General features: G+C 46.9%; 1 protein-coding gene and 1 pseudogene across 2 annotated transcripts; both read right to left on the reverse strand.

The window, feature by feature from the left end:
* Positions 1–3087: 3087 nt before the first annotated feature.
* On the reverse strand, positions 3088–5360 carry LOC140207476 (probable G-protein coupled receptor 139; annotated as a pseudogene).
* An 18199-nt stretch (positions 5361–23559) lies between these two features.
* LOC140208390 (NACHT, LRR and PYD domains-containing protein 3-like) lies at positions 23560–48203 on the reverse strand. 2 transcript variants are annotated; one of them, XM_072277051.1, is made up of 10 exons: positions 48101–48203; positions 38841–38931; positions 37017–37183; positions 31505–31676; positions 31341–31406; positions 27040–28795; positions 24724–24810; positions 24398–24568; positions 24075–24242; positions 23560–23920 (listed from the first exon to the last, which is right to left on the reverse strand). In XM_072277051.1, the coding sequence occupies exons 2-10, from the start codon at positions 38848–38850 to the stop codon at positions 23833–23835; spliced, it is 2685 nt and encodes an 894-aa protein (XP_072133152.1). In that variant the 5' UTR covers positions 38851–38931; positions 48101–48203; the 3' UTR covers positions 23560–23832. The 2 variants fall into 2 exon arrangements, with proteins under 2 accessions (XP_072133152.1, XP_072133153.1); XM_072277052.1 differs by lacking the exons at positions 23560–23920; positions 24075–24242; positions 24398–24568 and adding an exon at positions 26646–26751 and having other exon boundaries at positions 24722–24810.
* Between the last annotated feature and the right edge of the window lie 23886 nt (positions 48204–72089).

Raw genomic sequence — 72089 nt, forward strand, 5'->3', positions numbered from 1 at the left:
ACTTTGTGTACATGCCGGCTCGGGAACGGGTCGAATAATTGGCAGTTGATGTTTTCTAGTGGTTGGAGGCCTTTCCGACCAGAAAAGATGGTACCGGAATTGTGGTCAAGTCCCTGATGAAGGATATCGTTCTCCGCTTCAGGGTTCCTCACCAAAACAATAGGGACAGGGGAACCCACTTTACCCGGAGGCTAATTAATGACTTGAGTCGGGCTCTGGGCTTCGGATGGGAATCACACCTCCCGTATCAAGCACAGTCCCTGACCTGTTGGAACGATTGAACGGGCTATTAAAAGATACTCTGGCTAAAACAGGTCAAGTATCTGTGTTAAACCCCGAGGCGCTGCCAATCGTCCTGTACACCTTACGAAATCAGGACAACCGAATTGACCCCGTTTGTGCTCCAAGCGGGACGCCTCATGCCTACTGGATCCCATCCCCCACTGAAGGAGGTAATATCACTCGGATTTGGACAGATGAAAAGACCATTGAAGTAGCGAAGGCCTGTGGGGAGATTTTTTGAATGAACCAGAAACATGTAGAGTGGGGACTACCTCCGCCGGGGGACGGAAACACGCATCCATTTATGCCACGTGACGTGGTATACGTACAAACGTTCAAAAATAATTCTGTCTCTCTCCCCGGTGCGAAACACCGTACCAGGCACTTCTCGTCAGTCGAACTGCGGTCAAACTCGAAGGGAAGGCCGATTGGATCCATGATATTCGGTGCAACAGGAAAATACCCGTCGACTTCGAACAAAGCTGGCACCCCCTGCTGATATGGGCAGGAATGAAGAGAACATTGGTGGCGGGAGGTGGAAACAGGAGAGCATATCACACGTACTACCGAATACGTTAATGCGTATGACTGACGAATATGCTAACGTTGAAAAGAACCCAGCAACAAACGGAAGCCATCACAGCTGAAGTAGTTTGCAGAATAGGATGGCCGTAGATTGTATACTCGCCGAAAAAGGAGGGTGGTGGTCCTTTCATGGACTCCTGGGGGAGTGGTGGGCCACAATTCCCCGTTACGGCCTAATCCTGTTCTTAATCATGGTGGTGGTTAGTTTATTAAAATACGCGGCGCCCCTCCTGATATCTTGCTTCGCGCACACTTCCGCCAAAGGTATCTTTCCCCTGTGAACCAGGGGACCCGAGCTGCCCGACCAGCGACAGACCAGCGATCTGGAGTATGATGAGGAAGCCTGTCTGGCCAAGCGTCCCTTTCCCCTTCATATGAATCCCCCTGTCCTGAGGAAGAGAATCGGTCGGAATGATCAAAAAGGATGGGACTGGGGGGGATTTCGGCCAACTAGGTCTGGGAACTACCTTTGCGAGAATCTATAGTTGAGTGTCTGTATTGCTCAATATCTGTACCAGCAGAGAATGCTGGCGTTGTCCTTTAGCCTCCCGCTGTAGACATGACACTACATTGTTCTGTCTTCCAGCTTGCAGCTGTACGCCACCAGGCCACGTTACTGAGGTGTGTTTCCCTCGAGTTTCCTTGGAACAAGACCAAAGATGGGAATGTTGAATAACTAAATCCGTTAGAATCAACAATAAACACGGCGCGTGTACTGACTGTAACCGGAGTCGTTTCTCTCCGGAGGGACGACTCTCCAGGTCACGTAAGCAAACAGACTCCTAACGAATACCTGGATCTGAGTCTTGTGTGGAAAAGGGAATTCCCTAAGAGGAGATTATCACAAAAATATCAGAATTACACAATAAAAAAAACACATTAAAAGACGATTAAAACAACAAAAAAAAAACGCTAAGAGAAACTAAAAACGATCCAACACATTCCAGGATCCTGTTCCTGTTTACTTCAATCTGATGACCTACACGAGCGCCATCTAGTGGCAATCATTGTTCACCAAAATTTTGCTTTAAATACAAAGTCATGAAAGATACCAGACATTAATATAAATACAATTCTGATCAGTTCAAGGGTCGGAGTCCTACAATTGTACATGGAGGTAGGACAAAATACAGGGCTATGGGTAACCCTAGGTAACTTCTAAAGTAAGTACCTGTTCGGCACAGCTTGGTGGATCGAAGGGCCTGTGTTTGCTGTAGGTTTGCTACGTTCTATGTTATATGCTCTAATTATATTACGACCTATGCATTATACATCATACTCGTCTGGATATAGTATTCCAGGATAAACATGCAAAAACTACATACTTAATAGATATTGTCATCCTAAACGCATAGAACGTACAGACATCAATAGGTTGAAAACAACAGAAAGATACCGACGTGAAAAATGAAATTGAAAGAGTATGTCTCAAGAACGGGCCATACATTGTCCAAACAGTAATATCTACAACTGGTTTCATTCCATAGTCCCTTCACAATAACATTACACACTTAGGCCTACCCGGCATCATTAATGTACAGAAAGCCACACTACTAAATACCACTCGAATAGTCCGAAAGTTCATAGCAATTAAGAATGTTCATACTTCACGTTTTACCAGTTTCAGCAGAGAAAAAAAATGAAAGTAGTAATAAACAGGCGATTGTACAGGAGTGAACGCTGAGGCGATTCAACATTCAAATTGCTCGGATGGAAATTTATTAGAAATCAGGAAGCAGAGTAGCATTGGGGTTTTCCAGAGAAATTTGCACAACGAAGATCAGATTACATGAGTTCTGCACAGTTAAATATTTCTCCATAACAGGTTCATCTGCTGCGAAGTCCATCTGCAAGTAAGTTCGTGCAGATTCTTGACTTTTTTTTCATTTCATTCTTATGCAAAAGACTAAAGTAACGAATGAGTTGCATTTCTGCCGACTTGGTCTGGGATGTCCTCAGATCCTGCCCCGCTTTATCATTATCGATAGACGAATTGCGATGACGAGAGCGGAATTTGGTGAGAACAAAAACAAAAGCTGGGTTGAGTTTAATCATTGGTACGAGGTGGTGGTGGCGGGATGCCGGTACCGAAAAGTCTGCCCTTGTGCTGTGTTTCCATCGGGTTCAAACCAGTTTCATTCTCCCCGCTCCCAATTCTCCAAACACGGCCAGTGCTGTCGTGTAAACGTGGTAGGTACTGCGACCGCCTCCAAGAAGAACTTAGATAGCTTGTTTATTAATTAATAGAATAATTGACGTGAGCGGATATTCCACTGCGCTGATTAACTGCTCTCTGAACTGGGACTGGGTTACCCCATAAATAAACGTGTTTGTGCAGCAACTCAATATCATCAGCATGTATCCGGTGTGTTGAAATATGTATTCCGAATCGTTGTAATTATTCTGATCCAATCCGGCAATGGTGTTATAAAGGAATTCGACAACACTCACCAACCACAGGAAGATGAAGCTGCCGGAGATGGTGAGAAGTAAGATCACAGACCTCCTCCTGCTCTCCATCTCCGGGTCACTGCGGTTCTCCACCTTGCTCTGACCCCTCAGCCCCTTACGGACCCGACTAGTCACTAAAATGTGTCTGACTGTCAGAGCGTTCAGCAGTAGTATTAACACGAACGGGAGTAATGGCGTTAGAACTTTAGAGAACTATCTATATCCCACCCACCTGGGATCGGTAAAGGAGCCGGGCTTTATAATACAGTCCCAGGGTATATTGTCAATCACTTTCACAAGACGATATTTAAAAAGGTAGGGCACACTTTTAAAACAGAGCGAAACGCCGGTTGTTGTCAAAACCACAACCGCGGTTTTCCCGGTGCAATACTTTGCTTTCCGCTTCTGGCAACAGATGGCGACAAACCGATCAAACGTAAACATGACAGTGAACCAGACGGAAGAGTCTGTGACTGCCTCTCCCAGGGCAGAGACCACACTGCACACGGGGTGAGGTCCAGGAAAGTCCCGGGGAAGTAATAATAACTGACACGCCAAAATATGACGGCAAAGATGATGGTTAGCAGATCCGCCGTTGCCATGGCCACCAGGTAGCGAGTGGTGCAGGAGGAGAGGCCGCACTTTCCCAGGGACAGGATCGTAATCGCCACTAAATTCACTGGAAAATAAATAAATAAAGGAAGAAAGAAAGACTGAATTACTGTCTCGCTGTGATGTTCGTCTCAGGACTGAGATAAGCTGGGAATTGAGAACAATCAAACTTTGCAGACAACTCATCTCTGGAGGTTTGAAAGTTATAGAGCGTGAGTTGCTGATGCCGAAAACGCGTGTACGCTGGGTGAAGTGGTACGGTACTGGTTACCGGAACAGGACCAGTGTTCGGGAAGGAGGAATTGTCATCTAATCGCCGGGGGCCCTTTGACGAAATCAATATAGTTCTCCCAACATCAGGTGTTCACTGATGTGTAAAGGCAGGATACCTCCGCAACCTTCTCAGCGATGGTGATTGCCGTGATCCCGTCACCTCTGCTCTGGCACTCTCCCCGTACAGCGACAGCCCGTTCCCTCCGCTTCTGTCACTTACAAACTACAAATTTCAAATCAAATCTCTTTCTCCCGTTCGCAACTCGGGTTTCCTTCAGAATATGCCCATTCAGAAAGTTCTCAATTTCGTTTCTGAAGATTCTGCCGGGCCTGCTGAACGTTTCATGTATTGCGCACATTAGTGTTTAAACCATCCAATTTCCAAAGGAAGGACAAGGTGGGTGCTTCAAAACATCCGCTTCTTTAGGAGTTACTCCAAATTACTGCAGCTTTATTCTAACTGCTTCGGTGCTGATTGTAACAGAGCGGAGTATCGCATGAACCTTACCCCGTCTGAACTCTACAGGGCTCCGCTGTGATGGCTCTGAACTGCCTCTTCACTTCATGGATAATGGGGTGCGGAAGCAAAACCTGGTCCACTAAACCACACATGGACCCGATGGTTCCGCGTTTAACACACAAGAGATGTCCACTTTTCTCCGCTCCATCTCACCGGGGTTTCGCTTTCCTTGTTCCCTTCGATCTGGCGTCAAATTCTTTAAAATTTAAAGTATGTTCCGCTATTGATACGGAATAACACTATGTAGTCCGCAAAAGGTGACAACGCCCTGGATGCTGAGAATGTACGTTCACAACGGGTTTCCATTGATAAATCAAAACTGCCTGCAGTGAATCCGCTAAATGTATCCACGCCCCTGAGCTTCCACTCTACATATGTTTCAAATGCCGGTCTACTTTCAGTCGCGGCCACGGATTAAACTGCAAGGCAACTTCTGAAGGAACACAGGATTTTGCCGCAACGTCTGCAGCGCACTCACTGATACACCGGCAACGCGGCGCTGTCGGTAACCGAACGGGTCCAAAGACCGCGCACACAGATCAGTAAATATTACTTCTCCTGTGTTCTTACCAGGAACGCCAATGACGGCAATGACCATGAACCATATCTTCCTCACACGGTAAAATGTTTCACGCATGCTGTGTGAGATTCAGCCTGTCTTCCAGCTGCCCGCGATCTCGCTGAAGAAACTCTGAGCTGTTGAATGTCCACGGTCATTCATTTATACTCGCTCCAACATTTGGGGTAAAAATAAACCTGATATTATTCAAGTAAAATCCCAGTTGTGATGAGGTATGGATAGCTTGACACGAAATTGCAAAATCTCAGACAAATGTCGATTCGGGAAGTCAGTGAATGTTGCTGCGAAACACTCTCAGGCTCACCTCTCACTTTCATGATTGTTATTGTTGATGTTGTCCGTTCCTAGACTCCATAGTGTTTGTCATCATAGACCAATAATATTTTAGACCATAAGATGTAGGAGCAGAATCAGGCGATCTGGACCATTGAGTCTTCTCCGCCATTCAATCATGTCTGATCTCTTTTTCTCCTCCTCAACCCCAGTTCCCGACTTACTCCCCGTAACCTTTGATGCCATGTCCAATCAAGAACCGATCAATCTCTGCCTTAAATACACCCAGCGACCTGGTCTCCACAGCTGCACGTGGCAACAAATTCCACACATTCACCACCCATTGGCTAAAGAAATTTTTCGGCATCTCTGTTTTGAAGGGGCGCCCCTCTATCCCGAAGTTGTGCCCTCTTGTCCTGGACTCTCCCACCATGGGAAATATCCTTTCCACATCTACTCTGACTTGGCCTTTCAAAATTTGAAAGGTTTCAATGATATATCACCTCATCCTTCTGAATTCCAGCGAGTACAGACCTAGAGCTATTAAACGTTGCTCATATGATAACCCTTTCATTCCTAGCATTATCCTTGTGAATCTCCTCTGGACCCTCTCCAATGCCAGCACATCCTTTCTAAGATGAGGCGCCCAAAACTATTCAGAATACTCAAGGTGAGGCCTCGACGGTGTGTTATCCTCAGCACCACATCCTTGCCTTGTATTCTAGACCTCTTGAAATGAATGCTAACTTGGCGTTTGCCTTCCTCACCACTGACTCAACCTGCAAGTTAACCTTCAGGGCGTTCTGAACAAGGACTCCCAAGACCCTCAGCATCTCAGATTCCTGGATTTTCTCCCCGTTTAGAAAATAGTTCGCATATTTATTTCTACTACCAAAGTGCATGACCAGGCCTTTTACAACATTGTATTTCATTTGCCACTTGCCTATTATCCTAATCTGTCTAAGTCCTTCTACATCCTACCAGTTCCCTCAGCACTACCTGCCCCTCCACCAATCATCGTGTGATCTGGAAACTTGGCAACAAAGCCATCTATTCCATCATCTAAATCATTGATATACAGCATAGAAAGAAGCGGTCGCAAGACCGACCCCTGCGGAACACCACTAGCCTCTGGCAGCCAAGCAGAGAAGTATTATTTTATTCCCACTAGCTGCCTCCTACCAATCAGCCAATACTCTAACTTTCCTGTAATACCATGGTCTCTAAACCTGGTAAGCAGCCTCGTGTGTAGCATCCTGTCATTGGGCTGCTCTGTTTCACTCTGGGAATTGTCTCAGTTATCGGTCTTGCAATAGAAATGTGAAATGAAGAACATGTTGTTTGTTCGTTCCTGAAATAAGGTGAAGAGCCTTAGACTAATATCGCATCCGTGCTTAAGAAGAAACTGAACGCATGCAAACCGTTAACCAAATTAAATGCAACAGGTACAAAATGCTTCAGGAACTAAGTAAGTCATAGAGCATAATTGGAAATGATAATCCGTCGATATTTCTGACGGACTCCAATTATTTAACGCTTCTTCGAGCTGCTCAGCTCCATTAACAAAAGCGGAATTTCCCAGTGGCCATTCGTTTTATTTCCTATCCCCAATCTCTTTCCGACATGACGCCCATAACCGCCCTTTCTGCCACGATGGGGTCACTCTCAGGCTGGGGGATTAACACCTTCTATTCCGCCTAGGTAACCTCCAATCTATGACATGAAATGGATGTGTCTAACTTCCCGCCACACACATCAAAGTTGCTGGTGAACGCAGCAGGCCAGGCAGCATCTACAGGAAGAGGTACAGTCGACGTTCCAGGCCGAGACCCTTCGTCAGGACTAACTGAAAGAAGAGCTAGTAAGAGATTTGAAAGTGTGAGGGGGAGAAGGAGATCCGAAATGATAGGAGAAGACAGGAGGAGGAGGGTTGAAGCCAAGAGCTGGACAGTTGATTGGCAAAAGGGATATGAGAGGATCATGGGACAGGTGGTCCGGGGAGAAAGAAAAGGGGGAGGGGGGGAGGAGCCAGAGGATGGGCAAGCGGGAAAGTGAGAGGGACAGAGGGAGAAAAAGGAGAGAGAGAAAAAGAATGTGTGTATATAAATAAATAATGGATGGGGTTCGAGGGGGAGGTGGGGCATTAGCGGAAGTTAGAGAAGTCGATGTTCATGCCATCAGGTTGGAGGCTACCCAGACGGAATATAAGGTGTTGTTCCTCCAACCTGAGTGTGGCTTCATCTTTACAGTAGAGGAGGCCGTGGATAGACATATCAGAATGGGAATGGGACGTGGAATTAAAATGTGTGGCAACTTCCGGTATTTTTCACTCTGCTTTCCCTCTTCTTCAGTTCCCCACTCTGGTCTCCCACTCTTCTCCTCGCTTGTCTATCATCTCTCCCTGGTGCCCCTCCACTTGCCCGCTCTCCCCCGATCCACTCCCCTCTCCTATCAGATTCCTTCTTAGCCAGCCCTCAATAGCAGCCACCAACACGCATCCGAATGCAGAGCAGTTCTTTCTATTGTTTCGGACCCAGAGAGTCTCCCCGAGAAAACAAAACGTTGACGTAGGACGTTCCTACGGAATGGTTACAGTGAAAAGGAAATTAATCGGGTCCTAAAGGGATTGATAGAAAAACCAGGAAATCTAACAAAGAGGAGGAACCCATCGCTACCGGCTGTCTCCCTACATTTCCATGGTGTCTGGAATGACCGCCAGGATCCTGAAGAAATACCCGATTAATATCATTCACAAACCTGCAAGGAAACTCAAGGCACAGCTTATGCGGGTCAAAGCCGAGTTGGGGATAGGTGGGTCGGCTTTTACAGAATTCAACGTGAATGCGGAGCAGAGTATTTCAGCCACGGTGGAAACCCACACCAAGCAGCACGGAAGGTGCATCGGTTTGGGTTACCCAGAGAAACCGGCGGTAGCAGACCATTGCATTTCCAATTGCCATAGGATTGACTTCGACAGCACAAAACTACTGTGCCGCGCCAATCGCTGCTGGGACGGCCCGGTAAAGAAAGCCTCTGAAATAAAACTAGAGGAAAAGAATTTCACCAAAGCCGAAACCGGAAAACAAGGTGGGTGAGCGGAAACCTAATTGGACGAGGACTAACCAATCGCGGGATGGGGGTGGGGGCGTTGCGGAATACAGGGCTATAAATATCAGCCGACTGGACATGCCCAGGCATTATTCTTGAAGAAGATGGTAGCGGTTGTCATTGTAACATCGGTTATAATCGATACCTGCACCAACTTGAAGCGCAAGAAGAGCTTATTCGTCATATACGCCGGGAAAGCACTAGATCCTTTTTAAAACTACGGAAGTCATTTTCTTCCTCACTGAGACAAGGTGACCTGTGAATTCCCTGATATCTGCATGTGGTTGCCAATGATAAGTATTATGCATAATTGTTTGATGGATGGGTACGACTGGCACCTCGGGCTTCCAGACTGTCAATGCGCTGATGAAGATGAAATTGGCAGAGGAAGAGGTTTGCACAATTGAGTGTGCAGAACATCACTGTAGTTCACAGGAGGATCTCGCCACCGAAAGAACGACCAGCTGGACTTTTCGGATCAATTAAAATGGGATGATCACATTCAAAGTTCACAGTAAATTTATTGTGAAACGATATCGTATTTGTTAAGTAGGGCCGTGCATAATTCTGATTTGATCGAGACAGACGTGAGAAGCAGAGGAACATCTGGAGAAAAACTTCCGAAATCCCGGTTCGCTGCCGCTGCTACTGTGCGATCGAGAATCTCCGGAGGGAAGGCCGCAAAATCCTCGGCTTTGCCTGCTGCTGGCGACCTTGGCAGAGGTCGAAGCGTTCGGCAGAGATGGTGCTCGGTACTCGGTGTTGGAGGGTTGGTCGAAGGCTCGAAGTTTTCGGACGACTCAGAGTCGGACTGTGGCCGGGTATGGCAAGGAGAGTACTCTTCCTTCTCCCGTCTGTGTGAGATGTCGGACTTTCGAGAGACTGAACTTTTTTACTGTGATCATGGCCTGTTCTTCATCAAGTTATGGTATTGTTGCACTGTTGTAACTATATGTTATAGTTATGTGGTTTGTGTTAGTTTTTCAGTCTTGGTCTGTCCTGTGTTTCTGTGATATCACACCGGAGGAATATTGTATCATTTCTTAATGCATGCATTGCTAAATGACAATGAAAGAGGACTGCGTGTCCTCATAATCTAATCTAACCTAATCTGAAAAATTTATTAACAAATTAACTATATATATGCAGACTGAGATTAATTTTCTTGCTGACATAATCAGTAATTCCAATAACCATAATCAGACCTCCCAGTTAGGGAAGATCACCAGTGTGCACAAGACAACAAACTATGCAAATTCAAACAGAAAGAAAATAAGCAAAAATAATAATAATATCATGTATAAAATGGTAACATCATGTATCTCACAATTAATGACCACTCACTTAGACAACCACAATATAATTACAGAAGATCAGAAAGGATGCTGTAGGGGTAAAGAACAACTGATAACAGATTCCGTAATTCTAAATCAACCCTGGGGGAAAAGCAGAAATTTTCCATGTTGCTATATTGAATACGGAAGACAATTGACTCTGTTGGCCAGAAGAAGCTGCAGTCTGATCAAGGACAGAGGAAGCAAACAAGCCAGTTATCTTTGCACACCCACCCCCGCCATTTTGTGGACTATGAACTGATTCTTGCTCTTGGATAATCTAATCAGAGCAATAAACCTGAGGCCATTCTCAGAGGTGTACCTGCTCGTTATGTAAAATGTCAGACCTGCCAATGAAGCAATCTGTCATCTCGTTAGACTCCGTCTGTGTTGTCTCATTTCACTGTATTGGACCATTCAGAGTGTAGAGACCCAAATACACAAGGCTGGGGTGGGCAGAGCCATGGAACAATGTTGGTTGTAGCCCTGTACAATGACCAGTAAGAAGGTAACCCAGGTAGGTCAGGTACCTTGGTCCAATGGAATGGGGATCCAATGGTTCAATTGATGAGGAACAGAATAAGATTCAGGAGTTTCAAATACGCAGGGGCGATAACTCTCCAGCAGCAAGAAACCAACCATCGCCGATAAGGAGGACCCCACGGGCACGTGGAGATCGGAATGCGAGGAGCCTCCTTTCCCGGGTAATACAAATCAAAGACCAAAATGATGCAAACCCCAATTTCGGTGGCATGAGGAAGGAACTCGCAAATGTTATATTAGCAAAGGATGTCGGACTAGTGTATATCTTTTTTGAAGACGTCTGCAGCATTTCATGTTCGAATAATGGGCCGTGAAGACAAAATTAGGCCAGCTATTTTAGAGTGGTTTGGAACGAGATGTTCAGGAAAATTAAGTAAAATAAAGAGATTTCGCCAGATATGTGTACTGTATATGCCTAAAGCGTTTGCACAATACTGCAAAAAGTAATCTTCCTGGTGACATATTAGAACAGTACTGTGCAAAGTTCTTAGGCACTGCAGTAATTTTAAGCATTCTCCTGTTGTGCTGTTCGAAAAAAGGTTAAATTTTACCCTGTGTGTGCGATGATAAACCTCATTACGAGTATCCATTTGCACTGAGGGTGGGCAGGGAACTTGGAGGGGGAGATTATGTTTGGGAAAATAGGAACGGAGAGGGGAGGGAGCGGGAATCACCATTAAGACATGCTGCAATGATCAATAGAAACAATGTAATCAAATATCCTTGCCTGATGTCTCCGGGCTGGGTGTGTCTGCAGCTCCGTTACCCTCTCCCTCGCCCCGTAACTCCTTTACTGTCTCCTGTCGTACACCCCTCCCGCAGCGCTCCACCCTGCCATTCGCAACACCCTTTAATCCCGACAGATTTACAGGTATAGAAAAGATTCTTCCGACGCTGGAAATCCAGTGCGATTCACACATTGCGCTGGGCGACCCAGCAGGTCAGGCAGCATCTATGAATGGGAATACACGGCCAAAGTTTTGAGACGAGATCCTTAAACAGGGTTAGAAAGGAGGGTGGGGGAGAGATGGCAAGGAAGACTTACAAACTCGCTCTCCTCTCCACGTTGAATAATACAGGACTGTGCGAAGGTCTAAGGCACCCTGGATACATTAATGTGACTTTGACTTTTGCACAGGAGTGTCCATTTGAATAGTGTATATTTGGGGTAAATAGGTAACTTCCAGCTTGGCTGTCGAGAGTGAGTGTGGAATAGACACCTTTAGTCTCAAGGGTGATAACGACAGGAAATGGTCGAAGTGTTAAATGACTGAATCTCATCTATATTTACTCATGAGACGGACCTTGTTTGTGAGTTTACTGGAGGGGACTGTGCTGTTTGGGGCAGATCAACATTAGAATGAATGACGTGTTGGAGTTCTTCATTAAAGTCCTCCGATCCTGGCCATCTTTCTCCTATGATGTTATCGGAAACAAAAGCAGTGTGTTGTGCCTTGGCTGAGAACTTTGCGGACTCCTTATCCAAAAGTACTGTATCGGAAGGCCAGGAGACAGCTAATATTGTGTCGTTATATAAGGGAAACAGAGAGAAGCCGGGGAACCACTAGTAGGCGAGCTTTACCACAGTGGAGAGTCAGCTAATGAATAGGATTCAGATGGGCAGGCTTCACCGACACAGGCAAGCAGTGTCCCCGCAGGGAGTGAGTTTGACAGAGTGGGCAAAGAAGTAACAGGTGGAATAGAGCGTATGGTGGACTGGGGTATGCACTTTGGAAAGAAAGATTAATCTATTGAAAAGTTTCTGACTTGGGAGAAAATTCTGAAAGAAAATATGTATATGGAGATATAGAAGGTTGAAAGTCTCCTGATTGGTGCGGGGGATAGTGGCTTGCGGGAGATGAACAGAGATTGGAGTTGAGGGACAGAACAGAAAACAAGAGGCGGAAGAGCTCGATGGAAGGAAAGAACCAATTCTGCTCCTACATCCGGTGGTGTAATCGTCTTAATCGATGCAATTTGACCGTCTAAGTTAACCACTGAGCCTTTACAGAAAGCCTCACTAAAGTGCCCCACTTTTCCAATCAATCACACCCCTCCCTTTTCTTGCCTTCCATCTAATTTGTGAAGGAAATGTCACCACCCAACCGTCATCACAGCTGAGTAAGTCACTCCCCCGCACTCCCCACCCAGCCCAGCCAGTCCCACTCCCTCTCGTTCCATTACTGCACCTCTCTCCCCGTCCCATTACTTCCCCTCCTTCCCTGTCCAATCCCTTCTCCTCCCTCACCGTCCCATAACTTCCCCTCCTTCCCTGTCCCTTCCCCTCCGTCCCCGTCCATCACGTCCCCTCCTTTCCATCCCATCATTTCCTCTCCCTCCCCGTCCAGACAGGTTCCCTCTCTCCCCATCCTATCACTCCCGCTCCCTTCCTGTCGTTTTCACTCCTCCTCACCCCGTCTCTATCTTCTCCATGTCGGCCGACAGGTTGTGAAGGGAAATTTCGCCCCTCCCCTTGTCGTCCCCTATTGAGTCAGTGACTTCGCCGCGGTCACCGTCTCATCAGTCCACTCCTCATCCCATCACTCCTCTTCCTCCCAAACCCCTCACCTCTCCTCCCCCAAACCACATGTATATGTGTATGTGTGACTATCCCATATGTACATTAGTTTATTCAATGACAGCATTACTAGAATTAAAACATCGACACAATACCCAAGACTATATAAAGAACAATTTATAAAATACTGTTCTGACAATCAATAACACACTCGATCCCGGGATTGTATCCACGGGCACCGCATGTTCCTTCGCCATAGATTCTATGTGCGACAGTGGCCATTGTAAGTCAGTGTCTCACTCCATCCCTGGCGGCCACATTAACCAAGGATTCGCCATTTTAAATCAGCGCGTCTCTCCCTCTCTTGTGCTCACTTCTACCAAACCTCTCACTCCCTCCCCACCTGACAGTCTGAACTCTCCATCCCTCCTCTCCTCCACCCCCCGCCTCCGCAATCCGGACTCTCCATTTAACCTTTCTTCGACAGACACTCAGTGACAGTGTGTGACCCTCCCTCCCACTTCCTCCACCACTCAGTGAGTCACTCCCTCACACTCACCAGCTTATCACTCTCCTTTCCATTCGATCACTCACAAACACTCCCCTCCCTTCCTCTCCCCGCCACCTCGATGTTCTGCATCTTATTCTGGTTGGCTGCCAGCTTGCGATGCCAATTTTCGCCTCTCCTCATCGTCCTCGCTCTCTGTTACCCAGTGAGTCTTTCCCCTACTCACCCCGTCACTCCTGACACCCTCCCCTCTCTGTCCCCTTGTCCTTTCTCCCGCCATCCAACACAGCCTGGGTGGAGAACATTTTCCGATGGGAAATTTCGCTCCGTCCCATCAGCCCTGACCGCGTCTCGACCCCTCGCTCCCCCTTTCCCCGTCCACGCCCCGCCTTCTTGCTGTCCGTCTTATTTGCGAAGGATCGTAACCACACATCCTTCCTTCACTATTGAAAAAGTCACTCCCTCACACTCCTCATCCTGTTCCTTCTCACCCTGTTCTATCAGCTCCCCTCCCTCCCCGTCTCATCACTTCCCCTCTCTCCCAGTCCGATCCCTCCCCGTCCCATCACTCCCCCACCCTCCCGTCCCATCACTCCCCCACCCTCCACATCCCATCTATTCCCCTCCCTCCCCGTCCCATCACTCCCGCTCCCTTCCTGTCGTTTCGCTCCTCCTCACCCCATCTTTATCTTCTCCATGTCGGCCACCAGTTTGAAACAGAAACTCTCGTATCCCTTTTAGTCCCCTATTGAGTCAATGACTTCGCCACAGTCACCGTCTCATCAGTCCACTCCTCGTCCCGTCACTCCTCTTCCTCCCAAACCCCTCATCCCTCCTCCCCGAAACCCACATGTATATGTGTACGTGTGAATATCTGAGATATATGCATTAATTTATTCAATGACAACATGATTAGATTTATTAACATTCATGCAATACCCAAGACTATATAAAACACAAATTAAAACACTGTTGTTACAATCAATAACACACTCGATCCAGGGATTGTATCCACGGGCACCGCATGTTCCTTCGCCATAGATTCTGTGTGCGACTGTGGCCATTGTAAGTCAGTGTCTCACTCCATCCCTGGCGGCCACATTAACCAAGGATTCGCCCGTTTTAAATCAGCGCGTCCCTCCCTCTCTTGTGCTCACTTCTACCAAAGCCGTCACTCCCTCTCCAGCAGACATTTCCAGTGAAGCGTCGGCCATTTGAAGTCAACGTGTCCTTCACTCCTTCTCTGCCGCTCACTTTCACCAAGGCGTCGCTCCCTCCTTGGTCCCGTTTCAACCCGGCCGAACGGGGTCTCCTTCACTCACCACATCTCCCCCTTTTTCTCAACAACATTAACGATGGTGACGGCCGTTTTCAATCGGCGTCTTACCCCCCCCCCCACTTCCCGGCGCTCACTTTAAACAAGAAATCACTGACCCTGAACTGCCTCGTCAGACAGTTTAAGCGAAGCAGCAGCCATTTTATGTCAGAGCGTTACTCTCTCCCAGTAGATCATTTTACACCGACCCGTTACCCCCTCTCTCTTCTCAATGTGTCACTGTCTCCATTTCGGCCCTTTTACCCGGTGCGTCTCTCCCTCCCTGTTGGCCATTTGAAGTCTGTCCATCACCCTCTCCCTGCCGGCCATTGTAACACAGGAATCAGGGACTATTTCAGGTCGGGCCGCCACTCCCTCGGACTTGTCAGTGTGTTACTCCCTTCCTGTCCTCCATCTTCTCTCAGAGCATCCCTCCCTCCCTGGAGACCATTTTCAATGTGCGAGTCACTCCCTCCCCGGTGACAATGTTATGTCGGCGTGTCACTCTCTCCCTGGTGATAATTTTATATTCCGGCTTTAATCCAGAATCCTATTTTTAATCAGCACATAACACCTTCCCCGGGGATAATTTCCAATCAGTGCGTCACCCCCACCTTGTCAGTCATTTTAACTCTGCCTGTCACTCCCACTCTGTTGTTAGTGTATCACTCCCTCCCCGCCGGCCGTGAGAAACAAGGTAACCATCTTCCGGAAGGCGAACCAAAGTTCCTGAAGTCCGATCAGTTCCACCGTCTCCGCCAGAAGTCAGAACCTCGTCAGTGTGACAAAGTCCTCAACATCCACACGACCCTCGACTTTCCTTGTAACTCATAAACCAGCGGCGTTCCCGTCAAATTCCCTAAACACAGCCCTGAGTTCTGTCAAACACGGAATTCGGGTGCCCCCGCCAATTTCCCAAGTACACAGTCCCGTTGGAAACGAACTGGAAGGGGTCCCATTGGGAGGCAGATGGTGGTGCTGAAAGGGAAGGGTTGGGTCCCTTTGGGAGTGGACGGGAAGTGGTGAGGTCCATTGGGATTTCTGTGTCTGACCCCTTTTTTTATTAACCAAATTCTTTATTACAAATGTCGGTGCTATACAATATTTACAAACCCAGTGAATAACACATTTACTACACTACAAACAGACAATACATGTTAAACCAATATATTGCCATCCTCATCAATGATGGCATTTACACCCCGCGGAGCCCAACGGTCCCGGAACATCTCTACGGTCGCCGTGGACTGTACGTATTCCTTTTCAATGTTCACCCGGGCACGAACATACCCCCTAAACATAACCAGGCAGTCCGCCCGGGGAGAACCTCCTGCCACCCTTTTCCAGGAGCCACGGATGGCAATTTTCGCCAGCGCCAGGAGCAAGTTGACAAGGACATCCTCATCCCTCTGCGCCCCCCTCCTTACTGGATGACCATATATGAATAGGGTGGGACTGAAATGCAACCAGAAGGCGAGATGCAGCCCACGCAAATACGCGAAAAGGGGCTGCAGCCTCACGCACTCCACGTACATATGGTACACGGTCTCCTCCAGCCCGCAGAAGTGACACGCGGCTGGGAGATCCGTGTACAAACTAAAGAACTTATTGCAGGGCACCGCTTTATGCAGCACCTTCCAGCCGAGATCCCCAGGGTGCATGGGACGGACTCCCTTGTAAGGGACTTCCATTGGGGACCCCCCTCACCTCCAGGTGGAAAGACCGACCGCCATGGCGTGTCCGGACGGTGGACAAAGGCTAGGAAGTGGAGAGTATGGAGCAGCAGCCCATAAAGGTACCTCCTGCCTGCATCCCTGAATGGGATTGTGGGTGTCGATGAAAGACAGCTCAAGTTGTGTGGGTTCGTCTCCCGGGTAAGGCTGCGGGGCCTGGGCCCGACGAACAGCTCAGCTTGAGTCGATCCACACACCTGAGCCGCACCGACATCCGCTGAGGCAGGGCAAGGGTCGGCCAGGACCCCGCCCTCTGCCAGAGGAGGGGATTCCCGGCCTGAGGCAACCATGTTCCAGACTCTCAGTAGATCTTGATAGAAGCCGGGCAGCCTCTGCAAAGCAGCACGGCTGACGCACGCTGGTGGTAGCTGCATATCTTCGTGAAGGCAACAGCCCCTCCGGAGGAAGAAAGTCGCCAACACGTGCCACCTGGGAGGGTGCTCGGCGTACAGGAATCTCTGCAGAGTCCTGAGGCGGAGAGCCGCCAGTCGTGTGCGTACACACACCAGCGGCTGTCCGCCCTCTGCTACTGGGAGACTCAGAACCGCTGCAGAGACCCAGTGTTTCCTGTTACCCCAGAAGGAGTCCACTAGCTTCCTCTGCATTCTCGTAACAAACAGGGCAGGGGGGGGGGGCAAGGTGATCATCCGGTACCACAACATGGAGGCTACCAGCTGGTTTATGACCATCACCCTGCCTCGATAGGAAAGCACCCTGAGAAGGCCTGACCAGCGCCCCAGCCGGGCCATGACCTTTGTCTCCAGGTCCTGCCAGTTCGCCAGCCAGGTCTCCCCAGAAGGACTCAGGTAGACTCCCAGATAGAGAAGGCGTCTGGTGCTCCACTCAAAAGCTCTCATCTCCTCCGGCAGGGAGTCAACCTGCCATTGTCCTACTAAGAGTCCGGAACATTTCGCCCGGTTGATCCTGGCGGAGGATGCCGCCGAGAAAACATCTTGGCACTCGCGCATCCTCCGCAGGTCACAGGGGTCTGTCATCATGAGGAGTACGTCATCGGCGTAGGCCGAGAGGACGACCTCCATGTCCGGTTCGCGCAGAACCAGACCTGTCAGCCTTCGCCGAAGAAGGCTGAGGAATGGCTCGACACAGATCGCATACAGTTGACCAGACATGGGGCACCCTTGACGCACTCCTCTTCGGAAGGGAATAGGTCTTGTGAGTGATCCGTTAATCTTAACTAGGCACTTTGCGGCAGAGTACAGGAGCAGAACTCAGGCCACAAAGTGTGGTCCGAGCCCAAAAGCCTGCAGAGTGCCCGCTAGGAAACTGTGGTCTACCCGATCAAACGCCTTCTCCTGGTCAAGAGAAAGAAACGCTGCCGGGGACCCAGTCTCCTGGAGTAGGTTGATCTGGTCCCGTAATAAGTGGACATTGTCCTGGATGGAGCGGCCCGGGACTATGTAAGATTGGTCAGGATGGACCACCTGTCCAATTACCGAACCCAGACGGCTGGCCATTGCCCGGGCGACGATCTTGCAGTCTGCGCACAAGATGGAGACCGGCCGCCAGTTCTTTAGCAGGCGGAGGTCTACCTTCTTGGTCAGTAGGACCACAACAGCTCTTTGCCATGAGAGGGGCATTTCTCCGGTGGCTAGGCTCTCCCCTAGGACAAGGCTGTAATCATCCCCCAGGACATCCCGAAAAGCCTAATAAAACTCAACACTCAGTCCATCCAAGCCAGGGGACTTACCCCTCCGGAGTTGCCGAAGGGCAGTGGACAGCTCCTCCCGAGTCAAGGGGACGTCCAGACGCACTGCGCCCTCTGGGCTGCTCTTAGGCAAATCCTTCCAGACCTCGTTACACGCCTCCGCATTTGACGGATCTGGCGAGAATAAGAACCGATAGAATAAACGGACTTCGTTGTTAATTCCTTCTGGATCAGTGATGGAGGAGCCATCGGCAGCCAACAACTCCACTAGCTGCTTCTGAACTCCCCGCCACTTCTCCAACGAGTAGAAGAAGGGTGAGCCACGGTCCAAATCCTGCAGCATTTGGATCCGTGACCACACGTACGCACCTCGGGACCGCTGGAGCTGCAGATTCCTTAGTGCGTCCTTCTTCTGTTGGTATTCCTGCCATAGCTGTTGGTCTCCAGCGGTCGGACCGAGGCGGGACTCCAGGTCAAGCAACGCTCTCTCAAGCCGCTCTTTCTCAGACCCCCGCCTCTTTGTCGACCTCCTAGTATACTCCCGACATAAAAACCGGATGTGGGCTTTGCCCACATCCCACCATAGCCGTAGGGAGCAGAACTCTCTCCGCCTCTCCTTCCAGGTGACCCAGAACGCTCGGAACGAATCCCGGAATCGGCTGTCCTCCAGCAGCCGGTTGTTAAAATGCCAATACCTGGATCCTACCCGAGGGTGCAGAGGAATAAATTCATCACAAGGTGATGATCCGAGCACGACACTGGCCGCATGGAGGACGCCGACACGCGGGAGACGTAGGCCCGAGAGATATACATGCGGTCTATCCTGGAACCTCCTTCTCTAGACCTTCTCGAGAAGGCGCTAGAGTTGGGGTGAAGATTCCGCCAGCTGTCCACCAAGTCAAAGGAGCCGACTAGCTCCTTTAACTTTTTTGCCGATGCTGGGTCGCGTTGGAGGCCCGAGCGGTCCTCCGCCTCGAGGGTACAATTGAAATCTCCCCCGAGGATGACGCAATCCCCAGGATCGATGGAGCTCAGCAGGGTGGACAGCTGGCAGAATAGGCGCGTCTGCATCACACTGCGCCTGGGAGCATACACATTGATAAAATGCAATGGTACGCCATCCAGGCGCACAACCAGGTGGAGCAGACGGCCGGGCACAACGTCCTGGACTCTTTCAATTACTGGCTGGAAGGTCGGGGCCAACAGGATCGCCACCCCGCTAGAAATGGAGCTGAGGTGGCTCATGTAGACCCCGCCCCGCCACTCCAGGAGCCAAGCAGACTCGTCCCCAGGGATGGTATGGGTTTCCTTCAGGAAACTCACCGCATATCTCCCATCCCCGAGGACTGAGAGATTGTTATGCCTGCGAAGAGGACCCCTGCTGCCGTTTACATTGAGACTAGCTATGGTAAGTTTCATGTCGGGAGCACATTAGGCCTCAGCAGCTCTACCCATTCCGGTGAGAGCGGAGGCGCCCTCTACCACACTGTCCCGAAAGAAAGCAAGAATACTTTTTGCTTTCCAGGCTCGAGAGGTACCAACACCCGCCCACCCCCACCCCCACCCCCGTGACCCACCGTCCCCCCTAGGAGCAAGGCTGCTTCTCCCTCTGATGTCCCTTACCAGGTCATCCAGGAAAGATTTCAGTTGTCTCCTGTCATTCCCCGACACCGCATTCCTCTTCCCCTTCTCCTTCCGTCTGAGGATGACCCGCAGGGACTTCACCAGCCTCGGCAGGCTGGGCCAGCGAAGCGAGGCTAGTTGAGGCCGGTGCTTGGCACCCTCAGAGGTGAGAATGAAATGCTTAATTTCTTCCATAGGTATCAATGGGGATTTCTCAGGAGGGCTGAGGATATCCATTGTCTCACTATCAAAGGAGTCCCCCTCCAACCCTTCACTGCAGATAGATTCCCCATCGTCCTCCTCGCATGCTCCAATTGATGGCCGCGCTTGTGACCCACACTGCGCAGCTGGTACCTCGCTCTTACCCTGCCCGCTCCACCGTCGCATTAGTCTCGTCCACATTTGCGACAGTGGAGGGACAATCCCCAGGGACTCCCTGCAAGCCATTAATTGCTGGGGTCGACGTGCATAGAATGACGTCCTCTCCAGGGGACAGGTATGAAGGGGAACCCGGTACCTTTGGTCCAAGGGATTCACAAGCAGCCTGGTGCTGAGAATGAGAGAGCTTTGTCTCGTCTCCTCTTACACTATTCGATACACTTGCCTCCAGAGAGGCGCTGACTAGTAAGTCCTGGGTGGAGGCCTCCAGGGCTGCCTCATTTGTGCAAACAGGGCTATCCCAAGCTTTTTGCACAACCACACCATCTACCCCAGGACTGGTGGCTACATCTGGGGACTCAGGTTTAGAACCAACCTCTACCCGGATTCCCACCCCTTCCTGGGACTTCCCCGCATCTACATCCCCTGCTGTCTTGCGGGAACGTTCCCTTCTCCTCTTCACACCTGAGGAGCACACAGGTGCAGGCTTCACCGATGGGGCGGCGCTTTCTGTTTCCATCGCCCCGTCTGTTTGCGCACCTCCCCGAGCCCCACGCTCCACTTCAGGCGAAGTAGGCGTGAGCTCTGCGGCCTCAGAGGTCGACTTCTTAGGGTGTTTGGATTTCCCCTTTGCCTTCTTACTCCGCACAGACTCCACCCCGTCCCCCACCTGAACCACAGGGAGAGGAGCAGGGGCCGACCCAACTGTAAGAGTAGGGACAGGGTGAGGGACCGGAGCAGGATCAGGGGCGGCGGCAGGATCAGATGCAGGCGCAGGTGCACGCGCAGGAGTAGGATCAGGGGCAGAGGTAGCTGGGGCACTGGTGCCCGAAGTGGGCTCCCTCGGGTTCCGGGTGGTAGGACAGTCCCTCCGAAAGTGCCCCACCACCCTGCACGGATGGCACCGTGGGCGCTCGGAGCTCCAGTACACCTGATAATCTATTCCCTCGTGCCGGACAGTAAACCGGCTCTCAACATCGTCCTCCCTTTCCAGCTGCATGAATACCTGACGCCGGTAAGAGATTACGGTGCGGAGGGTGCGTCTCTTAAATTTGTGTGGGATGGCAGTGATCTCCGACCTTACTTGCCCTAAATGGGCCAGTGGGGGAAGCAGGTCCGTATTCGGAATGAAAGGCTTAACATGCCCAAGCACGATACGTTGCGTGGGGGCCGTCACCAGCTCCATCGGTAAAAAGTTGTTGTCTACCGTGACTCCCCTGCTTAGGGCCCGGTGCACTAGCTCTTCATTGGCCAGATAGAACACCGCCTTTCCGAACTCCTTTTCGGTGGCCAAAATGCCGCCTTACCCCACCAGGTCCTCCATTGCCTCCGCACACTTTTCTAGTGTCATTCCCGGGCGCAAAATACATTGCACCCCGCGTTCCACCTTCACCGACCGGAACAGGGCGTTGTCCGAGGCCGGGGAGGCAGCCTCCCTTGCGTAACTCCCCGAAGGCCCGCGACTCCCTGGAGACCGGTCTGGCATGCTGGCGCTGTTTCCAGTCCGCAAATTTTACAGCGGTGCCGGTTAGAAGTCCTGTAGCGAATCGAATAACTGGCCGGAGAAGTTTGCAGTCGACAGTTGCTCGCTGGCTCGGCGCCAGGAAAGGCTCCGTCGGACTTGCAGAAACCCAGGCCGGGAGAGGTCGAAACGTCCTTTCAGATGCTCCGGCTCCGACACCGGACGAAAATCAGGAAGATAAAGGAGGAGGAACGTCGCCCCGATGTCAATGGGGGGACCGACGGCGTTTGCCTCCGGTTTTGGAGCGAACCGGCTACCTGGCGAGTTGCCAGCGGCCGCAGTTAGGAGCCACCGAGAAACCCAGTCCAAACCGGCAGTAAAACTCCACACCGAGCCTCCACACCAGCGCCGTCACTCACGCAGTTGTCCAAGAGACTATTAGAGCCACCTCCAAAGTATTCCACGAACTTTATCCAGTAGTTTTGCCGCGTTTTCTCCCAGTTCCGTCAGCACAGCTCCACTCTGTGTCTGACCCCGGGAGTGTGTGATGGGACGGTGTGGAGGGAGATTCACTCTATATCTGACCCCGGCAGTGTGTGATAGGATGGTGTGGAGGGAGATTCGCTCAGTGTCTGACCCCAGGTGTGTGTGATGGGACAGTGTGGAGGGAGATTCACTCTGTGTCTGACCCCGGGAGTGTGTGATGGGACGGTGTGGAGGGAGATTCACTCTGTGTCTGATCCCGGTAGTTTGTGATGGGACGGTGTGGTGGGAGATTCACTCTGTGTCTGACCCCGGGAGTGGGTGATGGGACGGTGCGGTGAGAGCTTCACCCCGTGTTTAACACCGGTATTCCATCCCCATCCCTCTCGTACTCGGGACCTCAGTGGTCTCACTTCTGATATTATAGTCGTTTTTAACCATCTGCGGAGGACAGGAGAGGGTCATTTAGGCAGGAAGGGGGTTGGGTGGAGATGAGATCCTGGGCACCCAGACACTGCCAGTCCGACCTCCCTCAGCCTGGAGCTGAGACTCTACTGTGTCAGTGTGAGGAGCTCCGACCCACTGTCGCAGTGCACAGGGTGCGGGGGGCAGCAGAAACCTCAAATAAAACTCAAGTCCGACACCAAGACAGGAAGTTACAGTGGCTTATTGATTTCATCATGACAAATGTAAATTAAACAATGTGTGAGCTGCTGACGTGCGGGAATAAATAAGCTGCTCCCGATTCACTCACAGTCACACAACGGGTGACCGGTTGAATAATCAGTCCCGTTTCTCACCGTCACTCTGCATCGAGGAACCGATGATTATAACATCACATTTCCGAGATCGTGTCCGAGATCGCTGCAGATCCAGAATCACTGCCGAGGTATTTGTCAAGGTAACATCATTATATCGGCCAGACTGCCGAATGCACCGTCCTCAGCAAAGGGAGCAAAAGGATTCTCTCTGGGATAATCCCACCCCGGGACACCGGTGTCCAAGACTGTGCTCCGGGTCCCGGGCTCTTCCTGTCTGTGTAATTCCCCGGGGATTCACGTGGGCGGGGTCTCGAACCCGCACATCCGGCTGGACAGGAGGCGGAAAAACGTCACTTCGGGGAAGCTCTGAACGTCGCCGAGCGCGGGTCTGGAGTCAGTTCCCATAACACACATCAAAGTTGCTGGTGAACGCAGCAGGCCAGGCAGCATCTCTAGGAAGAGGTACAGTCGACGTTTCAGGCCGAGACCCTTCGTCAGGACTAGTCCGTACCTCTTCCTACAGATGCTGCCTGGCCTGCTGTGTTCACCAGCAACTTTGATGTGTGTTGCTTGAATTTCCAGCATCTGCAGAACTCCTGTTGTTTCCAGTTCTCTTAAAACCGTTGGGAATTTAAACATAATCATAAACATAAACGGCTATTAAACATAAGCATGGGAGTTAAGGGGGATTTAAAAAAAAATAAAGTTTGTCACTACCCCGTCCCCCCCCCCCCCCCCCCGCCAATTGACTACCAACATTTTTGCCGGTACCTAGGGGATGGCCGGGAATCAGCCAAAATGTCCCTGTTCACACACTCAGATGTTCACACGGTCACTGTCAGTCCGGGTCTGACTCCCTGCAGAGATCCCAGTTTCTTCTCCCCGGTCTCACTGAACTGATTCTGCCACAGCCTGAAACAGATGGGAGAATAAAGATGAAATAAACAGATTACACAACAGTGTCAGTAACAGGGGACTGGGGTTAATATTTCAACAACAGACAAATATCACCAGAAAACCCGCGGATCCGCTGATATTTTATCACATTGAACATTAACACACTCACCCGATCCGCTCTAGATTCGGGAGGGTCATTACGAGGCGGCGGAGAGCGGGGACAGATCGGTCTGTGAGCGAGTTTAATCCTAGATCCAGCTCCATCAGTGATAGGTTTGTACTGAGAGCGGAGACGAGATCCTCGGCACCAGAATCTGTGAGACCGACACGGTTCAGCCTGGAGATGAGAGAGAGTGAGGGTGAAGGACACAGAGAGACAGGAGACGGTACAAATCCCCAGTGTTTATCAGTAACACAATTACTGATCACATTCATGTTCAGTGTCAGACACCCAGTGACTGTAAACACAATCTCCCACAGTCTGGTACTTACCCCATTTTCTGTATTTTACACTCCGGGTTCCTCACAGCCGCAGACACCAGTTTCACTCCTGAATCTCCCAGTTTATTATTATTCAGTTTCAGCTCCGTCAGTGATGGGTTTGCACTGAGAGCGGAGGCGAGATCCTCGGCACCAGAATCTGTGAGACCGACACGGTTCAGCCTGGAGATGAGAGAGAGTGAGGGTGAAGGACACAGAGAGACAGGAGACGGTACAAATCCCCAGTGTTTATCAGTAACACAATTACTGATCACATTAATGTTCAGTGTGAGACACCCAGTGACTGCAAACACAATCTCCCACAGTCTGGTACTTACCACAGTTTCTGTATTTTACACTCCGGGTTCCTCAGAGCCGCAGACACCAGTTTCACTACTGAATCTCCCAGTTCATTCTCCCCAAGACTAAACACAAACAGACAAATTGATGAACAAAGTGATTCAAACCGTGGGTCTGAGGGAATTTCTTTCACTCGGATATTTCAGGAAACATAAAACCTTCAGTAAATCATTGATTGGAGTTCCCATCACTGTCAATGTCCCTCACTGCCCAGCTCCAGGGTATTCACCGAATGTCAGTAATTTAGTCTGTCGGTGTGACCCCGTAAACTCCACATATTCTGTCCCACTCCCTAATGGTTGGAAAAGTGTTCTTGATGTGAGAGGGTTTGAAGTGGATAGGTAAGATATAGTGGCATGCAAAAGTCTGGGCACCCTGCTTTAAAATTTCTGTTACTGTGAATATCTAAGAAAGTAAAAGATGACCTGATTTCCAAAAGGCATAATGTTAAAGATGACACATTTCTTCAATATTTTAAGCAAGAAAACGTTTTTTATTTCCATATTTTACAGTTTCAAAATACCAAAAAATGAAAGTGCCCAAAGCAAAAGTTTGGGCACCTTCAAGGCAGTACTTAGTAACACCCCCTTTGGCAAGTATCACAACTTCTACGTGCTTTATGAAGCCATTTAAACATTTTTCCATTCTTGCTTGGGGGATTTTCGCCCATCATTCCTTGCAAAATTCTTCTCGTCCTGTTATATTCTTGGGCCGTCTTGCATGCACTGCTCTTTTGAAGTCTATCCACAGATCTTCGATGATGTTTAGGTCAGGGGACTGAGGACCATGGCAAAACCTTCAGCTTGCGCCTCTTGAGGTAGTCCATTGTGGGTTTTGAGATGTTTTAGTATTATTATCCTTCTGCAGAAACCATCCTCTTTTCATCGTCAGCTTTTTCCCGGACGGTATGATGTTTCCTTCCAGAATTTGCTGGTACTTAATTGAATTAATTCTTCCCTCTACCAGTCAAATGTTCCTCGTGCAACACAAGCCCAAAGCATGATCGATCCACCCCGGTGCAAAACAATTGGAGAGGGGTTCATTTCATGAAATTCTGCACCCTTTTTTCTCCAAACATACCTTTGCTCATTGCGGCCATAAAGTTCTATTTTAAATTCATCAGTCCACAGGACTTGTTTCCAAAACGCATCAGGCTTGTTAAAATGCTCCTTTGCAAACCGCTGACGCAGAATTCTGTGGTGAGACGCAGGAAAGGTTTTGGAAGACTCTTAGCTGGCTACAAAAAGCGTTTACAAGCTGTGATACTTGCCAATCGGGGTGTTACTATGTAGTGACCAAGCAGGCTGCCCAAACCTTTGTTCTAGCTCCTTTTGCTTTTTTGTTATTTTGAAACTGTAAAAGATGGAAATAAAAAAAGTTTTCTTGCTTAAAATGTTAACAAAATTTCTCTTCTTTAACTTTATGCCTTTTGGAAATCAGGTCATCTTTTACTCGTTTAGCTATTCACAGTAACAGAAATTTTGACACAGGGTACCCAAAATTTTGAAAGCCACTGTAGATCCCAGAGGAGGAACGTGAATGAGGAAGAGAGATTTTACAGGAGGAAGGGGGATGGGAAAGAGATATCCAACAGGAGGAAGGGGGATGGGGAAGATAGGTTCCACAGGAGGAAGGGGGATGGTGAAGATTGATCCCACAGGAGGATGAGGGATGGGAAGAGAGCCCCCACAGGGGTAAAAGATACCGATTGGAAAAGATAATCCCACAAGATGAGAGATGCAGAAATAGATTGCTCATGATGGGTGGGCCTGAACTATGGCCTAAAACTGTGAGAAGAAATGTGTCCATGGCGTCTGGGTATCTGGTGATGAGCACAGTCACACAGGTGGACTGATGATGATAGTCACACACAGGGAAGGGCAGGGGAGGACAAACTCACAATGGTATTTCTTTACTTCGCACTGGAACAGTCTGCTGACGGTCTCTTCTCCCTCATCGGGAAGGGGGTGTGAATCTCCGACCCACCTGCTGCAGTCAGTGTCGGTCTGGGTGTCAGTAACAGTGAGAAGGAACATTGTCAATGGACGTGTCACAGGCAGCGAGAAACACGGCCATTCCTGTGATTTACTACCATTAAACCAATGGCCGTTGTTCACTGATCTGATGAAGTCTCCAACATCCCTTCACAAGGACCCAAAGAACCCTCCCGTCCTTCAGGATTTACTGACTGATCTTCACAATCTGATTTATCACTGTTTAACCCAAATCCCTTTACATTGAAACAACACAACTGGACAGTTTCACAGTTCAGAGTGAGAGATAAATCAAGTTACCTCAACTCCTGGCACTTGTGCAGCCCGGGTACCAGCCGCTGGATTCCTTCACACTGAATGTTGCAGTTCTCCAGGTCGAGGTGTTGTATTGTATCACAGAGTCCGAAGACATGAGACAGGACCGCGCAGTCAATCGGGGTCAGTGTCATTCCACTGAATGAAAGTGTTTCCACTGATCCCAGTGCGGCCTGAGCCAGTCCACGATTCTGAGCCTCAAACAGGTAGTGCAATGTGTTCAGGAAGCTCCTTTTACCAGCTTCACTCCATGTGTTTCCACTCTGACGTTTAACCTCCTCCTTCACCCAGTCAATCACCCGGCAGGTTGTTTGATGAGGAAATGGACCCAGAAACTCCTCCAGGCCCCGAGCTGTCATTGGGGAGGAGAGACCAGCAACGAAACGGAGAAATATCTCAAATCGGCCATCTGTTGTGTTGTGGGCTTCAGTGAGGAATTTCAAGATATTCCCAGGATTTAGAGTCAGGAATTGTACGACTGCAGCTACAAACTCTTGGATGGTGAGGTGTGGGAATGTGTACACCACACACCGGGCAGAATCCTCTCTCTCCAAAAGCTCCATCAGGAACCCGGACAGGAACTGGGAAGGCTGCAGATTGTAGTTGATCAAATCTCCATCTGTAAACACAATCTTCTTCTCGGACACTCCTCTGAAGGCCATCTGACCAACCCTGAGTAACACATCACGGGGGTTTTCAATCTCACGGCCGTGGTTTTTCAGGATATTGTAAATATAGTAGGAATATAGTTGGGTAATGGTCTTGGGAACTCGCTGCGGGTCCCTGACTCTTTGTGTGAAGAAGGGGCCCAGTGCCAGAGCGAGGATCCAGCAGTAGGAGGGGTTGTAGCTCATGGTGTACAGGATCTCATTCTTCTTCACGTGTTTGAAAACAGCTGCTGCCACCATCTGATCTTCAAAATGTCTGATGAAATATTCCTTCCGTTCCTCACCAACAAATCCCAGGATTTCAGCCCAGATACCGATTTTTGCCTTTTCCAATAAATGTAACGCAGTGGGACGGGTGGTCACCAGCACTGAACACCCTGGGAGCAGCTTGCCCTGGATTAAACTGTACACAATGTCAGACACCTTGCACTTCAATTCAGGATCTGTGCATGTGGACTGAGGTTCTGTGTCTCTCTGACTGTCAGCAAAATCAATTGTTTCGTTGAATTCATCCAAACCATCAAATATAAACAGCAATCCCTCTGGGTTCTTCCAGACTTCTCTCAGGATGTTCCCAAAGTAACGATATTGATCCAGTATCAGTTCCTTCAAGTTTATTCTGCAGTTAATGGAGTTTAAATCCCGGAATTTGAAACTGAAGACGAATTGGAACTGTTGGTATATTTTCCCTGTGGCCCAGTCATAAACAATCTTTTGTACCATTGTTGTTTTCCCGATCCCTGGAACGCCGGCCACCGCTGCAGATATCCCGGATATTTTTTCCATGTTAGAACTTTTAAATTTTTTAAGAAAACTCCTCTTGAATAACTGATCGGTCCGGATTTTTTCCAGCTTTCCTCGGAGATGTTTTTCTATCCACTCCTCGTGGTCTCTGCCTCTTGCCAGCAGCTCATGTTCCACCAGTCTCCGATCTCGAACAGTAGAAATGACCGTGAGCTCAGCGTATCGATCAACCAGCTGGAAAACCTTCACCTTCTCCCTCATCAGGATCGTGTTGACTCTCAGTGTTTCAGTTTGTGCCCGCAGAGTCTCCATGTGTTTCTGCTGAACAGCTTCCATGGGAACAGACAGTGGACAAACTGTTAGATGCCTCAACTTGGAACTCAGCATTTAAGTACACAAGAGGTAGCTCAAAGCTATTGCATTATTTGTCGAAAATCCTAAGACGGAGAGAATGCCTGACATTGTTTAGGTGAAATCTGCAGATCAGAGATAAGAGTGCCTGAAAGTGAATGAAGGCTCTGAACCATTTTTGATCTGATTCAGATTTGCTGTTAAAGACTCCACTCTCCCCTCCGTTCGTAGTTTGCAGATTCCCCGGTGTTCCAGCAAGCACCAAGTTCACACGGGATTCTGGAGAGGAGAGTGTTGTGTGGAGCGGTTGGTTTCACTGCTTGCACTGCTCAACACTGCAGATGGTAACAGTGAACTCAGGCAATAACCCTGTGGTTGCGCGGAAGAGCAGGAAACCGAAAATGGCAGCAGTAATGACTGGTTTCAAATGCAGACAGAGTGAACTGTTGAATTACACCACAGAGGTAAAATTTCAAAGGGCGCAGATGGAGAACTGAATGTGCTGTATTTAAATGCAAATAGCATTCAGAATAAAGTGGAAGAACTCTTGGTGTTTTGGGCGTCACTGAGTCGTGGTTGAAAGAAAACCATAGTTGGGAGATTAACGTCAAAGGATAAACTTTGTATCAAATGGACAGGCAGGACGACATAGGCGGTAGTGCGGCTTGGTTGGTTTGAGATGAAATTACATCTTTAGAAAGAGGTAACATGGGGTCAGAGAATGTGAGTCTTTGTAAGCGGAAATAAGAAATTGCAAGGGTAAATAAAACATTATGAGAATCATAATTAAGCTTCCAAATAGTAGACAAAATGTGGGGCTGAGATTACGAAGGTAGCTTGAAATGGCATTTAATAAGGGTAGTGCCACAATTGTAATTGGGCACTTCAATATGCAAAGGAAATAGGAAAATCAAGCATTCTTAAGGTGTCAGATAGCAAAAGAGGGAATTTATTGAATGCCTAGGAGATAGCTTTGTAGAGCAGCTTGTGCTTGAGACTTTTCAGGGAAAGGCTATCTTAGATTGGGTGTTCTGTAATAACCCAGATCTTAATTGGGAGCTTACTGCAAAGGAACCTTAGGAGGCAGTGATCATTAAATGATTGGATTCAAACTGCAATTTGAGAGGGAGAAGCATAACTTACATGTATCAGTATCGCAATGGAATAAAATGATTTACAGAAATGCCATATAAGGTAACAAATGTGAGTGGTAAGTTGGATGAATGGATAACTTTAAAAATCCAACACAAGTAAAAAAGCTGTAAGAGTGGGAAACATGAAATATGAGGGCCATCAAAATCATAATATAAAACAGGACAACAAACAATTTTTTTTCAGTTATACAAAGAGTAAAATGGAGGGAAGAGTTGATATTGGACCACTGGAAAATGCTGTTGGTGAGATAGCAATGGGGGACAAAGAAATGGCAGAGGACCGTAAAGGGTACTGTCCATATGTCTTGACTGTGGAAGGCGCTAGCAATGTGAGTGACGGGCAGTAGAAGTGAGTGCCATTAAGGTGGATAAATCACCAGAGCCAGATAGACTACATCTCAGAGACATGAGAGAGGTTGTTGGAGAGATAACGAAAGCATTAGTCATGATCTTTCATGAATCACTTGATTCTGACATGGTCCCGGAGGAGTGGATATTGCAAATATCACTCCTGTTTTTAAGAAAGGAGGAAGGCAAAATAAGGAAAATTATAGGCCAGTTAGCCAAACCTCAGTGGTTGGGAGAGTGTTGGAGTCTCTTATTAAGGTTGAGGTTTCAATATACTTGGAGACTAATGACAAAATAGGGAAAAGTCTGCTCTTCGAGCAAGTAACAAGCAGGGTGGACAAAGGAGAGGCAGTGGATGCCATTCACTTGGATTTTCAGAAGACATTTGATAAGGTGCCACACATGAACGAGATAAAATCCTATGGTGTTGCAGGAACGATATTAGCATGTGTAGAGGAATGACTGACAGGCAAGAGGCAGCGTGTAGGAATAAAAGGGGCCTTTTCCGGTTGGCTGTCGGTGACTAGTGGTGTTCCGCAGGAGTAAGTATTGTGACCGCTGCTTTTCACAATGTTTCTTAATGATTTAGATGATGGAATTGATAGCTTTGTGGGAAAGTTTGTGAATGATAGAAAGATAGGTGCAGGGGTAGGTGGTGCTGAGGAAGCAATGTGATTGCAGCAGGACGTAGACAAATTGGAAGGACGGGGAAAAACTTGGCAGATGGAATACAGTGTTGGAAATGTATGGCAATGCATTTTGGTAAAAGGACCAGACTATTATCTGAATGGAAAGAATGTCCAAACATCAAAGGTGCAGAAGGACTAGGATTCCTCCAGCAAGCTTCCCAGAAGGTTCATTTCCAGGCCAAGTCTGCAGTAACGAAGGCAAATGTAACGTTGTCATTTATTTCAAGGGGAATCCAATGTAAAAGCCAGGAGATAATGCTTAGCCTTTATAAGACTGTAGTCAGACTCTCAGAGTGAAATACAGACTTTAAGATGTCAGTTCCATCCCTTACCTTTCAGATGCGCTGGCACTTCAGATAAACCCCGCTCAGTGTCCATGAAGGCAAACTGGTCGTCACCTGTTCAAACAGATTAACCTGCATGAAGTCTGTTCTGTGTAATACTGTAAATTCATCAGCTTTTACATCTGTAACACACAGTGTATTGTTCACCGTACCACGTTCCCGTATTTCATTCAATATTCTGCTCAGCTTCGGTAAATGGTGATGCAGTTTCACAAAGGATTCCCACATCACCCTCCGGGCCCCGGAGCCCTTCTCCATCACCAGATCCAGGAGAAGTTTGGAAGCGCCCGCTCGATTTCCCTTCTCCGCGAGGTCAGCCACGCTCTGTAATAAACAATGGGGAATATATTGAGGAGCGAAGGGATGGGTACAAATCTACCTTGAACATTGACTGACCCAGCTCACCACAGGTCACTCAGAGCCATTGAAGTGTTCATAGCGGTGGAAAGATTTCAAAAGAAACGAGTGCGGTCAGTCGGGACTTTCTGCGCCACAGATGGCGAGGTAATTATCCACTACGCAAGGTTTAGGCGGAGCAGACATAGTGTGAGTGAGCCAGAGATAGAGTGGGGAGTTCAGGGTTTGTGTCAGAGAGGGTTCAGTGAGGAGAGGCGGAGGATTTAGGTAGATTTTGGGTCATATTTTAACTCTTTTTTTTCTCGGTTAGAACAGTGAGAATTCAAAGCAGGATAGTGGAATGCTCTTCCTTCAGTGTGTGGCAAGATAGTGAGACCTCCAGTGTCCCTGACAACTGCACTTTCAAGAACTGTATCCAGCTGCAGCTTCCTACAGACCGTGCTAAGGAATTGGAGCTGGAGCTGGATGAACCCAGGATCATTCAAGAGGCTGAGAGATTGACTGACAAGCTATAGGGGGAAGGAGCTATACCAAGGCGCAGGACACAGGTAACTAGGTGACCATCAGGAGGGGGAGAGGGGATAGACCGCCACTGCAGGAAATTCCTCTGTAAGAGGTATACGGCGTTTTATTTCAGGGTATGGCCTAGCAGAGGAAAGCCACGGCGATTGTGCCTCTGTCACTGAGTTTGGTTTTGTGACTCAGAAGGGGTGAGAATTGGTGAGCTGTACTGACACGGGGAATTCAATGGTTAGGAGAACTGACTGGAGATTCTATTTACGAGAACAGGATTTTTGGATGGTGTATTGCCAAGGTTTGTGATATCTCGTATGGACTCTAACTTTCTTAACGCCAGGATGAGCTGCCAGAAGTCGTGGTCCACCTTGGAACCAATGACAAGAGTAGGAAGTGTGATGAGGTCCTACAAAGTGATTTCATGGAGTTAAATTCTAAGCTAAAGGGCAGAAACTCCAGGCCTGTGTTCTCAGGATTGCTACCCATAAAACGTACGAGTGAGGCCTGAAATAGGACGATAATACAGTCTAACGTGTGGCTGATGAGATGATGCATTATGGAGGGCTTCAGATGTCTGGATGATTGGGCTGTCTTCCAAGGAAGATGGAACATGGAGAGACGTGACCGTTTTGTACCCTAACTAGACGGGGACTGATAACCTTGTGGGAAGCGCTAGCGCGGCATATGGATGGGGGAGGTGTTAAACTAGAGTTGCAGCGGAATGAAGAACCAGTGTCGATAATGGAGGAGCTGTGTGGGAAATATGTTGTTAAGCCAACATACAGAGTCAGGACACTAAACATGGTGAAACTAATGTCCCGGGTTGCGTATTATTTCAATGCAAGGAGCAATGAAGTAAAGGCGGATGATCCTAGAGCGTGGATCAGCACATTGAATTACAGCATTGTAACCATTGATGTGATTTGGTAGGAAGAGGTGCAGGACTGGCTGTTCAGCATTCCAGTGTTCAGTTGCGTTAGACATGATTCAATAGAGCGGGAGAAATTAAAGGAGGAGGGGTGGCATAACTAGTCAGGAAAAATGTCCCTGCATTGCTCAGACAGGACAAACTGGAGGGCTCATCTACTGAGACTGTATGGGTGAAACTGAACAATAAAAATGGATGGGATTATATAGATATATAGATATGTATCTAGAGCACCCAATAGTCAATGGTTTTAGAGTATCAAATTTGTAGAGAGATACAGATGGTAGCAGGAAACAGAAGGTTATGATGGTAGATCATTTTAACTTCACATTTATCGACTAGGACACCCATATTGTAAACGGCTGGATGCGATAGTGATGGTCAAATGAGTTCAAGGAAGTTTCTGTAATCAATATATTGAGGTCATAACTACAGACAGTGCGTACTGGAATTTTATCAGGGAACAAGACAGGGCAGGTGATAGACGTGTGTGCAGGTAAACACATTTGGATCTGGTGCCCTTAGTTTAAACATCATTATGGAACAGGGTAGGTCTGGTCTTCGGGTTAAGAATCTAAATTGGAGAAAGTCCAATTTTAATGGTATCCGAAAGTATCTGACAAAAGTGGATTGGGACAGGTTGTTTCCTAGTACAGATAGATCTGGTGATCACAATACCATTAGTTTAAAGATCCTTTATGGAAAGGGATAGGTCTTGTCCTCAGGTTAAGACTCTAAATTGGAGAAAGGCCAATTTTAATGGTAACTGTAAAGGATCTGACGAAAGTGGATTGGGTCAGGTTGTTTCTGGTACAGATGTGCTTGGTAAGTGTGAGGCTTCCAAAACTGAAATTTGGAGAGTACAGAGTTCGAATGCACAATTGACCACAAGCACAGAGTTTGAATGTTCGTGATGGAATAAAAGGCAAGGGGAAGATATTTAGGGAACTTTGGGTTTTGAGAGATATTCAGACCCTAAGCACATAAGGCTCGAAGGATCAAATGAGACACTTGATGAGTGCAAGAAATGCAAGAGTTAGTAAAGGAGAAAATCAGGAGGGCTCAATTACTGCATGAGTTTACGCTAGCAGACAAAGGAAAAAGAGAATCCCAAACCCTTCGTCAAATATATTTGGAACAAAAGTATACCAATGGACAAAATTGGTCATCTTGAAGTTCAGAATGGACATTAATGCTTGAAGCTGAAAAGGTAGGGGAAATAGTAAATGGATTTTTTTTTTGTTTTTATATTTACTCAAGAGATACACAGCGTCTTTAGAGTGAGGCAAAACAACAGTGAAATTATGGATTTGAGACAGATTACAGAGGAGGAGGTATTTGCTGTCTTGAAGCAGATTAGGGTGGATAAATCCCCAAGGTTTTCCTTCGTACCTTGCTTAAGGCTAGTTCAGAGATTGCAAGTGCTCCAGCAAAGATATTTAAAACGTCAGATGCAGAAGTATTGGAGGGTAGCTAATGTTGTTTTGTTGTTTGAAAAGGCTGTAAGAATAATCCAGGGAATTATAGGCTGATGAGCCTAACACCAGTGGTGGTAAAGTTATTGGTAGGTATTCTAATAGACTGAATATGAGTATTTGGATGGACAAGGATTGATTAGGGATAGTCAACACTGATTTGTGCTCGGTAGATCCCTTCTAAACAAACTTATAGCTTTTCGAGGAGGTTACCAAGCAAATAATGAAAACAAGTCAGTGGTTGTTGTCTACATGGACTTCAGCAAGCCCATTGACTCGATCCCTCATTAAAGATTGCTCAATAAGATTAAGTCGCTTGCCATTCATGACATGGTAGTAAGTTAGTTTAGATATTGGATTCGCGAGAGAAGCTAAGAGAGGCAGTAGAGGTTTGCTTCTCTGACTGGAGGTCTATGACTAGTGGTGTGCGGCAGGGATCTGGACTGGGTCTGATGTTCTCTGTCATATATATCATCGCTCTGGATGATAATGTGGTAAACTGGGTCAGCAAATCAGTAGATGACACCAAGGTAGTGACAGCGAGAAAGGTTTTCAGAGTTTGCAGCGGGACATGGAACAGCTAGAAAAAGGTGGAATGGAGATTGGGAGATAGAATTTAATGAAGACACGTGTGAGGTGTTGCACTTTTCGAAGACAAACTGCGATAACACAAAGACGTTCACTGGTAGACATTGAGCAGTGAGGTAAAACTAAGGTATCAGGGAATACAGATCCAAAATTTCTTGGAAGTGTTGTCGAAGGTAGATGGCATTATAAAGCTTTTAGGACATAGGCCTTCATAAATCAAAATATTGAATACGGAAGTTGGGATATTATGTCAAAATTGATGTTGCAGAGGCTAATTTGAAACAATGTGTGTCCCTACCTCTCGGAAGGATATCAATAAGATTGAATGAATGCAGAAAAAAATACAGATTGTTGCCAGGACTTGAGGACCTGGGGTATAGGGGAAGTGTGAATAGGTTAGGACGTTATTCCATAGAGTGTAGGAGGGCCAAGAGAGATGTGATAGAGGTGTACAAGTTTATGAAAGGTATAGATAGAGTAAGTGTAAAAAGGCATTTTTCTACTGAGGTTGGGTGGGATTGGATTTAGAGGTCATGGGGTAACGATGACAGGCGAAAGGCAATATGTGGAGGAACTTGTTCACTCAGACGCTGCTGAGAACGTGGAACCTGCTGCCATCGGAATTAGTCGATGTAAATTCGATTTGAACATTTAAGATCAATTTGGATAAGTTCATTCAATGGAGGAGTTATGGACGTCTCCAGTCCGTGTGCAGATCAGTAGGACCAAGCAGACAGTAAGTCGGTGTGGACTAGATGGGAAGAAGAGTCTATTGCTGTACTGTAGACTTTGATGACTGTGGCTAGGTCAAACTATGGCAGGGTCACTGTTGACTTTCCCTGGGCTAATTGCCGGTGAACCGCAGCAGGTGCACTATTCACTGCCAGGCTCCATGAGGGGTCCAGTGTCAGCCTACAGCTGGGAATTGGCAGTGAGGAACAGTCAGCAAATTCAGGACTATAGAGCACGTGTGGCAAACCAAAGCCAACTGGTGGTAATTTTGAGTAAGAAGTTTGGAGTGAAATTGTCAGCTGCCTCACGTGGAATATAGCGTTCGGTATTGTGTGTGGCTCTTCACAAAAAATCAGTCTGGGATGCAATAGGTGAATGCATTCCAGCAGCACAAGGACCATTGGAAACCTGTGTTAGCTGCAGATGCTTGGAACATTTTTAGTGATACTAATGCTGCACCTCCCAGTGTTAACAGTATATGCTGTGGTAATTACAAAGTCAAATTGGAAGAGTTACAAGGAACAGAAAGTAACAGAACCATGAGGCATATTGGGATATTGATCAAAAAAGAGTCAGCAGTTCAAATGAGAGACGATAGTCAATGTTGCCTGGTCAGTTGAAAATGGGATTGAAGGTAGACTGAGAATGAACTGAGAAATAAGTCACTATATATTTGATTTGTGGGAAACCCGTGGGTCGTCAGGTAAACACAGATTGCTGAATGGCCATTAAGGTCGAGCATGGGGAACATGATGTGATGTCAGACGGAGTGGTGTAAAGTGGTTCTTTGTCCACTTGCAATGTCCGTCAAATGTCAGATTACTAAAGTTACCTGTCAATCATTGTCTGTATCCTAACCTGTCTGAAAATGAATGTGTTCAGAAAACTGGAGAGAGGCTTGTATTGGTGTATAAAGGTTCGGGGTTTTGCGCAGATGAAACCTCTTTTCTTGATATTGACCACAAGCATTGTAGGATTTTCATAGCGCAGAGGTGCCGTTACACCGGTTCTGTCGATCTGTGATAGATTCAGTAGAATCTACACTCAGTCTATGTTCCTCCCACTTACGTGATACTCTCGCCCGGTGAAGTGATCCTCGCCCATTAACATGAAGCCGACTCCCTCCACACCCTCCTCAATCGCCTGCTCCAGTCGCTCCATGTAGAATCTCGTCAACTGGAACAGTTGGTGATCCTCACAATTTGACAGGAAGGCCGAGATTGCGGAGTTCAGATCTGTAGTCAGTCATAGAACATAAAATAGTAGAGTTTACCATGCGTATGCGGAAAAGATGCCAATTTAAACCAATCCCATCTTCAGGAACATGGTCAATATCCCTCCGTTCCCGGCCGACTCATGAGTTCAAACGCCTTTCAGATGCGGCTGGGTATCTGTTTCCAGTCCCTCCCTCGGCAACTCATTCCAGACACCGATCACTCTCTGTGGAAAACATACATCTTAAATCTCCTTTAAACGTTACCCTCTAATCTTAAGCCTATTCCCTCTGGTACTTTTGGTGAAACTCGTCTGCACCCTCTCCAGACCCTCCACATCATTCTCGTGATGTGGTTACCAGATTTCTGCACAATATTGAAATAGTCTCTTAACCAACGTCCATCCAGTTACATCCCAACTTTAACAAATACCTCAACTCGTCGTTATCACGTTACCAATCGTATTGCAACTTTCAGGGAACTATGCACATCCATCAGAAGACCCGTGCGTACATCAATCGTATTAACGATCACAGGATTCACTGCGCACATCGCTCGCGAACTTGGCCTCCCAAAGTGCAACTTCTCACATTTGCCTGAATTAACTGTACTTGGCGACTCTCTGTTCATATTTCCAGTTGGATGCTGAACACTTTGACAACAGTCCCAAATTTACTCAACTCTGCAAACACTGTGAATCAACGGATCAGTCCACCCAGTATATCATTTTGAATAATACATAGTTTATTATAAAATTATTTACATCACACACGATGCATGGCGAAACAGTGATCTTTGCGGGCACTACTGGTCACAGACCTTCAGCCAGAACAACGCTCCTCCAGTCCTGACTCCATTTTATGTGCCCAATACAACTTTGAAATCAATTTACAAATTCTCTGATTAAGATTCCTCAAGCTGAAACGTCGATAAGCTAATTTCTCTCTATAGATGTTACCTGACCTGCTGAGTTCCTCCAGTATTTTGTGCGGTGACCTCTCTACTTATCATTTTGTTTTATTTTAATCCTATTCGCCAAGGAGATTTCATTGCTTCGGTAGCACCACCACCCTCTCCGCCCGCATCCCGCCCCTCCACCAGCAGATTCCTTGTTTATAAATTCCCTTGTTCACTATCTCCTGCACCCAGTCTGTTCTCCCACAAAATAACGTTCTTCAACTCGACCACAATAAACAGGCACCGGGAAACTCCCCTCACCTCCATTGTGCAACAAACTGAAAATCCGGAGATAATTCACTATTGCTCTTCCAAAAGAGAAAACAACATCTGTTTCTCTCACTGTCTGTTGAAGGCATTCCCACATCAGGATGTAACAAATACTGACGGAAATTCTGTCTGTTCCCTGGACGGTTACATTGCCCGCTGCTGTATTCCTGTCTGAGTTTCACCCACACCCACCATATTCAGGATCTCCTTCCCCTTTCACTCAGGTGAAAATTTGCACGGTGAGGGGAGTGATTCGACCATTCCCGTTGTTAGTTCCCTGCGCGGGACCTGGTGAGTTGTTCCAGTGCTCAAGGTCGCGTTACCAGGAGGATCAACGACACCGTTTGATGGAACTTTTGTTGTACCCCTTTAGCGCCCAAGTGTATTCCACTGAACTACTGATGAATTGACTACACTTGTACCATAACCAGAAAGAGCCCAGTGAGCATACCTGTGTCCATTCTGACTCTGACTGTCGTTGGTTGATTGTCGGCTGCTTGTCTGCCGTCGGGTGGAAGAAAGCACCACCTGCTGGCGATGGTCTGAATTGCACAAATAAAAAAAGTATGAGTCAGTTACTCTGCCCTTCATAATTTAAAGCTCTTCCGTGAGGTCACTGCTCAATCTCCTGCATTCCAGGGAGTAAAGACATAGAGTGACCATCGTCTCCCCAGAAAGGAGGCCTTCTGGCCCTGACAACATACTTGCAAATCTTCATTGCACTATTTCCACTTTAACCAAGCCTTTTCAAATGTACAGCGGCTAGAACTACACTTTGTGCTGCAAACACGATCTCACCAGCGACTCATACAACGGCACCATAGTGTTAACACAACTCTTTGCAGTACGAACGGCCAGGTTTAAATTCCCTCCGCTGCCTGTAAAAGTCTGCAGATTCTCACTGCGATCGCATGGGTTTCCTCCGGGTGATCCGGTTGCGCCCCCCACCCAACAGTCTTAAGTCGTACCGGTGGCAGGTTATTTGGTCACTGTAAATTGTCCTGTGTTAAGACTAAGATTAAACCTTGGGACTTAACGGGCAGTGCGGCCATTAATTTCTAAAATCTCAGTTAAAAAATTAAAATAATGTCACAGCTCCTGCATTCAGTACAGCTACCGTTGAAGGACGGCGTGGTAAACACTTCTTCACCACCCCGTGTCGCCGCATTGAGCGAACTGTGAGCTTATACTCCTCGGTCCTTCTGTTCTATGACAATCTCAGATCATGAGCTGCTTGTCGCTTGTTGCAATTGTAACCCTCAGGTTGGGCCGGTGGCGTTAGTCTATGGGAAGACAGTCTCCGGCCGCGCCAAACTTGTGAAATCTCGTTTGTGTGGATGGTACAGATCAGTACCACGAAATAACAAGCAGTACACCATATGCAATTAAACAATTTAGCTTTATAATTTTTAATTTGACTAGAGGGTTAATAAAGGAAAACAAAAAGAAAAGGGCCCGTTTTATTGAAACAGTCCACGGTACACGTCGGAGCTCACGGTTTTCCCGACATTTAGTTCTCCATTGATTTCACGGCCCCATTCCACATCCACTCCGTCGTGCTGTCTACGACTTCTCCGTTCTGGCACCTTCTCTCTCCATCTACCGCCGAACAAAAGCTCGTGCATCTATCGCTGTCGGGCCCACAAGAAAGAAAAAATACTCCCCTCATTGGACAGCGCACATTCCAAAGTTCCGTGATCTCTAGTCATACCCCAAACACTGCAGCTACAAAAACACCATTACATTAGCAGTGATGGCATTCCCAAGGCGATACCGCACCCCCCCTCCCCCGCCAAATTTAGTCATGTCCTCATGACTTTGAGATAAATTTCCAACCCTTCCTACAAAGCACAAAGACCAACCCAGGTGTAAAAGGCAGTGACATATCTCCCCACAACGGTAGGGGCCACAATATGCTCCCCAGGTGCTACATAGGTCAGCCTATCCGGTGGTCTCCTAATTCTCTGAGACCTCCGTACCCCCACATTTACCGCTTCATGTTCATACACAACTGAGGATAATTTTGGCCTACCTGGCGAGGCCTCTCTCTGCCTATCGCTCGTGAACTTGTCCCTTGGCTGAGCCCTGCTTCATTCCTTGCAGGATCCTCTCATGCTGTTGGTCCTGCAGTCGCCCCGCCTTGTCATAGATTTCTCTTACTGGTGTAGTCTCCTGGGTCAACGTGCACTTCTTGTCCCAGAGGTAGAAAGTGCTTCCGATGGAGAATCTTGACCGGCCCATTCTCATTCGATAAGACCATGAGACCATAAAATATAGGAGCAGAAGTAGGATATTCGGCCTATCGAATCTGTACCGCCATTCAATCATGGCGATCGAATCCTTCCAGTCACCCCCACTCCCCTGTCTTCACCCCTGCCTTCAGCCTATACCCTTTGATGCCCTGGCTAATTAAGAAAACTTAGCCCCTACAGCCGCTCGTGGCAACAAATTCGACAGATTACCACCCTCTGACTAAAGTAATTTCTCTGCATCACAGTTCTAAAAGGACGTAATTTAATCCTGAAGTCGTGCCTTCTTGTCCTAGAATCTCCTACTATGGGAAATAACGTTTCCATATCTAATCTCTTCAGGCATTTTAACATTTGCAAAGTTTCTTTGCGATCCCCCCTCATTTTCCAGAATTCCAGGGAATACAGCCCAAGCGCTGCCAGAGGTTCCTCATAGGGTAAACGTCTCATTCCTGGAATCAGTCTCCTGAATCATCTCTGAACCCTCTCCAACGTCAGGATATCCTTTCTGAAATAAGGAGCCAAAACTGCAGACTGTACTCCAAGTGTGGTCTCACTAGTTCCTTATAGAGACTCAACATCACATCCCTGATCTTATATTCTATACCTCTAGAAATGAATGGCAACAATGCATTAGCCTTCTTCACAACCGACTGGACCTGGAGGTTAACCTTTAGGGTATAGAACATGGAAACATAGACAGCCAACAGCAAAATACAGCCCTTCGGCCCACAAAGCTGTGCCGAACATGTCCGTACCTTAGAATTTACCCAAGGTTACACATGGCCCTCTAATTTTCGAAGCTCCATATACCTATCAAGAAGTCTTTTAACGACCCTATAGTATCCGCCTCCACCACCGTCACTGGCAATCTATTCCATATTTTCACCATTGTCTGCATTAAAAAAAACTTGCCACTGACATTTCCTCTGTTCATGCGTCTTCAAACTGTGCCCTCTCGTGTTAGATATTTCAGCCCTGGGAAAAAACCTCTGACTGTCCACACGATCAATGCCTCTCATCATCTTATACACCTCTATCAGGTCACATCTTATCCTCCGTCGCTCCAAGGAAAAAGGCCGGGTTCACTCAACCTATTCTCATAAGGCATGCTCCCCAATCCAGGCAACATCCTTGTAAATCTCCTCTGCACCCTTTCTATTGTTTCCACATCATTCCACATCAAACAACCAGAACTGAACACAGTACTCCAAGTAGGATCTGAACAGGGTCCTATATATCTGCAACATTACCTCCCGGCTCCGAAATTCAATACCACGATTAATGAAGGCCGTATGCCTTCTTAAGCACAGAGTCAACCTACGCCGCAGCTTTGAGTGTCCTATGGACTCGGACCCCAGGATCCCTCTGATCCTCCACATTGCCAAGAGTCTTACCATTAATACTACATTCTGCCATCCCACTTGATCTACCAAAATGAACCATCTCACGCTAATCTAGGTTGATCTCCATCTGCCATTTTCCAGCCCACTTTTGCATCCTATCAATGTCCCACTGTAACTTTTGACAGCCCTCCGTACTATCCACAACACCTCCACCCATTTGTGTCATCAGCAAAATTACTAACCCAATCCTCCACTTCCTCATCCAGGTCACTTATAAAAATCATGAAGAGTAGCGGTGACAGAACAGATCCCTGAGGCACACCACTGGTCACCAACCACCATGCTGAATATGACCCATCTGCAGGCACTCTTTGTCTTCTTTCAGCAAGCCAATTCGGGACCATAAAGTAATGTTCCCTTGGATCCCATGTCTCCTTACTTTCTCAGTAAACCTTGCATGGCATATCTTATCAAACGTCTTGCTGAAATCCATATACACTACATCTACTGCCCTACCTTTCTCAATCCTCAAAAAAATTCAATCAGGTTCGTAAGGCACGACCTACCTTTGACAAAGCCATGCTGACGACTCCTGATCATATTATACGTTTCCAAATGTTCATAAGTCCTGCATCTCAGGATCTTTTCCATCAGCTTGCCAACCACTGAAGTAAGACTCACTGGTCTATAATTTCCTGGGCTACCTCTACTCCCTTTCTTTAATAAGGGAACAATATCTGCAACCCTCCATCCTCCGGAACCTCTCTGATTACCATTAATGCTACAAAGATCATCGCTGGGGCTCAGCAATCTCCTCCCTCGCCTCCCACAGTAGCCTGGGGCACATCTCGCCCGGTCCCGGTGACTTACCCAACTTTATGCTTTTCAAAAGGTCCAGCACATCCTCTTTCTTAATATCTATATGCTCAAGCTTTTCAGCCCACTGCAGGTCATCCCTACAATCGCCAAGATCCTTTTCCGTCGTGAATACTGAAGCAAATAATTCATCAGGTACCTCTGCTATCTCCTCCGGTTCCATAAACATTTTTCCACTGTTATACTTGATTATTCCTGTTGTCTCACATCGTATCCTCTTGCTATTCACATACTTGTAGAATGCCTTGGGGTTTCTGTAATCCTGTCCACCAAGGCCTTCTCAAGGCCCCTTCTGGCTTACCGAATTTCCTTCTTAAGCTCCTTCCTGCTAGCCTTTACTGTTCTAGCTCTCTATCATTACCTACTTTTTTGAACCGCTGGTTAGCTTTTCATTTCCTCTTGACTAGATTTACAACCGCCTTTGCACACCATGGTTCCAGTACCCTCCCATTCTTTCACTATCTCATTGATACGTACCTACGCAGAACAACACGGAAATATCCCCTGAACGTTTGCCACATTTCTGCTCTAGATTTCCCTGAGAACATCTGTTCCCAATTTATGCTTCCATGTTCCTGCCTTATATGCTCATATTTCCCATTACTCCAATTAACCGCTTTCCTGACTTGTCTGTTCATATGCTTCTCCAGTACTATGGTAAAGGAGATAGAATTGTGATCACTATCTTCAGAATTCTTTCCCATTGAGAGGCCTAACACCAGACCAGGTTCATTTCCAAATACCAGGTAAAGTACCGCATCATTTCTTGTAGGCGTATCTACATATTGTGTCCAGAAACCTTTGTGAACACACCTTACAATCTCCACGCCTTCTAAACCCTTTGCTCTAGGTTGGTGCCAATCAATATTTGGGAAATTACAATCTCCCACCAAGACAACGCTGTTATTATTACACCTTTCCAGCATCCTTCTCTCTATCTGCTCCACGATGTCTCTGTTAATATCGGGTGGTCTATAAAAAAAACACCTTGTAGAGTTATTGAACCGTTCCTGTTCCGAAATTCCACCCACAGACACACCGTAGACAATCACTCCATGACTTCTTTTTCTGCAGTTATCTCTGATCAACAGTGCCACATCCCACCTGTTTTGCCTCCCTCCCTATCTTTCCTGAATCATCTAAAGCCTAGCACAAGCCTGGTATCTTGCACAAAGACTCGCAAGTCCCTTTGCATCTCTGCATTTTGAATTCTCCCTGCCCCACCCCATCTAAATAATAGTCTGTCTATTCCATCAAAGTGCATTATCATGCACTTTCCAAAATTGTATTTCATTTGCCTCTTCTTTGTCCATTCCCCTAAACTATCCAAGTCTTTCTGCAGGCTCTCTGTTTCCTCAAGACTACCCGCTCCTCTACCTATCTTTGTATCATCGCAAATTTAGCCACAAATCCATTAATACCGTAGTCCAAGTCATTGACATACATCGTAGAAAGCAGCGGTCCCAAAACCGACCCGAGTAGAACTCCACTGGTAACCGGCAGCCAGCCAGAGTAGGATACCTTTATTCGCACTCTCTGTTTTCTGCTGACCAGCCAATGCTCCACCCGTGTTTGTAACTTCCCTGTAATTCCATAGGTTCGTATCTTGCTAAGCAGCCTCAGGTGCATCTCCTTTGTCTCTCCTGCTTGCAATTTCTTCAAAGAATTGCAGTAGGTTTGTCCGGCAGGATTTTCCTTTCAGGAAACCATGCTGGCTTTGGCCTATCTTGTCATGTGTCTCCAGGTACTCCGTAATGTCATCCCTAATGATCGATTCCAACAACATCCCAACCACTAATGTTAGGCTAGCTGGCCTATAGTCTCCTTCCTGCTGCTTCCCACCCTTCTTAAATAGCAGAGTAACATTTGCAATTTCCAGTCATCCTGTACAATGACAGACTGAATCGATTCTTGAAAGATCACCGTTAGTGCCTCCGCAATCTCTCTAGCTACTTCCTTCAGAACCCGAGAGTGTGTTCCATCAGGCCCAGGAGATTTATCCACTAAGCTTCCTGGGCACCTTCTCAGTCGTAATTTTCACCGCACAAACTTCTCTTCCCTAACACTCTTGAAAGGCCGGTATACTGCAGACGTCTTCCTCTGTGAAGACTGATGCAAAATACGCATACAGTTCTTTTGTCTTCTTTGCATCTTTCATTCCAAAAATCTCCGGCGTCATTTTGTATTGGTCCTATATCTACCCTCGAATCTCCTTTACCCTTTTGCGACGGCGTCCTGGATTACCCATATGAATTGTGCTTTTGAAGAGAGAGAGAGAGAGAGAAAGAAAGAGAGACAGAGAGAGAGAGAGAGAGACGAAGACTGATCACAGCATGTTTATTCTTTCCCAAGGACATGGCCTGCTTGTACATTATTACACAGACAGAGAAGGGAGAAAAGGGAGAAGCTGATTTGAGAGACAGTTGTTACTCAGTACGGGGAGATAAATCGAAGGTCAGACCTGGGACACATGATTTTGGACACTGAATGAGCTTTGTTATGCCCACAGAAACAGTGGGTTTTTGGAGGATTGATCAGTGGCTACTGCAGCGTGAAAAGGGAGTGACTGGTGGGGAGTTGTCCATGTGCCATCCTTGCCTGGGTTGATAATTCCACCACAGAAGAACGGTCCCCCTTGGTGTCGTCACAGTCGGTGACTTCTAAAGGATTTCGGAGGACAACGGGAAGATCGACGGCGTCAGCTCATCTGAAGATTCATATCTCCCTCTCTCTCCATCACTACTCAACTCAACACCACGAACTGAACTGAACTTTATTCATTACCGTAAGACTATCTATTTACCCCTAGACTTGAAGATGCTTGGTTTTCGTATATATTCCACGCTTACTTTTATATATAATCATTGCTAACCTGTTTGATTTATCTGCATTTATATTACTGTATTGCGTAGTTACTAATAAATAGTATTAGTTAACAGCAATACCAGACTCCAAAGTGTTTTCCATCTTTGCTGGTTCTTTAACCTGTCACGGGGTACGTGGCACTTTATATACTTAAAAAAACTTTTAGTATCTTCTTTGATATTAATCACCAGCTTCCTCTCATAATTCAGCTTTTCCCTCCGACTGACCTTCTTAGTTTTTAAAAGCTCACCAATCCTCCATCTTCCCACTGGACCTGGGTTCTTTATATGCCCGCTCTTTTGCTTTTACTTTGGCTCTGACTTCACTTGTCAGCCACGGTAGTGTCCTTCTTCCGTTTGAAAATTTATTCTGCTTTGGAATATATCTGCCTTGCACTTCCCTCATTTTTCGCAAAAAAAAAAAAAACAGCCATTGCTGCTCTGCTGTCCTTCCTGCAAATGCTCCTTTCCACTTAGCTTCGACCAGTTCCCCTCTCATGCTGTTTTAATTTACTTTATTCCACTGAAATACCGACTCATTGGATTTCATTTTTTCCCTCTCAAAATTCAATGAAAACTCGATCATATTGTGATCACTTTTCCCCAAGGGTTCCCTCACCTTCTTATCACCTCCCGATCATTGCACAACACCCAATCCAGCTCAGAGACTGATAACCCACACCCTGACTCCCTGGGACGTATTTGCCATGGATTGTGGAGTTCCTGCCATTTCCGAATCACAAACTGAGCTGGAACTGGAACCTAATGACCCTCTTCTAGGGCCGAAGCTCAGGCTGGTTCACCGGTCTGTGGATTGTGAGAGGATGCAGATGCACTTTCAGCTTGTCTGTACCAGTCAAACCGAGCACATTTGATCACTATTACATTGATCTGTGGGCTCTTGCCCAGCACAGTTGGCTGCTATGTTTCGCACAGTGTAGCAGGAACAAAATGTTTACAATCTAAAATTTTGCAATAGAAAATGCTGGGAATTCAGTACATCAGGACACATCTGTGAAAGGAGAATGGTGGGGGACCCAGTGTCAGAGCTGGGGCTGCTCAAGATGCTGCCGGTCTGTTGAGCGTTTCCAGTGTTTTCTTATTCAAGCTTTAAATTTCCTGCAACAGTAGTTTTCTCCCTCTATTTATTGTACAAATATTAACTGATTGAAAAATGATGGGACACCCCGAACTGTTCAACAGATTTGTGTAAATGCCACCCCACCCCTCTAACTGGTTAGATATCAGTTCATTCTGACCCTGGTGTAATGCATCCCATACAGTCAATACTCACAGCATCCTTTCCTCCCACTAACATTCTGTTACATTTGCTCCTGAGGCCACGCTGAGAGGCGGTGACCACACAGCGATAAAAATGTGTAACTCTTCTTGCAACACTTGCTACAGCTCTGACGGGCTGTTACCATGGAAACGGAGGAAGGGGCTCACCGAAAATAACCGAAGAAGGAAATAACTAGGTAACCATATTCTACATGTTTAATTATGGCAAAGATACAAAGCAGCTATTTTGTAACGGTGAAACTAAAACTGCAATGGCTGATTTTACCTTGCCTCGCACTGTATTCGGTGAAAGCTCTGGTAGTTCTAGCTAACGAAAAACAAAACTATTCCTGGAAAACGCAATGATGTAAAAGGTGCAAAACAACAGTTCACAATGAAGGTAAACGTTATATGAAAGATGTTGAAATATATCATTGAGCTGATGGGATACAGACTGGACAGAAATTGAACAAGATGGTTGATATATATCATTGAGCTGATGGGATTCAGACTAAACAGAGGTTGAACAAGATGGCTGATATATATCATTGAGGTGATGGGATACAGACTGGACAGAGGTTGAACAAGACGGTTGATATATATCATTGATGTGGTGGGATACAGGCTGGACAGAGGTTGAACAAGACGGTTGATATATATCATTGAGATAGTGGGATACAGGCTGGACAGAGATTGAACAAGATGGTTGATATATCTCATTGATGTGGTGGGATACAGGCTGGACAGAGGTTGAACAAGATGGTTGATATATATCATTGAGGTGGTGGGAAGCAGGTTCCCCAGGTGCAACTCAACGGATGGGTTTAGTGCAGGCATCGCCACCTCATCCCCTCCTGGAACCAGAGCAGTAGGTATTGAGCGGCGGCTCATCTCAGGCGGTTCGGTGTGAAGGTCCCACAACCCGAACCAACGCCCAAAGGTTGTGTCCAGGAAGTGGGGCGAGGCCGCTATTTCGGTGAATTTAACGGGACTCACTGCCCAACATCAGGCCACGCCCCTCGGGATCGGTCTTAGTTCTCACCGATGGGAAATTGTCGGTCTCGATCCCCCCTCGGGACCGGCCTCAGTACTCACCGATGGGAACTTGATCTACTTGCCCCGCAGAGAAGTGATCCGTCCCCCGGCTCCCCGCCGACGATCCGCTTCAACACAGAACGGAAAGAAAACCACCGCCCATCCGTGGACTGTGAGTATTTGCGAAGTAATAGCCGCGTCATCAGACCGTGGGCGGGGCTCGTAAAAAAAAACGCAGATGTGGCAGATCTGCGTTGAAATAAAATCGAGAAATTGGATCACGTGACGCGTGGAGGGTCTACCACCTGAACCGGTGACTCTGTTCCTCGCCCCCACATGCTGCCCGACCCACATTCCGCATTTTTCAATTGTTTCATTTTCACACCAGCTACATTTTTAATATTCCCTGTGTATCTTCCCCGGCCGCACTGCTTCACGCACCCCATCCCCTGGTCTCAGAGTTATCTGTTCAATTCCCATCCCATTCCGACACGCAATTCAAACCCAAATAGGAAATGTGCAGTTTTCATTCAAATCACCTCTGTGTTTATAAACACTGATTTCTATTTACATTCCTCCGGGCTCACAGGACAGCAGCAGAGAAACAGCAAGTGAGAAACAACAGAAGGTGGCCATTCAGCCCCTCAACCAACAATATGACTCAGCACATACTGCCGGATGTGCTGAGTTCCTCCAGCATTTTGTGTGTGTTGCTTTGGATTTCCTGCATCTCGGATACATGTTCCTGGCTGATCGTCATTTCCTCGATCCCTTCGTTCACCTCACATCTGCCGATTTCTGTTTTATTTGAAGACTATCACTGATCTTCATCGTCCTCCAGGAATCAGTCTGGTGAATCTCTATAACAAATACTCTCTAACCTCTTTGTTCGTCATCTATGGAATTAATTTCCACCTTCTGCAGCCCCGTGTTGCCCCAACCACTTAAGTCCCACCCCTGTCACTATTTACAACTTTCCACCTTCCCCATCACCTGAATCCACCTCTCACTCCCCAGCTCTTGCCCCATCCCCACCCCTCACCTCTTTTCTCTGACTATTTCCCGTCCACTCTCAGTCCAGAAGGAGGATTTTGGTCCAAAATGTTGACGGTTGATTTCCCTCCACAGATGCTGCCCGACCCACTGACTTCCTCCGGCAGGTTATTCTTTGACCTGTGTAACCTGTTAGTAGGGGCTGCAGGATTTTACTCCAGATTCCCTATATAATCTCAACAAAGCACAAATTATCGTTATGGTAACTACCATACGTAAACACGAAAAAGTCTGCAAATGCTGGAAATCCAAAGCAACGCACAGAAAATGCTGGAGGAACTCAACACATCCGGCAGTATTTATGGAAAAGTGTAAACAGTCGACATTTTGTGCAGAGACTTCTTCATTATTGAGGAGGGAGGGGGAAGATATCTGAATAAAAAGGTCGGGGAGGAGAAAGAGGCCAGCTGGAAGGTGATAGGTGAATTCAAGTGATGGGCAGGTCAAGGGCTGGAGAAGAAAGAATCGGAGTGGTATCAATAGGAGAAAGGGAAAGAGGGGACCCAGGAGGAAGTAATAGGCTGGTGAGCAGAAATGAAAGTTCAGAGTGGGGAATAGAGAAGTGCGTGGGGGGAATTTGTTTACTGGAAGGATAATTCAATATTCATACAATCAGGTTGGAGGGAACCCAGATGGAATACAAGTTGTTGCTCCTCCACCCTGAGGGCGGTCTCATCTTGGCACAAGAGGAGGCCATCGATCGAGGCGTCGGAATGGGAATCAGAATTAAAATGTTTGGCTACTGCGAAGTCGTCCTTGTGGCAGATGATACAGAGATGCTCAACAAAACGGACACCCTATTTATGGTGGGTCTCACCAATGTAAATGAGGCCGCATCGGGAGCACGGGACACAATAGATAACCCCAGCAGATTCGCGGGTGAAGTGTTCCTGGAAGGACTGTTTTGGGCTTTGAACGGAGGTGAGGAAGGAGGTATATGGGTAGCTGTCGCACATAGGTCGCTTTCAGGAATAAGTGGCTGAAGGGAGTTTAGTGAGGAAGGATGAATGAAGAAGGGAATTGCGGAGAGAGTGATCCCTGTTGAAAGAAGAGGGCGGGGTAGGAGAGACGAAGGCAAAGATATGTTTAGTTGTAAAATCTCTTTGGAGATGGTGGAAGTTGCAGAGGTTGAAGCGGTGGTAGGTGAGGACAAGAAGGACTCTATCACCATTACGGTGGTAGCAAGATGGGGTGAGCACGGACGTATGGTAAATGTGAGTGAGGACAGCATCAACGGTGGAGGGGGGACAGCCACCGGACAGCCACATTCTGGGAGCAGCGGAGGGAGGACAGCCACATCCTGGGAACAGCGGAGGGAGGACAGCCACATTCTGGGAACAGCGGAGGGAGGACAGCCACATTCTGGGAACAGCGGAGGGAGGACAGCCACATCCTGGGAACAGCGGAGGGAGGAAAGCCACATTCTGGGAGCAGCGGAGGGAGGACAGCCACATCCTGGGAACAGCGGAGGGAGGACAGCCACATTCTGGGAACAGCGGAGGGAGGACAGCCACATCCTGGGAACTGATGCAGTGGAAGCAAAGAAACTGAGAGAAGGAAAGAGCATTTTACGATTGATAGGTTGGGAAGAGGTATGGTCGAGATTATCATAGGAATCAGTAGGTTTATAAATGAAGTCGGTTGACAGCCTGTCTCTCGAGATGGAGACAGAGAGAGATCAGGAAAGGACACGGAGATGTCAGAGATGGACCAGTTTATAACAAATAGCTCTTGGCAGCCTAGTGTAGAGACTACAGGAGCCCTGGCAGACACGGATGTTGCTGGCATTTAAGGAGCTGAGTTACAAGGGTAGATTAAACAAGATAGAAATTGATTCCGTGAAGCACAGGAGATTGAGGAGAGATGCTAGCAGAGGTTCCCGAACTTTTTTTATGCCATAGACCCCTACCATCAACCGTGGGATCCATGGATCCCAGACTGCGAACGCCTGCTAGTGGTATACAAATGATACCCCTGCTAGTGGTATACCAAGCTGTGATGGTATAAATAGGGCGAATGAATGTAGGCCTTTGCCACTCAGATTGGATGAGATCATGGGTTCAGGGCAAAAAGTGAAATATTTAAGGGGAATCTGAGGAGAAACGACTTCACTCAGAGGGTGACACGAATGTGGATGCAGGTTCAATTGCAGCATTTAAGAGAATTTTGTACGTGTACATGGATGAGGAAGGTATTGAGGGCTATGGTCTGGGTGCACGTGGATGGGGCTGGGCAGAGAATGGCACAGACTAGATGGGGCGAAATGAATGAATTACATTGTGCGTCCTACACAAGTCCACTTCCCAGGAGACTTAAATCATTCCAACGAACTGTTCTAAAAACAAAACTGCAAATACAAGAAACACTCAACAGATAAAATATATCTGTGGATAGGAACAAATTTAATGCTTCAGCTCCAACACCCTGTGTTGGAATGGTTTCAAACAACTTCTGATTTAATTTCAGGTCTCCAACGACTTGAGTTTTTCTTTCATTTCCAGTTGTCACAGACATCTGAAAGTGAGTGGGAATTTCCAAACACGGTGAGAATACTGAACCAGAGGTAGAGAACCAACGATGCAAACACTGAGCAGCTCATTCCAGATACTCACTCGCTCCGTGTATTGAGATTGCCTCTCCGGTGTCTCTGATCTCTCCGCTTCTTTGTATCTGTGCTCTTTGGCTTTGGACACCCCAACCCTGGGGAACAACCTTTGGCATATTTGGCTGGGCATCAAGGGCATTGCTTAGCTTTGACTGTATCAGTGACGTTCCCCTCCTTGGCGCTCCAAACAATGCTTCGAGGCACGCAACTTGAGCAAGTCACGAAAGCTACCGTCTCCGAGGAGAATAACTACACTGTGGAACAACAGCAGATGAGAGGACTCTTCAGAAATTCAACCCATGTGATACTCACAACACGCTGGAGGAACTCAGCAGGTCGGGCAGCATTAGTGGAAAAGATAGGTCGACGTTTCGGGCCGGAAACCTTCGTCACAACCCATGTGATGCTGCCGGGCCAGAAAACATCCCAGGCCAAATACTCCGGCAGTGTGCACACCCGCTCACTGATGACTTCACGGCCAACGTCAGCACTTCACTCATCCAGGCTTCAAATCAGCCAGCGTCATCCCTGTACCAAAGAACTCTACACCTTCAGAATGAAACGACTACCGCCCGGTGGAAGCTTCGCCAATCATCACAAAGAGCGTGAAACGGCTGGTAATGGCACGTATCAAAAACTCCAAACCTGCCACACTGGTCACTCACCAATATACTTACTGACAAAACCGCTCTATAACAAATTCCAACTGCACCATCTAAATACAGCCCTGTGCAACTGGGTGTGGGACTTCCTAACCAAGCGGCTTCAGTAAGTCAGATGTACAACCGCTCCTCACTCGCGATCATCTTCAACAATGGCTGTGTGTAGAGAACATTGTTGTACACTCTGCTCACAGATGACTCCACGTTCAAACACCCGGGGAATCACATTGCCTAGTTCGCCGATGACATGACAGTGGTGAGGTCCATCACTAATATCAGTGAGATGACATACAGAGTGAGGGACTAAGGTGCTGATTCCAGGCAACTGTCCTCTTCTTCAAAGTCAATGCGACAAAGGAGTTGGTTATCAACTTCAGGAGAACTTGCACCAGTCACACACATCTTTACATCAGCAGCATAGCTGCGGAAACTGGAAGCAGTTTCAAACTCTTGCGCCATGCACATCCCACACAACTCTCAAGGTCCCAGAGCACATTCCACAAAATCAGGAAAGCTCATCAGCATCTCGACTTTCCGAAGAGGCTGAAAACAGATGGACTATGTATCGTACACGTACACTCATGTCATAGAACATAGAACATACAGCAGTACAGCACACTACAGTACAGGCCCTTCGGCCCACATTGTTGTGCCAATCCTCAAATCCTGCCTCCCATATACCCCCCCACCTTAAATTCCTCCATATACCTGTCTAGTAGTCTCTTAAACTTCACTAGTGTATCTGCCTCCACCACTGACTCAGGCAGTGTATTCCATGCACCAACCACTCTCTGAGTAAAAAACCTTCCTCTAATATCCCCCTTGAACTTCCCATCCCTTACCTTAAAGCCATGTCCTCTTGCATTGTGCAGTGGTGCCCTGTGGAAGAGGTGCTGGCTATCCACTCTATCTATTCTTCTTAATATCTTGTATACATCTATCATGTCTTCTCTCATCCTCCATCTCTCCAAAGAATAAAGCCCAAGCTCCCTTAATCTCTGATCATAATCCATACTCTCTAAACCAGGCAGCATCCTGGTAAATCTCCTCTCCACCCTTTTCAATGCTTCCACATCCTTCCTATAGTGAGGTGACCAGAACTGGACACAGTACTCCAAGTGTGGCCTAACCAGAGTTTTATAGAGCTGCATCATTACCTGGTGACTTTTAAGCTCTGTTCCTCGAGTTATGAAAGCTAACACCCCCATAAGCTTTCTTAACTACCCTATCCACCTGTGAGGCAACTTTCAGGAATCTGTGAACATGTACCCCCATATCATCCTGCTCCTCCACATTACTTTGTACTCTGCCTTGGAGTTTGTCCTTCCAAAGTGTACCACCTTACACTTTTCCGGGTTGAACTCCATCTGCCACTTCTCGGCCCACTTTTGTATCCTATCAATATCTCTCTGCAATCTGCGAAAATTCTCTACACTATCTACAACAGCACCAACCTTTGTGTTGTCTGCAAACTTGCCAACCCACTATTCTACTCCCACATCCAGATGGGACACCACGAGTCATAACCCTCCAATCCGAATGTTCTTCCTCCACCAGGACCCTCTGCCTTCTGCAAGCAAGCCAATTCTGAATCCATCTGGCCAATCATCCCTGGATCCCATGCCTTCTGACTTTCCGGATAAGCTTAATGTGTGGAATCTTCTCAAATGCCTTACTAAAATCCATATGGATCACATCCACTGCACTACCGTTATCTATGTGCCTGGACATATGCTCAAAGAACTCTATCAGGCTTGTTAGACACGATCTGCCCTTCACAAAGCCATGCTGACTGTCCCTGATCAGACCATGATTCTCTAAATGCCCATAGATTCTATCTCTAAGATTTTTTTCCAGCAGCTTTCCCACCACAGACGTAAGGTTCACTGGTCTATAGTTACTCGGTCTATCCCTACTACCTATTTTGAACAAAGGGGCAGCATTCGCCTCCCTCCAGTCCTCCGGTACCATTCCCGTGGACAACGAGGACATCAAGATCGTAGCCAGAGGCTCAGCAATCTCTTCTCTCGCCTCGTGGAGCAGCCTGGGGAATATTCCATCAGGCCCCGGGGACTTATCTGTCCTAATGTATTTTAACAAATCCAACACCTCCTCTCCCTTAATATCAACATGCTCCAGAACATCAACCTCACTCATATTGTCCTCGCCATCATCAAGTTCCCGCTCATTGGTGAATACTGAAGAGAAGTATTCATTGAGGCCCTCGCTCACTTCCACAGCCTCCAGGCACATCTTCCCACCTTTATCTCTAATCGGTCCTACCTTCACTCCTGTCATTCTTTTGTTCTTCACATAATTGAAGAATGCCTTGGGGTTTTCCTTTACCCTACTCGCCAAGGACTTCTCATACCCCCTTCTTGCTCTTCTCAGGCCTTTCTTAAGCTCCTTTCTTGCTACCCTATATTCCTCAATAGATCCATCTGATCCTTGCTTCCTAAGTCTCATGTATGCTGCCTTCTTGCACCTGACTAGATTTTCCACCTCACTTGTCACCCATGGTTCCTTCACCCTACCATTCCTTATCTTCCTCACCGGGACAAATTTATCCCTAACATCCTGCAAGGGATCTCTAAACATTGACCACAGACCCATAGTACATTTCCCTGCAAAAACATCATCCCAATTCACACCCGCATGTTCTAGCCTTATAGACTCATAGTTTGCCCGTCCCCAATTAAAAAAATTCTGTCCTCTCTGATTCTATCCTTTTCCACGATAATGCTAAAGGCCAGGGAGCGTTGGTCACTGTCCCCCAGATGCTGACCCACTGAGAGATCTTTGACCTGACCCGGTTCGTTACCTAATATTAGGTCTAGTAGGGCATTCCCCCAGTCGGCCTGTCAACATACTGTGATAGAAATCCGTCCTGGACACACTTAACAAACTCTGGCCCATCTAAACCTTTGGAACTAAGCAGATACCAATCAATATTAGGGAAGTTAAAGTCAGCCATGATAAGAACCCTATTATTTTTGCACCTTTCCAGAGTCTGCCTCCCATTCTCTTCCTCGGTATCGCCGTTGCTACCAGGGGGCCAATAGAATATTCCCAATAGAATCTGCTCCCTTCCTGTTCCTGACGTCCACACATACTGACTCAAAAGAGGATCCTGGTACATTACCCACCCTTTCTGTAGCTGTAATAGTATCCCTGACCAGTAATGTCTCCCCTCTTCCCCGTTTTCCTACCTCACTATCCCTTTTAAAGCACATGTGGCGGATGGAATTCAACCCAGATAAGTGTGAGGTAGGTCAAATATGATGGTAGAATATAGTATTAATGGTCAGACTCTTAGCAGTGTGGAGGATCAGAGTGATCTTGGGGTCCAAGTCCATAGGGCACTCATAGATGCTGCGCAGATTGGCTGTGTGGTTCAATAGGCATACGATGCAGAGGCCTTCGTCAAATGTGGGATTGAGTTTAGGAGCCGAGAGGTAATGTTACAGATATATAGGACACTGGTCAGACCTACCGTGGGGTACTGTCACCTCACTATCCGAAGGATGTGGAAAATGTTAGAAAGTGTGCAGAAGAGATTTACAAGGATGTTTCATGGCTTGGAGAGCATGCCTTCTGAGAATAGGTTGAGTGAACTTGGTCTTTTCTCCTTGGAGAGATGGAAGATGAGAGGTGACCTGATAGAGGTGTATAAAATGATGAGAGGCATTGATCGTGTGGAGTCAGAGGCTTTTTCTCAGGGATGAAATGGCTAACACGAGAGGGCACAATTATAAGATCCTTTGAGGTAAGTACAGAGGCGACGTCAGGGGTATGCGTTTTTCTTTTACGCAGACAGTGGTGTCTATGTGTAATGGGCTGCCGGCGATAGTGGTGAAGGTGAAGGGAGTAGGGTCTCTTAAGAGGTTCTGTACATGGAGTTTAGAAAAATAGAGGGCTATGGGTAACCCTAGGAAATTTCTGAAGCAAGTACATGCTTCAGACAGCACTGTTGGCCAAAGGGCTTGTGTATTATGCTGCAGGTTTCTATATTTCTATGTTCTCAGTTCATTCCATACAGATAAAATTGTGCAACACTTATTGCAGTTCTAGTTGATTGTTACCGTGGAAACGGAGGAAGTGACTCGACAACGGTAACTGAAAAAGGAAATAACAAACTCAACATCATCCGCTATGAGTTACATTGGGACAAAGGTTAACCCTGCAGCCATTTTGAGATGATGAATCTAAAATTGTAAAGGCTGCCTTTAGCCATGCCTCGTGCTGTATTGAATTAATCATATAGTAGTTCTGGCTCACAAAACATGATTCCTACTCCAGCGATCAATAATATATTGCCGTAAGTATACCAAATGACAGCCTCAACCACCCGCTGTTACAACTCACTTCACATGTCTCTCACTCCTTGGCTGACAAAGTTTCTCTCATCACAGGTTTAAAGGGAAGCTTCTTCATTCTGAGGCTGTCCTCTCAGATAACAGACTCTCCCTCTGATGCAACCATCCTCTCCATGTCCACTGTATCCAGGCTGTTCAGCATTCGGTAGGTTTAAATAAGATCTCGTCCACCTCTATACTTCTTATCTCCATAGAGTGCAGGCCCAGAGTCATCAAATGCTTGTCATTCATAACTCCTCTCATTCCTGAGATTACTCTTGTGAACCATGTGAGCAACAGTTGTACGGAGCACATTTCCGTGAATAGCAGGGAATGTGGTACCAGGATAATTCACAGGGGAGAACTGTGGTTCCTTTACCTTTCCTCTAAGTATCGCAAAACAAGCTCCTGTGCACAGGTCCATTTCCAGAGCAACAAATTTAGCGATTTGGGTTCACAACCGTACGTCAGAATGGCTTCAAATATTTCCTTTTTTTTGGTGCAGATTTCCAGCATCTTGAGTTCCTGTCTGATTTCCACCGACTGACAGACAGATGACAGTGAGGGGGGATTTCACCACACACAGTTTGAACACCAAACTCACGGGTCTATTTCTGCTGTAGCAAACACGGTACACCCCATTTACACTCAGCCTCTTTCTGTGAGGGATGGGATGGTAACTCATCCTCTCCACAGTATGGCAGTCACTACTTCCAAAGGAACTCCAGAAAAAAAAAAACAAACAAACAAAAATCTGAACGTAGATAATAAATACTGGCTCAACAGCTCTTAAACCTGCGCAGCCTGATCCCCGAGTCCATTGCACTTGGATCTGAAACTATGATATCCCAGGAGTCTGTGATACCCAAGCCAACAATTCTGTGCCGAACCTGTACTTCCTTTAGAAATTATCTGGGGTTACCCATAGCCCTCAATTTTTCTAAGCTGCATGTCCCTGTCCAAGAATCTCTTTACAGACCCTATCGTATCCTCCTCCACCACCATCGCCGGCAAACCATTCCATGCACCTACCACTGTCTGTGTAAATAACTTACTCCTGACTCCTCCTCTGTACCTACACCCCAGCACCTTAAACCTGTGCCCTCTCATGTTAGTGTCATACGCGGGATGATGGAAGTGGACCCAAATGCAAGACACAGACACTGAAATACTAGGAACTGAACTACGTTAATTAAGAATGCTAGGGAAGCCAAGGAGCGAGGACAAAATGATAACATGAAGGTTGATGAAGAGTGACAAACCGGAAACCAGGACTTGGACTTTGGACTAGAACTTAAAAGGGAACTGATGTCGTGACTCGGGACTCGGGTCTTAGCAGGGTCTTGACTCGGACTTGGCTCTCGACTTGGACTTGGAACTTGGCTCTTGACTTGCACTAGGCTCAGACTTGACTTAGACAGAGGACACAGAACACGGAGCCGGTGCTCCTCTTTGGAAACAGGGCATAGAGCCGGGACTCTTCTCAGACACAGAACACTGAGCCAGGACTCCTCCTTGGACACAGGACATGGAGCCGAGTCACAGGGCCCAAAACACTGAGACCGTTCTGCACTCAGGGTAGCGGGAAACGGCGGGACCTACCCAGCGGAGGAGAGAACACGGTGAAACAAAACCACACAACGGTAGACTGTTCTTTCACTTGACACGAAAAGGCTCCAGGTAAAGGCGAGCCCCCGACGCGGCCCAGGGAGCACAGACAGCGGCTCCAGTCTCACTCCGGCGGGTTAACTTGACGCGGATTCTGACGAGGTCACTGATGAGGTTACTGACGAGGAAGATCTAGCAGGAATCATTGGACCCCAGAGCTATCTCTCTTGCCAGCCCGAAACGAGAATCCGGTGCCTCAATTAAAGCGCCCAACGGAACAAGGGGAGAAAAGGAACAACCGCAATACAGAATCCACGGACCGGACTGTGAAGTGGAATGCAGTTTTCACGGACCGGACCGTGACAGTTAGCTATTTTAGCCCTGAGATAAAACGTCTGACTATCCGCACGATCAATGCATCTCATCATTATATACACCTCTGTCAGGTCACCTCTCATCCTCCGGTGCTCCAAGGAGAAAAGGCCGAGGAAAACTTAACCAATTCCCATAAGGCACACTCCCCAATCCAAGCAGCATCCTTGTAAATCTCCTCTGAACCCTTTCTCTGGTTTCCACGTCCTTCCTGCAGTGAGGTGACCAAAACTGAGAGCAGTACTCCAAGCAGGGTCTGACCAGTGTCCTATGTAGCTGTAACGTTACCTCTCGACTCCGAAACTCAATCCCACGGTTGTTGAACGCCAATGCACCGTATACCTGCTTAACCAGAGAGTCAAGCTTTGAGCAGCTGTGTAGCAGTTTCAAGGGTCGTATGCACTCCGACACCGATATCTCTCTGATCCTCCACACTGCCAAAAGTCTTACCATTAATTCTATATCTGCCATCATATTTGACCTACCAAAATGAACCACCTCAAACTTCTCAGGGTTGAACATATTTCCCATTACTCCAGATAAATGCTTTCCTACCTTATCGTTTCCTATCCCTCTCCAATACTCGGGTAGAGGAGATAGAATTGTGATCACTATCCCTAAAGTGCTCTCCGACTGAGGGATCTGACACCTGACCAGGTTGATTTCTCAACAGCAGATCAAGTGCACTGACTCCTCTTGTAGGCTTATCTACATATCGTGTCAAAAATCCTTCCTGAACACACCTAACAATCTCCACCCCATCTAAACCCCTTGCTCTAGGGAGTTGCCAATCAATACTTGGGAAATTAAAATCTCCCACTACGACGACCCTGTTATTATAACACTTTCCCAGAATCTGTCTCCCTACCTGCGCCTCGATGTTCCTGTTACTATTAAGTGGTCTATAAAAAAAAACACACAGTAGAGTTATTGACCCCTTCCTGTTCCTAACTTCCACCCGCAGAGACTCAGTAGACAATCCCTCCAAGGATATATGGTGTATCGGAAAGATAGGTTAGTTGGTAGAGGGAGTGGTGTAGCCCCGTGTATAAGAAATAATATTAAATCATGTGAAAGGTATGACACAGGACCGGAATGTGTAGAGGCTTTATGGGTTGACTTAAGAAATGACAAGGATAAAAGGACCATAATGGCAGTTTTATTCAGGCCTCGAAACAGCAGCCGGGATGTGGATTACAAATTACAGCAGGGAATAGTAAAGGACTGTCGGAAGGGCAATGTTATGATAATCGTTGGGGATTTTAACATGCAAGCTAGCAGAATATGCAAGTTAACCTCAGTGTAGTAGAAAGACAATGTAAAATTATAAAATGCAGAATGCTGGGAATTCAGTACATCAGGGTACATCCGTGAAGGGAGAAATGGTGGAAGACCCAGTTTCAGAACTGGGACTGTCATTGATGCTGCAGATCTAATAAATGTTTCCAACATTCTCTCCGTTTTACTTTACGTTTCCTGCAACAGCAGTGCTTTTTTAAAAAAAATAATGCACAGATATTAACTGATTGGACGGTTGCGGATGTTGTTCCCTTATTCAAGAAAGGGAGTAGAGATAGCTCAGGAAATTATAGATCAATAGGACTTACGTCAGTGTTTGGTAAATTTATGGTGAAGATCCTGAGAGGCAGGGTTTATGAACATTTGAAGAGGCATAATAAGATTAGGAATAATCGGCATGGATTTGTCAAAGGCACGCCGTGCCTTCCGAGGCTGACTGAATTTGTTGAGGATGTGACTGCACACTCTGATTAAAATAGAGCAGTAGATGTTGTGTATATGGATTTCAGCAAGGCATTTGATAAGGTACCCTATGCGAGGCTTACTGAGAAAGTAAGAAGGCATGGGATCCAAGAAGACCTTGCTTTCTGTATCCAGAATTGGCTTTACAATAGAAGGCAAAGTGTGCTTGTCATATTCTGCATGGAGGTTGGTCACCAGTGGTGTGCCTCAGGGATCTGTTCTGGGACCCCTAATCTTCGCGGTTTTTAGAAATGGCTTGGATGAGGAAGTGGAGGGATGGGTTAGTAAATTTGCTGATGACACTAAGGTCGAGGGAGTTGTGGATTGTCTGGAGGTCTGTCGAGGTTACAGTGGAAAATGGATTAGATGTAAAACTGGGCTGAGAAATGGTAGATAGAGTGGTAGAAAAGTGGTAGATGGCAGATGATAGAGGTGGTTGACATTGCTAGGTCAAATATGATGGTAGAATATAGTATTAATGGCAAGACTCTTGGCAGTGTGGAGGATCTGAGCGATCTTGGGGTCTGAGTCCAAAGCTGCTGCGTAGGTTGACTGTGTGGTTCAGAAGGCAGACGTTGCACTGGCCTTCATCAACAATGGGATTGTGTTCAAGAGCCGAGCGCTAATATTACAGCTGTATTGGAACCTGGTCAGACCCAGGGTGGAGTATTGTGCTCAGTTATGGTCACATCAGTATCCGAAGGATGTGGAAACCATAAAAGGGGTGCAGAAGAGATTTCCAAGGATGTTTCATGGATTGGGGAGCATACCTTCTGAGAATATGTTGAGAGAACTTGGCCTTTTATCCTTGGAGAGATGGAGGATGAGAGGTGACCTATAGAGGTGTATAAGATGATAAGAGGGCTTGATCGTGTGGATAGTCAGAGGCTTTTTCTCTGGGCTGAAGTGGCTAACACGAGAGGGTCCAGGCTTAAGGTCTTTGGAAGGAGGTACAAAGAGGATGTAAAGGTTAAGTTTCTCCTTTTATGCGGACATTGGTGCGTACGTGGAATGGGGACGGCGACGGTGGTGGAGGCGGATAGAGTCGGGTCTTTTCAGAGAATCTTGGATACGTACATGGAGCTTAGAAAAACAGAGGACTATGGGTAACCCTGGGTAATTCCCGAAGTACATGTTTCGGACAGCACTGTTGGCCGATGGCCTTGTGTATTATGCTGCAGGTTTTCTATATTTCTATGTTGTCAGTTCATTCCATACAGCCAATGCTTACAGCATCCTTTCCTCCCACTATCATTCTGTTACACTTGCTCCTAAGGCTACTGTCTCAACGCTTAGAGGAAGTGAACACAGAGCGGTAAAATTGTGCAACACTTCTTGCAGTTCTAGTGGTTTGTTACCGTGGAAACGGAGGAAGTGACTCAACAACGGTAACTGAAAAAGGAAATAACAAACTCAACATCATCCGCTATGAGTTACATTGTGACAAAGGGTAACACTGCAGCCATTTTGAAATGTGAATCAAAAATTGTAAAGGCTGCTTTAGACATGCCTCGTGCTGCACTGAGTTAATCATATCGTCATTCTGACTAACAAAACATGATTCCTACCCTATCGATCAATAATATATTGCCGTAAATATACCCAATGACAGCCTCAATCCCCATCTGTTACAACAAACGCCACAGCTCGGCACACTTTGGCTGATGAAGTTTCTCTCATCTCCGTTTTAAAGGGAAGGGTGTTTATTCCGAAGCTGTCCTTCAGACCACAGACTCTCCGTCTGATGGAAACACCCTCAGCATTTCCACCGTCTCTAGGCTGCTCAGCATTCGGTAGGTTTAAATAAGATCCCGTCCAGCTCTGTACCTCTGAACTCCATAGAGTACAGGTCCAGAGTCATCAAATGCTGGTCATACATAAACCCTCTCATTCCTGAGATTACTCTGAGATAAGAGAAACTTCGTCAGCCAAAGAGTGGTCGATTTGCGGAGTTTGTTGCAACAGATGGTGATTGAGGTTGTCATTGGGTATATTTAAGTCAATATATTATTGATCGCTAGAGTAGGAATGAAGTTTTGTTAGTCAGAGCTACTATATGATTAATTCAATACAGCACGAGGCATGTCTAAAGCAGCCTTTACAGTTTTAGATTCACATTTCAAAATGGCTGCAGTGTTACCCTTTGTCGCAATGTAACTCATAGCGGATGATGTTCAGTCTGTTATTTCCTTTTTCAGTTACCTCTGTTAAGACACTTCCTCCGTTTCCACGGTAACAATCAACCAGAACTGCAAGAAGTGTTGCACAATTTTATCGCTCTGTGTTCACTTCCTCTAAGCTTTGAGATAGTAGCCTTAGGAGCAAGTGTAACAGAATGATAGTGGGAGGAAAGGATGCTGTGAGCATTGGCTGTATGGAATAAACTGACAGCATAGAAATATAGAAAACCAGCAGCATAATACACAAGGCCATCGGCCAACAGTGCTGTCCGAAACATGTACTTCGGGAATTACCCAGGGTTACCCATAGTCCTCTGTTTTTCTAAGCTCCATGTACGTATCCAAGATTCTCTGAAAAGACCCGACTCTATCCGCCTCCACCACCGTCGCCGTCCCCATTCCACGTACGCACCAATGTCCGCATAAAAGGAGAAACTTAACCTTTACATCCTCTTTGTACCTCCTTCCAAAGACCTTAAGCCTGGACCCTCTCGTGTTAGCCACTTCAGCCCAGAGAAAAAGCCTCTGACTATCCACACGATCAAGCCCTCTTATCATGTTATACACCTCTACTAGGTCACCTCTCATCCTCCATATCTCCAAGGATAAAAGGCCAAGTTCTCTCAACATATTCTCAGAAGGCATGCTCCCCAATCCATGAAACATCCTTGGAAATCTCTTCTGCACCCCTCTTATGGTTTCCACATCCTTCGGATACTGAGGTGACCATAACTGAGCACAATACTCCACCCTGGATCTGACCAGGTTCCAATACAGCTGTAATATTAGCGCTCGGCTCTTGAACTCAATCCCATTGTTGATGAAGGCCAGTGCAACGTCTACCTTCTGAACCACACAGTCAACCTACGCAGCAGCTTTGGACTCAGACCCCAAGATCGCTCAGATCCTCCACACTGCCAAGAGTCTTGCCATTAATACTATATTCTACCATCATATTTGACCTAGCAATGTGAACCACCACTATCATCTACCACTTTTCTACCACTCCATCTACCATTTCTCAGCCCAGTTTTACATCTAATCCATTTTCCGCTGTAACCTCGACAGACCTCCAGACAATCCACAACTCCCCCGACCTTAGTGTCATCAGCAAATTTACTAACCCATCCCTCCACTTCCTCATCCAGGTCATTTCTAAAAACCGCGAAGATTAGGGGTCCCAGAACAGATCCCAGAGGCACTCCACTGGTGACCAACCTCCATGCAGAATATGACAAGCACACTTTGCCTTCTATTGTAAAGCCAATTCTGGATACAGAAAGCAAGGTCTTCTTGGATCCCATGCCTTCTTACTTTCTCAGTAAGCCTCGCATAGGGTACCTTATCAAATGCCTTGCTGAAATCCATGTACACAACATCTACTGCTCTATTTTAATCAGTGTGTTCAGTCACATCCTCAACAAATTCAGTCAGGCTCGGAAGGCACGGCGTGCCTTTGACAAATCCATGCCGATTATTCCTAATCATATTATGCCTCTTCAAATGTTCATAAACCCTGCCTCTCAGGCTCTTCACCATAAATTTACCAAACACTGACGTAAGTCCCATTGATCTATAATTTCCTGAGCTATCTCTACTCCCTTTCTTGAATAAGGGAACAACATCCGCAACCGTCCAATCAGTTAATACCTGTGCATTAAAATTTTTTGAAAAAGCACTGCTGTTACAGGAAATTTAAAGTAAAACGGACAGAATGTTGGAAACATTCAGCAGATCTGCAGCATCAATGACGGTCCCAGTTCTGAAACTGGGTCTTCCACCATTTCTCCTTTCACAGATGTAACCTGATGTACTGAATTCCCAGCATTCTGCATTTTATAATTTTACATTGTCTTTCTACTACACTGAGGTTAACTTGCATATTCTGATAGCTTGCATGTTAAAATCCCCAACGATTATCATAACATTGCCCTTCCGACAGTCCTTTACTATTCCCTGCTGTAATTTGTAATCCACATCCCGGCTGCTGTTTCGAGGCCTGTATAAACCAGAGGGATTTTGGCGTTCGAGCCCATAGAACATTTGAAGCTGCTACACAGCTGCTCAAAGCTGGACTCTGTGGTTAAGCAAGCATACGGTGCACTGGCCTTCAATAACCGTGGGATTCATATACGGAGCCGTGAAGTAACGTTGCAGCTATGTAGGACCCTGGTCAGATTCCGCTTGGAGTACTCTGCTCAGTTCTGGTCACCTCTCTGCAGGAAGGACGTGGAAACCATAGAAAGGGTGCAGAAGAGACTTACCAGGACTTGGCCTGGATTGGGGAGCATGCCTTATGGGAATTTGTTAAGTGAACTCGGCCATTTCCCCTTGGAACACCGAAGGATGAGAGGTGACCTGATCGAGATGTACAGGATGATGAGAGGCACTGATCGTGTGGATAGTCAGACACTTTTTCCCCATGGCTGAAATGGTTAACATGAGGGGGCACAGTTTTAAGTTACTCGGAAGAAAGTACAGCGGAGACGTCAGGGGAAATAACTGTACGCAGAGTGGTGAGTGCATGGAATGAGCTGCCGGCGACGGTGGTGAAGGCGGATACGGTAGGGTCTTTGAGGAGACTCTTCGATAGGGACATGGAGCTTAGAAAAATAGAGGGCTATGGGTAACCCGATGTAATTTCTAAGCTCAGATATTTGTTTCTGGAGTTCCTTTGGAAGCAATGACTGTCATACTGAGGAGAGAATGAGTTACCATCCCACCACTCACAGAGAGATGCTGTGAGTAAATGGGCTGTTTCGTGTTTGCAACAGTAGAAATAGACCCGTGAGTTTGGTGTTCAAACTGTGTTTGGAAATCCCCCTCATAGCACCTGCCTCTTAGTCAGTGGAAATTGGACAGAAAGTCAAGATGCTGGAAATTTGCACGAAAAACGTAAAAATGGTTGAAGCCATTCTGACGTACGGTTGAGAACCCAAATTGCTAAATTTGTTCTTCTTGAAATGGACCTCTGCACAGGCGGTTGTTTTGTGATATTAGAGGAACAGTAAAGAAACCACAACCTTTCTCTGTGAATTATCCTGGTATCACTTTCCCTGTTATACCTGGAAATGTGTTCAGTACAATTGTTGCTGACATGGATCACCAGAGTGATCTCAGGAATGACAGGGTTTATGAAAGACGAGCTTTTGATGACTCTGGGCCTGTACTCTATGGGGTTCAGAAGTACAGAGGTGGACGGGATCTTATTTAAACCTACCGAATGCTGAACAGCCTGGAGACGGTGGACATGGTGAGGGTGTTTCCATCGGACGGAGAGCCTGTGGTCTGAGAGGACAGCCTCGGAATAAACAACCTTCCCTTCAAAACTGAGATGACAGAAACTTCGTCAGCCAAAGAGTGGTCGAGCTGTGGAGTTTGTTGCAACAGATGGTGATTGAGGCTGTCATTTGGTATATTTACGGCAATATATTATTGATCGCTAGAGTAGGAATCATGTTTCGTTAGTCAGAATGACGATATGGTTAATTCAATACAGCACGAGGCATGCCTAAAGCAGCCTTTACAATTTTAGATCCACATTTCAAAATGGCTGCAGTGTTACCATTTGTCACAATGCAACAGAATGATCGTGGGAGGATATGATGTTGTGAGCATTGGCAGTATGGAATTAATTGACATTACAAGATGAAGATCCCACAGCCAAGCTCCAGGAACCTAATCCTCGAGGAACCCGCGCCAAGCTCCAAGAACCCAATCCCCGAGGATCCCAAGCCAAGCTCCAGGAACCCAGGCCTCGAGAATCCCAAGCCAAGCTCCAGGAACCCAGGCCCCGAGGATCCCAAGCCAAGCTCCAGGAACCCAAGCCTCGAGGATCCCAAGCCAAGCTCCAGGAACCCAGGCCTCGAGGATTCCAAGCCAAGCTCAAAACCCAAGACCCCAGCCTGCAGTCAAGCTGTAGACCCAAGACTCCAACCTCAACCCAAGCTCAAGACCAAAGACACAAGCCTCAAGCCTCAAGAACGAAGACCCCAGCCTGTCTCCAAGCTCAGGCCTCTAGACCACAGCCATGACCTATCTTGAAGCCATGTCATGTCCTTGCATGGTTCTGGGGTCCGAACCCGAGGCAAGGCCCAGTTTATAGGTCCTTGTCCAGTCTCGGGCTCGGAGTCCAAGCCTTGTCTCCTAGTACATGGTTCCTAGTCTTGGTCCCGCTTTCCCTCGCCAAAATCTGCGTTCTTGCTCCTGCTCCTGGTCTGAATCCTATCATGTCCCTACTCTAGTCAAGTCCTGTTCCTTGTAATTCAGTGTCTGTGTCTTGCATTTGAGTCCGTTCCCAACGCCCCACTGTGACAGTAGGCTTTCAAAGCATGCAGAGATATTTAGACCAGTTAGAAGAGTGGGCTGAAAGATGGCCGATGGAGTTTAACGCTGGTAAGTGTGAGGTACTACATTTTGTAAGGACTAATCAAAATAGGACATACATGGCAAATGGTAGGACACCGAAGAATGCAGTAGAACAGAGAGATCAAGGAATAATGGTGCATACTTCACTGAAGGTGGAATCTCATGTGGATAGGGTGGTGAAGAAAGCTTTTGGTATGCGGGCTTTTATAAATCAGAGCATTGAGTATAGGAGCTGGGATGTAATGTTAAAATTGTACAAGGCATTAGTAAGGCCAAATTTGGAGTATTGTTTAAAGTTCTGGTCACCGAATTATAGGAAATATGTCAACAAAATAGAGAGAGAACAGAGAAGATTTACCAGAATGTTACCTGGGTTTCAGCACCTCAGTTACAGAGGAAGATTGAACAAGTTAGGTCTTTATTCTTTGGAGCGTAGAAGGTTGAGGGGGGATTTGATAGAGATATTTAAAATTATGAGTGGGATAGATAGAGTTGACGTGGATAGGCTTTTTTTCATTGAAATAAGTGGAGGTTCAAATGAGAGGACATGAGTTGGGAGTTGGGGGCAAAAGTTTAGGGGTAACAGGAGGGGGAACTTTTTTAACTCGGAGAGTGATAGCTGTGTGGATCGAGCTTACGGTAGAAGCGGTGGAGGCAGGTTTGATATTGTCATTTAAAGAAAAATTGGATAGATATATTGACAGGTGAGGAATGGAGGGTTATGGGCTGAGTGTAGGTCGGTGAGACTGGGTGAGAGTAGTACATTCGGCACGGACTGGTAGGGCCGATACGGCCTGTTTCCGTGCTGTAATTGTTACATGGAGAGGATGAGTTACCGTCCCACCCCTCACAGTGAAAGGCTATGAGTAAATGGGCTGTTCCCTGTTTACAACAGTAGAAGTAGACCCGCGATTTATGGTGTTCAAACGGTGTCTGAAAATCCCTCCTCACTGTCATCTGCCTCTCTGACAGTGGAAATCAGACAGAAACTCAAGATGCTGGAAATTTGCACGAAAAACGTGAAAATAGTTGAAGCCATTCTGACGTATGGTTCTGAACACAAATCGCGAACTTTGTTCCTCTTGAAATGCACAGGCGGTTGTTTTGTGATATTACTGGAACAGTAAAGAAACCACAACTTTTCTCTGTGTATCACTTTCCCTGTTATTCCTGGAAATGTGTTCAGTATAATTGTTGATCACATGCTTCACAAGAGTAATCTCAGGAATGAGAGGGTTTATGAATGACGAGCATTTGATGACTCTGGGTCTGTACTCTATGGAGTTCAGATGTACAGAGCTGGACGGGATCTTATTTAAACCTACCGAATGCTGAACAGCCTGGAGACAGTAGACATGATGAGGGTGTTTCCATCAGACGGAGAGTCTGTGGTCTGAGGGGACAGCCTCGGAATAAACAACCTTCCCTTCAAAACTGAGATGAGAGAAACTTCTTCAGCCGAAGAGTTATCAATGTGTGGAGTTTATTGCAACAGTTGGTGATTGAGGCTGCCATTTCGTATATTTATGGCAATATATTATTGATGGCTAGTGTGGGAATCACGTTTTGTTAGTCAGAACTACTATATGGTTAATTCAATACAGCACGAGGCATGCCTACAGCAGCTTTTACAATTTTTGATTCACATTTCAAAATGGCTGCAGTGTTAACCTTTGTCGCAATGTAACTCATAGCAATGATGTTCAGTCTGTTATTTCCTTTTCAGTTACCTCTGTTAAGACACTTCCTCCGTTTCCACGGTAACAACCAACGATAATCTCAAGAAGTGTTGCTGAAATTTATCGCTCTGCGTTCACTTCCCTCTAAATTTAGAGACAGTAGTTTTGGGAGCAAGTGCAACAGAATGATAGTGGGAGGAAAGGATGCTGTGAGCATTGGCAGTATGGAATGAACTGACAACATAGAAATATATAAAACCAGCAGCATAATACACAAGGCCATCGGCCAACAGTGCTCTCCGAAACACGTACTTCAGGAATTTCCCAGGGTTACCCATAGCCCTCTATTTTTCTAAGCTCCATGTAAATATCCAAGAACCTCTTAAAAGACCCTAGTCTATCCGCCTCCACCACCGTCGCCGACCCCATTCCACGTACGCTCAACTGTCTGCGTAAAAGGAAAAACTTACCCTTTACATCGTCTTTGTACCTACTTCCAGGGACCTTAAGCCTGGGCCCTCTCGTGTTAGCCATTTCAGCCCTGAGAAAAAACCTCTGACTATCCACACGATCAAGCCCTCTCATCATCTCATATATCTCTATCAGGTCACCTCTCGGACTCCAGGTCTCCAAGGATAAAAGGGCAAGTTCTCTCAACCTATTCTTAGAAGGCATGCTCACCAACCGGCCAAACATCCTTGGAAATCTCTTCTGCACCCTTTCTATGGTTTCCACATCCGTCAGATACTGAGCTGACCAGAACTGAGCACAGACCTCCAAGTTGGGTCTGACCAGGGTTCAATATAGCTGTAACATTACCTCTAGGCTCCTGAACTCAATCCCATTGTTGATGAAGGCCAGTGTACAGTATGCCTTCTGAACCACACAGTCAACCAACCCAGCAGGCTTGAGTGTCCCATGGACTCGGACCCCAAGATCGCTCTGATCCTCCACATTGCCAAGAGTCTGACCATTAATACTATATTCTACCATCATATTTGACCAGGCAAAGTGAACCACCTCACACTTACCTGGGTTGAACTCCATCTGTCACTCCTCAGCCTAGTTTTACATCCAATCGATGTTCCGCTGTAACCTCTAACAGCCCTCCACACAATCCACAACACGTCCGACCTTAGTGCCATCCGTAAACTTACTAACCCATCCCTCCACTTCCTCATCCAGGTCATTTCTAAAGTTAGCGAGGAGTAGGGGTCCCAGAACAGATCCCCGAGGCACACCGTTGGTAATTGTTCTCCATGCAAAATATGACCCGCCTACAAGCACAGTTTGCCTTCTGTTGGCAAGCCAATTCTCGATATAGAAATCAAGGTTTTCTTGGATCCCATGCCTCCCTACTTTCTCAATAAGCCTTGGATGGGGAACCTTCTCAAATGCCTGGTTGAAATCCATATACACTGCATCTACTTCTCGATCTTCATCAGTGTGTTTAGTCACATCCTCAAAAAATTTGGTCCAGCTCAGAATGCTCGACCTGCCTTTGACAAAGCAATGCAGACTATTCTTAATCATATTATGCCTCTACAAATGTTCATAAATCCTCCCTCTCAGGGTCTTCTCCATAAATTTACCAGCTACTGATCTAAGTCTTATTGGTCTATAATTTCCTGAGCTATCACTACCGGATTTCTTGAAATAGGGAACAACATTTCCGCAACCCTCCAATCAGTTAATACATGTGCATTAACATAAACAAGAACTGCTGTTACAGGAAAATTAAAGTAAAAAGGAGAGAATGCTGGAAACATTCAGAAGATCTGCACAGTCCCAGTTCTGAAGCTGGTTGCTCCACCATTTCTCCTTTCATAGATGTGCCCTGGTGTCCTGCGTTCCCAGCATTTTCTGTTTTGTAACTTTACATTGCGTTTCTCATACCCTGAGGTTACCTTCCATGTTCTGATAGATTGCATGTGAAAATCCCCAGCGAATATAATAACATCGCCCTTCTGACACGCCTTTTCTATCTCCTGCCTATATAAAACTGCCATTAGGGTCCTTTTATCCTTGTCATTTCATAACACAACCCATAAAGACTTTACACCTTCCGATCCTATGTCATACTTCTCATAGGATTTAATATTATTTCTTATACAGAGGGCCACACCACCCCTTCTACCAACTAACCTATCTTTCTGAGACACCGTATATCCTTGGAGGGATTGTCTATGGAGTCTCTGTGGGTGGAAGTTAGAAACAGGATGGGATCAATAACTCTACTGTGTGTTTTTATAGACCACTTAATAGCAACAGGGACATCGAGGAGCAGATAGGGAGACAGATTCTGGAAAGTTGTAATAAGAACAGGGTGGTCGTGGTGGGAGATATTAACTTCCGAAGTATTGATTGGCAGCTCTCTAGAGCAAGGGGTTTAGGTGGGGTGGAGCTTGTTAGGTTTGTTAAGGAAGGTTTCTTGACACAATACGTAGATGAGGCAACAAGTGGAGAGACTGTACTTCATCTGCTATTGAGAATTCAACCTGATCAGGTGTCGGATCTCTCAGTGTGAGAGCATTTTAGAGATAACGATCATAATTCTATCTCCTTAACCACAGCATTGGAGAGAGATAGGAAGTGACAAGTTAGGAAAACATTTAATTGGAGTAAGGGGAAATATGAGTCTGTCAGGGGGAAACTTGGAAGCGTAACTTGGGAACAGATGTTCTCAGGGAAATGTACGGAAGTAATGTGGCTAATGCTGAGGGGTTATCTGAATGGGGTTCTGCATACGTACGTTCCAATGAGACAGGGAAAGAATGGTATAGTACAGGAAACGTGGTGCACAAATTCTGTTGAAAATCTAGTCAAGAAGAAAAGAAAAGCTTAAAAAAGGTTCAGAGAGCTAGGAAATGTTCCAGATCCAGAGGATTAGAAAGCTATAATGAAGGAGCTCAAGAAGGAAATTAGGAGAGCCGGAAGATGCCATGAGAAGACCTTGGCGGGCAGGATTAAGGAAAACCCCAAGGCATTCTACAAGTATGTGAAGATCAGGAGGATAAGAGGTGAAGGAATATGACAGATCAAGTGTGGCAGTGGGAAAATGTGCATGGAACCAGAGGAAATAGCAGAGGTACTGAATGAATACTTCATTATTCACTATGGAAAAGGATCTTGGTGATAATAGTGACGACTTGCAGCAGATTGAAAAGCTTTATCATGTAGATATTAAGAATGGGAACGTGCTGGGGCATTTGAAAGCATCAAGTTCGATTAGTCGCCGGTCCCGGATGAGATGTACCGCAGTCTACTATGGGAGGCGAGGGAGGAGATTGTTGAGCCTCTGGTGATGAACTTTCCATCAGGAATAGGGACGGAAGAGGTTCCAGAGTTATAATATGATTAGGAATAGTCAGCATGGCTTTGTCAAGGGCAGGTCGTTCCTTACGAG

This window comes from Mobula birostris, chromosome 13, assembly GCF_030028105.1.
Source record: "Mobula birostris isolate sMobBir1 chromosome 13, sMobBir1.hap1, whole genome shotgun sequence".
Taxonomy (NCBI): domain Eukaryota; kingdom Metazoa; phylum Chordata; class Chondrichthyes; order Myliobatiformes; family Myliobatidae; genus Mobula; species Mobula birostris.

Bases quoted from the DNA above. Each gene is read 5' to 3' on its own strand.
- LOC140208390 (XM_072277051.1), bottom strand. The intron at 31,677-37,016 runs GTAAGTGGGAGG...TGTTTATTACAG, and splicing joins TCACCGGGCGAGAGTATCAC to AGCGTGGCTGACCTCGCGGA. The intron at 28,796-31,340 runs GTAAGGGATGGA...TTCCCATGGAAG, and splicing joins AGTGCCAGCGCATCTGAAAG to CTGTTCAGCAGAAACACATG.